The 72,037-nt window shown below is 37.7% G+C and overlaps 2 protein-coding genes across 4 annotated transcripts; both read left to right on the top strand.

Moving 5' to 3' along the window:
- Positions 1-1,948: 1,948 nt before the first annotated feature.
- LOC127796749 (SART-1 family protein DOT2) lies at positions 1,949-49,009 on the top strand. 3 transcript variants are annotated; one of them, XM_052329110.1, is made up of 13 exons: positions 1,949-2,340; positions 2,430-3,492; positions 17,785-17,926; positions 18,026-18,077; positions 18,787-18,900; positions 19,026-19,122; positions 19,199-19,265; positions 19,345-19,404; positions 19,498-20,116; positions 20,653-21,014; positions 39,347-39,567; positions 45,883-45,967; positions 48,433-49,009. In XM_052329110.1, exons 2-13 carry the CDS (start codon positions 2,552-2,554, stop codon positions 48,505-48,507), a joined length of 2,835 nt encoding a protein of 944 aa, XP_052185070.1. In that variant the 5' UTR covers positions 1,949-2,340; positions 2,430-2,551; the 3' UTR covers positions 48,508-49,009. The 3 variants fall into 3 exon arrangements, with proteins under 3 accessions (XP_052185070.1, XP_052185069.1, XP_052185071.1); XM_052329109.1 differs by having other exon boundaries at positions 1,949-2,223; XM_052329111.1 differs by having other exon boundaries at positions 1,949-2,223; positions 18,790-18,900.
- A 3,993-nt stretch (positions 49,010-53,002) lies between these two features.
- On the top strand, positions 53,003-57,200 carry LOC127798535 (E3 ubiquitin-protein ligase RGLG5-like). Its single transcript, XM_052332158.1, has 10 exons — positions 53,003-53,808; positions 54,378-54,462; positions 54,551-54,691; positions 54,793-55,004; positions 55,260-55,339; positions 55,490-55,595; positions 55,707-55,834; positions 55,919-56,099; positions 56,260-56,316; positions 56,410-57,200. The coding sequence occupies exons 1-10, from the start codon at positions 53,575-53,577 to the stop codon at positions 56,488-56,490; spliced, it is 1,305 nt and encodes a 434-aa protein (XP_052188118.1). The 5' UTR covers positions 53,003-53,574; the 3' UTR covers positions 56,491-57,200.
- Positions 57,201-72,037: the final 14,837 nt, after the last annotated feature.

A 72,037-nucleotide genomic window follows, 5' to 3' on the forward strand; every position in this document is an offset into this window, starting at 1 on the left:
ATTTATCATTTAATATAGAATTTGTCCTTGGAATATTTAAACGTTTCAGGTGAAGGTAGTGGTGCGAAGGGAAAATGGATTGTTGAGGAGTAACGGCGATCAAGGGATAGTTTATAATATGTCGTTTTCAATTATGTTATTTATTTTAATGATGTTATGTAAAACGCTGGTTTGACTTTATGATATGAATAAAGTGATTTTGGTTATATTCTATTGAGGTTTCGATCTAGTTTCCGTATTTGAGGTGATTTACCTGTCTTAGTTTATTAATGATTTTAAGTTGATATATTGAGAAGGTGTAACGAGATCTTCGGGGAACGATTTTTGTGCTGAGTTTTAAATCTTTTAGACAAAGTTTGGTTGATTAAAGTTAAGCAATATACTTCTTTATTCGGGATCAACTCAAACTTAGTTAACTAAAATTAAGGTTTGGTTGACCAAACTCTTCTATAATGTTTTGGACACCTTTAAGAATTCCACTTTAGTTGACCAAACTTTGCCTACAATATTTATTCTCTATGAAAGTTTCACAAGTTAAATGGAGATTGTTAACAATTCAAACTTTTCCATTCCTTGTTCTCTAATAGTTGGAACCTAAAAAAAGGTGTATAAAAAAACTTAACCTACTAGCATTGAAACTCAGTAATCAACCCTCAAACTCGCATATTCATAGATGAAAGATGAAGGTGTTCAAACTTTAATTAAGTTGTACGATTGTTATTATTGTCTTTATCCTTAATTTTTCTAGATTGTAAATTATTTATCTTCGTTGTATTTGATTCATTTGTACGTGTGAAGGAATCTCAAATTATTTGTAAGATATTTAATTGTTACAAAAAGTGTTATTATTAGTAAGGGGATTATATCGAGATTCGTGGACAAAAACTAAGGTTATTAACTTAGTACGAAAGTATTCTTATCCCAAAAGGTGAATCGATCATCTCAGACGCTCTTACACCCGGCTTGATAGAATGTGAGGGGGTTAATCATGGTGATTCAGTCGGGCACGGTGGCTAGACCAGTGTTCACTGCGCACAAGGAGCCCCCTCATTTTGAGAGATTGCTCCCACACTGTCGCTGACGAGACTCGATCCTTGTCCCAAACTTCACTTCAGAAGCACTTTGTGCCTTTAGCTGTGACCAGCTGAACTATCCATGCAGGCAGTACGAAAGTATTCTTGTTAACAAGAAGATTATAGCAAGATTATAATTCTTAGACAAAAGTTAAGGTTATTAATATTGTTCTATAGTTAAAGCTTTCGAGTTTAAAATATTCAAATTTTTAAAAAACTCAATTCACTTCTATTAAAACATTTTTATGAGCAACATCTTTTTAAGATGATGAATTGCTCTAGTTGTCGAAGGTGATTACGATGATGAATTTGTCAATGAATTTGGTTAATAGTCTATTGTAAATTTAATATTAAATATATATCTAATTACCTCAAATTTAATTTTAAATCTGATCAGAGATGGTTTAAATATAATTTTATTAGTTTCAATTTAATGTAAATTATAACAATAGTCTTTGAAATTTGCATTTCATAAAAACTGATCTTTATATTTTAATTTTAGTCATTATAGACACTAAAATTTGATTTTTATTAAAATTTAGTCCATATTTTTTGATTTTCGTAAACTGTTATTTATAAAAACTGATGTAACATGCATAAATATAAAATTTAGATTTTTATGTTAAAATTAACTTAAAACCCATAATTAAATAATTTTCTGATTTATATTATACACGTCCAGTTAATTTTTTACTAAGAGATTTAACTAAAAATTAAGAAATAATTAAATTTTAATAAAAAAAGCAAGAATTAACAATTATAACGATAAAATTAAAGTAAAATAATTAATTGATTATAAACTATAAAATTTAAGAAATAATGGAATTTACCCTTTCGACTCGCATATGATCCCATAGCCAATGAACTTTGCAAATTGTGCTCCAGAGCCAAATACCCAATTACCCATAGAACCCGACCCACTTCACTCCATCTCCTTCTCGAATCAAGTCCTAGGTCTCTCGTTCTCAGGCATTTTGTAAATCGCGGCAAAATCATCTAGGGCTCGAAGTTCATCTACAGCTTGTTCTTGGGTTAATCGGTGCTTCCATTGTCGGCTTCTCGCGTGTCGAACGGTGTTTGTGCTTCCAGCCCTCCATTCCATTCCAAAATCATCTAGAGCCCCGATCTGAGAACTAAAATAACCCCACCGGTATACGGCTCCCTCTCGGCCTTTTAATTTAGGTTACGCAGTTAGCACTTTTCTGTGTTACATATGGATGTTTGTACGTGCGTCGGTGCGTGCATACGCGTATAGGTTGATTCAACTGTACGTGTTCTTACGAGTTTTTTTTTTGTTCAGTATATTCGTTCTTACGAGTTCAATTAAATAAGTTTATGTGTTCCTCCAATATTCAGGTATCAGTATTTGGGGCTTGTGTTCAAATTAGCAAACTGTGGGAAGCTGAGGCAGAGTTCTAAGCTAGTGCCTTGCGCTTATTTTGCCTTGGCGGTGTAATTTGGTTGCAATCAGAACGTGCATGGATAGGTTAGAATTGAGGCGCGAAAGAAGTGTTGAAACAAGGGATCGTGGTGACTCTCCATTGAGAGGGAGGTGGGATGCAGGATTTGATGATTTGGAAGAGAGTGGCATAGATAAGTCGAGAGACTCAGGCAAGCATCGTAGGAATGAGAGGAGTAAGAGCAGCCGAAGAGAAGAGAAGGATCCTAGAAGTAGAGACCGTGACCGGCCAAAAGCTAGTGACGCTTTGAAAGACAGAGAGAAAGAAGGGAAAGATTATGAGAAATTAGATCGAGCAACTAGTAAAGACAGGAGGAAAGAAGATAGAGATGATTATGACAAGGAGCGGATTAGAGATAAAAGAAAGGAGAAAGAATACGATCGAGAGAAGTACAAAGATAAAGAGCAGGAGAAAGATAAAGATCATAAAGACCGAGGGAGGGAAAGAGATCGTGATGGAGAGAGAGGTGGGAAGGATGGTGAGCGATCAAGGGAGAAGGAGAGAGCAAAAGAAAAGGGCAGAGAAAAGGATAAAGAACGGGAAAAGGAAAGAGATAGGGCAAAAGATAGGGAACGGGAAAAGGAGAGAGAGAAACATAAAGATAGAGATAGGGAAAAGGTAAGTGGCAAGGATAGAGATAGAGATGCAGCTGAGAGAGAAAGGGTCAAGGAGAGAATCAGGGATGAGGAAGCAAATGAAGACCGAGAGAGACCTAGAGAAAGAGATAAAGTGGGTCGAAAACATCAGGATGAAGGTCATGATAGGGGCAAGGATGCAGGAAAGGAAGATATGCTGAAATTAGACCGCAAAGATGATCAGGATATGGATATAACCAAGCGGGGGAAGGTTTATCTTCATGGTGATGACGGCATTAGGTCCATTAACCATCAACAGCTTGCTAATGGAGAACCCAGTGGAGCACAACCGCCGGCCTTGGAGCTTGTACAACGTATTTCAAAGTAAGTAATGCTTCATCTGGGTAGCTTTTCTTTTTCAATGGTGGGCTGGGGTGGATTACTGCTTTACTGTCTGAAGTTTGATGTTGCCCGTATATGTATCACTTCCTCGATGTTCAAAATTCTGTTCTTTCTTGGACTTCTACAAGGTTGATTTTAATTTCCTTTTGGTTTTTTGTGGCATACCCCTAACATAAATGCTCTGGAAAAATGCAAGCAGCCATGTAAAATTTTAACTGTATTATGCCAATAACATGTTATGGGAATTACAAGAGGAAAGGATATACTTGAATGGTGGTTTTGTCCAAAGGATATATATGGAAATATTGTAAGAAGAAAACTAAATGCAGGGTTATTTTCTTTCATTAGGATGTAACATGTTCAAATAAATATGGGAGCATGACACTTGAGCTGCTTTTCACATTGATAGATAGAGGTAAATGTAATAGAAGCTTCGATTTTGTAAGTAGAACATAAGATGTGTGCAAGAACATATTATACTACATATTCCAAAAATGTGGTGCAACAGGTGTTGACTTGTATAAGATATTTATGAAATTAATATGTTTATGTTGCCAAATTAATCTTGTAACACTGTATTTGCATGGCATCATAGCTAATTTTTGTACATTCTTCTCATCAACACTAAACCTCTCCATATATGGTGCCTAGTTATATTTGATTTTAGCTTGTTAAGGAAACTATTATAGGAATAAATACAATCATAATTTTAGGATCACTTTGCACCATTAAATATGTCATTTTAGAAAGTAAGTACCAATTAGTGAATCACTAAGGGGTTGTTTGACAAAGCTTTTAATTTCTTATTTTTATTTTTCTATTTTCATTTTTTATTTTTTGTGTTGAGTTCATTTGACTCCCCTGGCTTCCCCTCTAGTTGCCCCATGGAAGCGTACAACTGCAAGCTGGAACACCCACCTACACACATGGCATCTTGGCATAGGATCACGGGAAACCCCTTAGGCCTTTCTCCCAGTGTTTTGAAAAGCTCTAAGTGCAGGAGGCCTATGGAGCGTAAACACTCTTTGTGGGTTTGTGTTCTCCCAATTTAGCTAGCACACTGTCAAGCCCTTGCATAATCCATGTGAATCCCAAGCATTTGTAGTGATTGAACATTTGACTACCATTAGCTACAGTAACAGACAAGGGGGTCGTGGCTGTCAACGGCCACTTTAGGTCTATAGCGGTTGTTTCGCTAAGGAAGCTATGGGTGCTTCCACTGTCAATCAGCACCATTAACTTTCTTTTTCCCACTTGGCCCTTCACTTTGATTATCTGTCCAATCGGGCTGCCTTTTAACGCATGAAATGAGATCTCCCCTTCTTCCTCCCTTTGCACTTCTTCATCTTCTTGCAATCCTTCTCCTTCTGCCTTCTGCCACTTCTTGTTCTTCTTTTTCTACTTCTTCCTCTTCACCCATTCCCTTTATCTTCATTAGTTGTCTTTTGCACTGATGGCCAAGGCCGTATTTCTCACCGCATTTGAAACACAACCCCAATTGCCTCCTTTGTTCTATCAGACTTCCTTTCCCTCCATTGCTGTTTACTACTGGCTTGGTCGTTGATTGGTTAGGCCATGTTATCAAGGGTCTAGAGCTCCCTCCCCATACTGTTCGGCCAGGATACTTGGCTTATAAGGGACCTTATGTTTTTTGAAAATGGCCTCTAAGGTCATTTCTTGAAGCCTTGCCCTCTCTGCCGCCTGACGTATTGTTGTTGGAGTCATCATCTTTACCATGAGCCATAGCTCCTCCTTCAACCCACTCACAAAAATTAATACCACATACTGCTTGGTAAGTCCGAGTTGAATCGTACATACCAATGATCTCAATTCTTCGAAACGGGCAAGGTACTCCATTACAATACCTTCTTACTTCAGCTTACTAAATTCTTCAATCACATTCATCATCTTCTTCTCTTTGAACGTTTGCAAAGGCCATCTGCAAACACTCTCCACCCCCCTTGCTAACCTCCATCTTGGACCCTCCCCTGGTACCAAGAATTTGTTACTTAGTTCAAGTAGGTAGTCGCTAGAGTTAATTTTTGATCATTTGTTGTTTGATAGAGTTGAAAGAATCGTTCGCACCACCTTAGCCACCACCTTAGGCTCTTTCCCTCAAACAGTGGTATTTCCAACTTTGGCATGGGTGCATGGCCGTGTGCCATTGATTGCACTGTTCTTCCCATGTTTTCTAACTGCTGCTCCGCCTCCTCCATAACTCCTTATGCGCCCAATCGATCACCGTGATGCAGGAAAATCGATGCTGACGCCCGTCTTGGCGGAAATTCCGGTGATAGCTGGAATTGGGGCAGAGAGGCTAACATATTTAACATACTGTTGATCCTCTGGCCTTGTTGTTCCATAGTTTCCTAACACCTTTGGATCGATTCTTGGCATCTTTCGACAGTTTCTTGCTACTTTTCTGAGGCCGCTTGCATGAGCTCCTTCCACTCGGTCAATTCTTCCCTCGTTTGGCGCAGGGCCTCGTGGGTGTTATTCACGCCAAATTCCATGGTTTCTAATCTTATCTCTAGTTGCCTCAGGCGTGTTCCTTTGGCCATTGCTTCTTGATCCTCGATTGTATTGGGCCGCGCTTGTTCCTTCCGCTATTGTTGCTACTACCCATCACCGGACCGACCGGCTCTGATACCACTTTGTCAAACCCTTGAATTAGGGCTTGCAATTTGGTAATATACGAATGTGAGAATTGATAGAAAGAAAGAGAACAGAAAGAAAGAAGAGAGAAAGAGAGAATCAAGAGAGAGAGAAATTTATTATCCACTTCCAAGATATATCTCAAAGCGCTATAGGTCCATGTTTATAGGACCTCTAGCTACTAACTACCCATGGGCTTTAGTTAACCGTTCACAACATTTCTACTAACTCCCTTATTTCCCCATTTAGACCCTACATTTTACAATATTACACACTACTCCCTAGGGTCGTGACACACACCCTTTTAGTTTATTTCTAGGATCATCATCATCATTATCGTCGCAAGCCTTTATCCCACTAGGTGGGGTAGGCTACGTGAGTTATAGTTATTCAATCATAGCTTTGTATGACCACATTTGTAAGACTGTTGTATCTCATGTCATGTCTAAGCGGGGTTTTCTAATCAACTTTTCTTTTCTCTTTTTTTTTGACCGACCTAACTTGTTATGTGTTTATTGGTGTCCTTTCCATATGTCTAAATCATCATAATTAGGGGGTATACATGATTTAGTTTGGTTCAGTTTATTTTTTTTTTAAAAATGATTCGGTTTTCAAATTTTTAAAAATAGGGTGTTGCCAAATGATTTAAATTAAGTAGACGATTGAAATTAAGTACATTAGTTTAAATTAGTGAACTGGAAACCCAATATGCTTCACCACCCAAGAGACATAGATTAACTAGAAGAGTTATACATTAACTAGGAATTCTAGAAGACATTTCTAAATTAAGAAGACATCTCAAAAGACATTTACAAATTAAGAAGTCCAAAAATTTTTACCTTCAAAAATTAAAAAAAGAGTCATAATAGAAAGATCTATGAATACTTAAAATATTGGGCATCTAGATTTGAGGTTGATAAGTTCTTAGTTCCCATGGGTTAGTGCTAAACCTTGACGTAATAGGATCAAATCCAAGCTATGTTGAATCCCAGAGATACAATTGTTGAATCCCTTGCATAATGGGGGGCTCCCACTATCTTCAAGAAGCTTCATCGCATCTCGTAGCAAGAGATTTGACATTTCTTACAAGTTTCATATTCTTTAATTTGTAACACAACCTATATTCTCATAGTAAGAGGTTTATGGGTTGTGTTACAAAATTTGAAGTCGAATCATAACTATAGTATTATATTATATAATATCTCCTTAGAAAATATTTTAATGATAAAGTTTTTACCCAATTTTTTTCTTAAAAAAATTATACAAAAGTTTTATGCAAAAAAATTGTATTGATAATGAAATAAGCTAAAGTCTTGAAAGCTTACTTGAGAATTTATTGAATCCAAAGGGAGCTATTTATACAAGGTAAAATAGCTTAGAAAATAGGAGCAAATTCAAATTTAGATAGCAGTAACTAATATTCTAAACATGTTGGCCTTTATCTTCTGGTTTCAAGCTTGAATCTTTCCCTTGAATCTTGGAGCTTTATCCTCTCTTCCAGGCTCATTTTTAAATCTTTATTTTATCTAACCACCTTATCTTTCTTTTCTAAACTTGAATACCTAATCTCGTTGAACACTCCCCCTCAAGCTAGAGAATAGATAGTCATTCCCAGCTTGCCAATTAGCAATTCGAAACCTAGTCTTGCCATGGCTTTTGTAAACACATAAGCCACTTGACTTGTTGTAGGAATATAGGATAGGTTAATTCCTCCTTCCTCAATTTCCCTCTTTATAAAGCTTTTATCTATTCTCACATGCTTCATGCGATTATGCTAAACTGGATTTTTAACAATACAAATTGCTGATTTACTATCACTGTACATCTTTGTTTACTGTGATAAAAGAATATGCAAGTCTTCCTTCAGCCTTTCTAACCAAATCATTTCACAAATTCCTTACTTCTCCATGTAACCTCATTTCCCCATACTTTGGTATAATAACTTGAAGTTGATTGGCCATCTTCAATAGACCCCGCCCAATCTGCATCAACAAAGTCCTCAATTCCCCTCTCCTCGATTTTCTAAAATTGTAATCCTTTTCTAGGTGTCCCTTTTAGATACCTTAGGATATGAAACATAACATTTATGTCTTTGAGTGGGAGAATGCATATATTGACTTATCACACTCATTGCATAGGCTATTTCCAGCCTTGTAAGGGATAAGTAGATTAATTTTATGACCAACCGTTGGTATCTTTCCTTTTCTACTGGGGCATCATCATTGATTTCTCATTTCTCTAGATTTTCAGTTCTTTTCTAGGGATGTTCCAGCAAGTCTACACCCTAACATTCCTGTTTCTTTCAATAAGTCCAGTGTATATTTTCTCTATGAGATGAACAAACCTTCTCTACCTCGAGCCACCTCCATTCCTAGGAAATACCTCATTGTTCCTAGGACTTCAAATTCAGCTCTCAATTGCTTCTTCAAGCTCTTTATTTCTTGCATGTCATCTCCTGTCACTATAATATCATCTACATAGACAATTAATATAGCCTTCCTTCCATTTGCTGTGTGTTTTATGAACAAAGCATGGTCTACTTGCCCTGTTTATACCCTAACTGATTTAAGGTCATATTGAACTTCTTGAACCAGGCTCTTGGTGATTGCTTTAACCCATATAGAGACCTTTTAAGTTTACAAACCTTTCCACTATCAACTTCATGCTCAAAACTAGGAGGAACCTGCATATATATCTCCTCATCCAAATCTCCATTAAGAAAGGTATTTTTAATATCAAATTAAAATAAAGGCTACTCTAAATTAACAGCAATAGAGAGTAATGCCCTAATATAATTCAGCTTAGCCATATGAGCAAATGTCTCTTCATAGTTGTTCCCTTAGGTTTGTGTGAACCTTTGGGCCACCAATTGAGCCTTATATCTTTCAATACTCCCATCTGTATGATGTTTTACTGTTAATACCCACTTACACCTCACTACCTTCTTATTTGAGGTCAATTATACTATATTCCATGTATTATTTCCAACCAAGGCTTTCATTTCTTCCAAAACAACGGCCTTCTACTTAGGATCCTTCATAGCACATTGGATAGTTTGGGGAGTTTCAATGTTGTCAATACTTGCAACTAAAGCCCTGAACTAAGGAGACAATTTTGTATAGGTCAGATGATTAGAAATAGGGTACTTAACACATGACCTTACCCTTTTCGTAGTGTTATAGGAACAACCCAATCCAAATCATCCATCCTTGTAGTAGTGTTGTCCTCAGATGGACTAGCCTCTGGAATTGGTGGTTGACTGTGTTGAGGTTCTTGATGGCCTTTAGGCCGTCTGGAAAAAACTAGAAGAGGACTGTTAGTAGTTGGAATTGGAAGATGAGTGGCAAGGATTGATTTATGAGTCTGGATATTGGGCATAGAGGTATCAGGAGTGTGTGGATCAGGGTGTGAATCAGGAAGGTGGTGCAAAGAGGTATCATAAGAGGTAGGAGTTGCCAGCATGTTGTGAGGAGTTGATGCTGATGATGCTCCCCCTTGAGAACATACTGGCAGTGTAGAGTCAAGCAAAGGAAGAGAGATGAGAGGATCCCAATGCCACTTTGTATTGTCAGTCTCCTCTAGAGAAGATGTAGGAGGATAAAATGGGTGATCCTCATAGAATATGACATCAAAGCACACAAAAAATTTGCGGGAGGAGGGGCAATAGCACTTGTATCCTTTTTGGGAAGGAGAATACCCAACAAAGATACGCTTAAGTGCCTTTGGTTCGAGAGGGATTGGTGTTGCGAACATACACAGTTCAACCAAAGACCTTGGGAGAAAGATAAGTGAGGAGATGAACATTTGGACACATATCACAAAGGGTGTTGAGAGGAGTTCTAAATTACAGGGCTTTAGAGGGAAGCCGATTGATTAGATAAGCAGTTGTAAGAACAACTTCCCCCAATAGGAATGAGGAACATAGGTAGTGAACATCATAGCTTGTGCCACCTCAAGCAGGTGTTTGTTTTTTCTCTCAACCACTCCATTTTGTTGAGGGGTGTACGGACATGAGTTTTGATGAAATATGCCATGTTTAGAGAGATAGTCAGTGAAATCATGAGAAAAGTATTTTCGGCTATTATCAGTTCGAAGAACATGAATAGGAGTTTGAAACACATTCAAAATGAGTTTGTGAAACCTTTTGAAAGTGTTATTGGCCTTTGATTTTTCTCTCGTAAGATAGACTCAACAAACTCTAGTATGATCATCAATAAGGGTGCGTTTGATTGCAATGGTAGAATTTGAGTGAAAAGAAAATGAATTCCAGAGAATTGAATTGCCTAGAATTAAATTCCAGGCAAAATATCAATTGAAGGTGTTTGATTGGCTTAATTGAATTTCAAGAAATTGTCTAAAAATAAATTAAATATATTACACAATATTTAAAAAAAATATATATATATACATATATATATAATAAAACTTGAGGATGCCATGGCCACTGTTGCCCCCATGGCCGCCGCTGCTACCTCCATCGCCGCCACCGTCAACATCGTCGGTCACTGACTCCATCACTCGGTGCAGATCTTGTTGCCTCCATTGCAACCATTCACAACAATCATCTCCGCCCCCACCACTGACTCCTCCTCCTCCTCATCTTGTTCTTCCATCCTCTCCGTAGATCTCGCCATCGCCATCATCTTCTCCTCATCTTCTTCTACTTCCATTCTCGCTATAGATCTCGCCATTGCCAATGACACCGTCCATAACTCAACTCATCTCTGCCATCGCTACCGTCTAGATCGCCATTTTTGGAGTCCCTCTTCGTTGATTTTGTCATTCGCCAATGACACTACTACCTCCATTGCCGCTGCCGAGCTTCCCCTGTCGCCATCATTGCTGCCAAGCTTCCCCTGTCGCCATCGCCGTTGTCCCCTCGGTCGTTGCCTCCCGTTCGATCGCCCTCTCTCTCGCTCGCCCTCTCGTTCGGCCACTCTTCTTCTCCTCTGCCTTTGCCAGATCGCTCCATCTCTCCTTGCCTGGAAAATCTATTCCAGGCCCCCCCATGGGAAAATGAATTCCAGTAAAAGTGGAAAAAGAGGGTCATGTGAGCTAAAGTGAAAAAATGTTTTCCATGGAAAAATTGGTTAATCAAACACTACAAAAGCTAGAATTTGGGTTGAAATTGGCCATTTTTTATGAAAAAAGTGTGCAATCAAACACACCCTAAAGGTTATGAACCATCGAGAACCCGAGATATTGGGATGCTTAGAAGGACCCCAAATATCAGTATGGATCAAGTTAAAAGGTTTAGATGGTTTATTGGGCTGTATAGAATAATGAGAACAAGGTTGTTTTGCAAGAGTACACTGCTTACATTTAAAAGATTGATTTCCTTATTAAGGAAAAGGTGAGGATACAAGGATTTTAGATATGGGAAACTAGGGTGTTCTAGGCATTTATGCCATTACAGAACATTGACATTAGTTGTTACAGTAAGAACAACTTTATTAGTTGAAGAACTTGTAACATCTTATGTCATATTGTAAAGGCCATCTCTAGCCTTAGCATTGCCAATTATTATTCCCGAAGCCTGATCCTGAAATATACAGTAGGATGGGAAAAATGTTACACTATAATTCATATCTCTTGTAAGTTTACTAACTAATAATAAATTGCAATGCAATCTCGGTACATGTAGAACAAACTTCAACTTTAGTTTTGATAAACACATTGTTCCAGACCCCAAGGTAGGAGAGGTTGTGCTATTAGCCATAGAAATATCAATAGTTGTGTTACAAGGTTTATAATACATCGTAGAGTTAGCCAAACTTGACATATGATCATCCACTATTCAAGCATGTTTAGGGAGCTTTTGTGAGACTAGGGAGTAATGAGGAATACCTTGTAGGGCTATTGAAGTTGTTGGCTGAGGAGTAGGAGGACTTGAGGGGTGCCTTGATTTAGCAGCCTGTATAAGGTTTGAACCTGCTTTATTGATAGGTTTAGATTCGAGCTCTTCCTAGATTCAGTGGAGACTTAGGCAACATAGGTTGATCTGGTTCTTTACCTCTTGTTTCTGTTGGACAGAATTAAGGAGCTGAAGACAGGAAGACTTTTAGCTAAAGGAGGAGTCTAGTAGATGTGGATAAATTAGAGTAGATAATATTAAATTTATATAGTGTAAATCTTGTTGTAAAGTTGGATTTAATTCCTAAGTTTTAGGAGATAGCTTTTCTATTTTTTAGGAGATAGATATTCTAAATCTTCTCCTATTTTCTAGGAGGAAGAATAGGATCCTAAGTTGTATATAAACTCCTCTCTTGAGTTCCATTAATTTATTCAAGTCTTTAATCTTTGGAAGATCTTTGTGACCACCGATGCTACATTTTATGAAGATCTCTCCTTTTACCAATCATCCCATTGTTAATCAGCCATCTCCTTCCCAATTACTCTCCATTGATCATCTTCTGCTAGTATGCTCTCAAGGGGGAGAATTACCACCTGAGAACATTCTGGCATAACAATCTCAATCTTCTTCCCTTTCTTCCTCCCCTATGCCGAATGTAGCCATCTTTCCTAAACCCATGTCTTGTTCTAGTGTTGATAATCTACCGCCTGGCTTAAGGGCTGATGATCCTTTACTGGTGTACTCAAGACGTCCTTAGCCTAAACATTGCCGGTCATCACTTCTAGAAGTTGGTCAAGAAGAGGACAACTTGAAAAAGGATGAGACAGAAACTGACCAGTCGACCAGTGACCAGCCTGCCAGTGGCCAAGATGATCTTGATTGGGCTATGCCAATTGCTCTAAGGAAGGAGGTAAGATCATGTGCAAAGCACCCTATGATTAATCTTCTGTCTTATTCTAAATTGTCTCCCCCGTTCAAAGGTTTTGTGGCACAAATTGATAGCATTCGAGTACCAAAAAATGTTCAAGAAGCTATGAGTGATCCCAAATGGAAGAATGCTGTTATGGAGGAAATGAATGCTCTTATAAAAAACAATACTCGGGACGTTGTTACATTACCTGCTAACCAGAAAGTAGTAGGATGTAAATGGGTTTTTTTAGTGAAGCATAATGCTAATGGAAGTGTGGAACGATACAAGGCTAGGTTGGTAGCCCAAGGTTTCACACAAACCTATGGGATTGACTAAGAAGAAATCTTTGCTCCAGTGGCAAAGCTTAACTCTATTCGGGTACTAATTTCCCTTGCTGTTAATTTGGATTGGCCCTTGTTTCAATTTGACATTAAAAATGCCTTTTTAAATGGTTACTTGGATGAGGATATTTACATGAAGATGCCTTCTGGTTTTGAACAAGGTGTTGGCTATGATACAGTGTGTAAGCTGAAGAAATCTTTGTATGGACTTAAACAATCCCCACGAGTATGGTTCAAGAAGTTTAGTATGAGTCTAAACTGGGTAGGATATAAGCAAGGGTAAGCTGATCATACCTTATTTATAAAACACACGGCAAGAGGAAAGAAAGTTATATTAATTGTGTATGTTGATGATATTATTGTGATAGGAGATGATTTGCAGGAAATTGAGAGCTTAAAACAACAATTAAGGGCAGAATTTGAGATAAAAGACCTGGGAATCATGAGATATTTCCTAGGAATGGAGGTTGCTAGGAGCAAGGAAGGCCTTTTCATCTCACAACGAAAGTATACTTCAGATTTACTAAAGGATACAGGTATGATGGGATGCAGGCTAGCTGGAACTCCCTTAGAGAAGGGCTGGAAAAATGATGAGGAAGGAAAGGATATTCTTATAGACAAGGAAAGGTACCAAAGATTGGTTGGAAGGCTCATATATTTGTCACTAACAAGACCCGACATAGCCTATGCAGTTAGTGTGGTAAGTCAGTATATGCATTCTCCTACTCAAAAACACTTACAAGCAGTGTTTCATGTTCTTAGGTATTTAAAAGGAACACCTGGAAAGGGCCTATTATTTTGGAAGACCAACGAAAGAGGGATAGAAGGCTTTGTGGATGTTGACTGGGCAGGATCTCGTGAGGATAGCAGGTCAACCTCAAGTTATTATACTAAGCTATGGGGGAATGTGGTGATGTGGAGGAGCAAAAACAATTAGCGGTGGCTTACAACAGTGTTGAAGCTGAATTTCGAGCCATAACTCATGGAATTTGTGAAGTAATTTGGTTGGAAAGCCTGATGGAAGATCTAGGGATACCCTTAACTCAACCAACCAGGGTTTATAGTGATGGCAAATCAGCTATGAGCATTGTAAAGAATCCAGTGCAGCATGACTGAATGAAGCACGTGAGGATAGACCAAAGTTTTATAAAAAGGGAGATAGAAGAAGGAGGGATTAGTTTGTTCTATATTCCTACAAAAAACCAGATAGCCGATGTTCTCACAAAGGTAGTTGCAAGACCGAGTTTTGAAGAGTTAATTGGCAAGTTGTGAATGACTTGCATCTATTCACTAGCTTGAGGGGGAGTGTTGGACGGAATTAAGGAGCCGAAGGCAAGAAGACTTTAAGCTAAAGAAGGAGTCTAGGAGATGTGGATAAATTAGAGTAGATAATATTAAATTTATATAGTGTAAATCTTGTTGTAAAGTTGGATTTAATTCCTAAGTTTTAGGAGATAACTTTTTTGTTTTTTAGGAGATAGATACTCTAAATCTTCTCCTATTTTCTAGGAGGAAGAATAAGATCCTAAGCTGTATATATACTCCTCTCATGAGTTCCATTAATTTATTCAAGTCCTTAATCTTTATAAGACTTGCTTCAGTTTCATGGCTTCCAGTTTGCTGGTTTGCCATGAATCTTCTAGCAGGTTTCTCGTGTATGGTAGGGTTTGTTGCAGTGGTCACACCATTGCTTGTCCTTCCTTTGATTTCTTGACAAAGTATCCACTTGTTTGATAGTAGCAAGAGCAGAGTTTTGATGATTTAAAATGGAGTTTGTCTGTTGGGTAAGCATCACCTTATGCCTGTTTTTCTCTCTTTTTACCTCAACAAACACTTCTCTAAGTGTAGGTAAGGGTTTAGTACCCAATAATTTTCCACGAACTTCATCTAAATCAGAGTTAAAACCATGGAAAAAATAAAAAACATGATTTTTTTCTAACATTTTATTTTATTTTGTGCTATCAGCTGAACACTCTCAATTAACAGTGTAGAATAAATCCATCTCATGCCATAACACAATCAAAACGTTATAGTATTATGTAACATTCAGATTACCTTGTCTAGTTGTACAAATGGTTGATCTGATCTCAAAACATTGAGAGTTATTCACAAAATCTGAGTACATTTCTTGGATTGGATCCCAAATCTCCTTCCCTATCTCGTAGGAGATAGGTTTTCCCGATCTTTAGCTCCATCGAGTTGATCAGCCATGCCATAATAGTTGAGTTTTCTGCTTCCCAGGTGCCATAATTGGATGCTGTGGTTGGTGGAATAGGAATTGCTCCTATCAAGTATCCAACTTTTCCTTTCCCTTTGATTACAAGCAATATCGATTGAAACCATTATCTGAAATTACTCCCATTTAACTTATGTTGAGTAATCTGTAGAGGATGGTTATCAATAGGATTTGTGGAAAAATTTTGGTGGAGAATGAGGATTAGGAGAATTCATGGCTGAGGCTTCGCTTATGGTTGGGTTTGGTGGAGTTTTGGCCATGATGTTGTAAACAGCCTAGACCTCAAGATCTAGGTGACCATGATTTGGCTTTGATACCATAAAATAAGCTAAATTCTTGAAAGCTTAGAATTTATTGAATCTGAAGGGAGCTATTTATAGAAGGCAAAATATCTACTCTATCTCTTAGAAAATAGGAGCAAATTCAAATTTAGATAGCAGTAACTAATGTTCAAAACATGCTGGTCTTTATCTTCTGGTTTCAAGCTTGAATCTCTCCTTTAAATCTTGGAGTTTTATCCTATATCTTCTAGGCTTCCTTTTTAAATCTTTATCTTATCCAACCACCTTATCTTTCCTTTTTAAACTTGAACACCTAATCTCGTCCAACAGATAATTTTGTGATAAAAACAACATTCATTAAAAGGAATCAAATAAATTTTTTATTATAGCTTTTCTCATACATTTTTTTTTATTATTACTCATATGCATAAACTGAAAGCACAGTAGCAAGAAACCTTGTTGCACAATTACTTAAACATTTATGAATTATGAGTTGAATTGTTTTTTGCAAGACTTAATCTTTATGTGTACGTTGTTTGAATGCTATTGAAGCAGCTTTATATATATATATATATATATTTTTTTTTTTTTGTGATGAGATATTTAGAATTTTAAATTTGTATTTTGTGATGTATTTGTTATTGCATTGGCTATTATATGAATTTTAATTATTTTAAATATATTTTATTGCTTTTTTTTTTTTTGAGTTTACATTGGAAGTTAAAAGATTTTATATAATTTTTATGTAATCCAAATTGTGGTTAAACCAAACCCTACCATAATTTTATGTTTTGATTTGACTACTAAAAGTGGTTTAGTTTGGTTTGAAATTTATGCAAACTGTAGTTTACAGTTTGGTTCTCAAACTAGACCATGCACACCCCTAATCTGAAACATGTCTTGCTTATCTTTAATAAGTTCCGTTAGTATGGGTATCTCATTTCTAATTTTACCTTTTTTCATATGGTCACACGTCTATAATTCATGTAGTAGACCTCACATAGTGGGATAAAGGTTTGATACGTTATTGTTCTATATGGTCACACATCCATTTAACATCCCCATCTCAATTACATTAATATTTTGCACAAGTTGGTACTTAAATGCCCAATGTTTTATGCAATAGAGATGGACATGTAGTTGTCTGATAAACCTTCTTTTAAGTTTTGAAGGGATTTTGTAATCACATAAAATGCTAGATGCACTTCTTCACTTTTGTGTTATACAAAAAAGATGTTCTTGTAGTCATCTACTATAACTTCTTTTTAGTTTTGTGGGGATTTTTCAATCCCATAAAATGTTGGACACACTTCTTCACTTGAACTGTTTTGTGTTGGTTCTTCACTTAAACTGTTGATTGGATTCTTCACTTACAATGTTGGATGCACTCCTTCACTTAAACTGTTTTGCATTGGTTCTGTGAATAACATCCTTAATAATCTTCCATTCTTTTTGAACAATTTATTTGAGCTGTCTAAACTGATGTTTTTAAAGGAATAATTTGATTTTCAAGTCTTGCCGTGACATCATTCACTCTTCATTTTTTACTGAACTTACATTATACACCATATATTTGGTTATCAACCTACTCAACTAGTTTAGGTTCTAGATTATTTAAAGAAAGAAAAAGAATGTAATTAACTAATTTATTAGATTTCCAGTTTTTTATACTTTGTTTAACATTCATACTTCTTATTTTTTCACTTCGTAGTGTAGCACATATATATTCTCACATTTTTTTATGTTATTTAGTCTTGTGATGATGTAATGGGAGAGTTATTCCTTCCTGGATTTGTCTTGCCTCACTGGGCTTTGAAGTTCTCAATGTGTCCAAGGGGTGTGAAATGCTGCAAAGAAATAATCTTTTGAGCCCTTTATGATTAAAAAAACAAATTTGCACTTGTGCTTAGGGCATATGGGAAACTATGTTCACTTTGTTTGTGATTTTATCTAAAAGGGGATTGTATTTATTCTTTGCCTCCACAATTCTTCCTCAGGATGAAGGAAGAAAGACTGAAGACTAAGTCTGAAGGAGCTCCTGAAATTTTAGCCTGGGTTAATAGAAGCCGCAAGCTCCAAGAGAGGAGGAGTTCTGAGAAGGAGAAAGCATTGCAGCTGAAGAAGGTGTTTGAGGAGCAGGTTAGTTTTATCTTCTTCTTCTTCTTCTCATTGTTTTTTTCTGGGTGCTTCCTTCTCTTTTGCAAATCAACTCTTGATCATAAATGCAATGTTTTTCAGGATTATATTAATCAGGAAGATATTGAAGATCAGGCTGCATTTCAGCAAACTAGTATGGTTTCTATTCACTTCCATTTTATACTTTTGTTGTTATTATTGCTCCTGAATGTTTCATAGGTAATTGATTGAGCAGTTGGATGTCATGTGAAACTTGTGTCAGTTAATTGTTACTGCATAGGATTTGAGCAAGCAAGTTGGTGGATAGAAACAAACTCATTTGAATTCTTTATTTTGTCATTCTCACTCATAGGATGTTGTGCACATGACCATCCGGTTCCCTTGAGACATCCAAAACATCACTTCAAAGTTTGTGGTGTTACATGTAGACATCATGCTAATACTGAAATAAGTATGACTGGATAAACAAATTTTTGCACTATAGATTTTAATGATCTTACTCCTACTGAATGTAGACATTCTAGTTTCCTTGAGACAGCTGAAGACCAATTTGGATAAATACTCTAGATATTATTTATGTTGTTCTTGTGTTGCACAAGCATACATGATCTAGGAGTTTGCCTGAGTGTAAACACCAATTTGAACAGTAAATTCAGTTTTATGATGCACCCCCCTGTTTTCTACCATTGCTAGGTCTATAATTCTGTGTGGAAAAGTTTGTTAATGAACTTCATCTTAATTGCATTTGCATTATGTCTCCCTTTTTTAATAGTGTCCTAATAGTTTGCTTATGATTACCTTGAAAGTTTCACTTTCATGGTATGACTCAATTGTGTTCACTTTGATTTTAAACCTATTGACAGAAGATTTAGCGGGGGTTAAAGTTCTTCATGGGCTTGACAAAGTAATTGAAGGTGGGGCAGTTGTTTTGACACTCAAAGATCAGAGCATACTTGCTGATGGTGACATCAATCAGGGTAAAACTATTTTTTTCATACCTTCTTCTCCCATCCCATTCCTTTTCTCCTTCCCTCTATTCTTAGATGTTATGTTACTTTCCTCGTTGAGATATCCTAAGGTGATATTACATTTCATTTAGCAGAGATGGATGTGCTTGAAAATGTGGAAATCGGAGAGCAAAAACAGAGAGATGAGGCCTACAAGGCTGCAAAGAAGAAAACGGGGATTTATGATGACAAGTAAGTGTAATATTAATGCTAAGTGATGTTGTAATAACGATACCTAACTACCCTTTTTGTTCATTGTACAATATAGGTTCAATGATGAGCCAGGTTCTGAAAGGAAGATACTCCCACAATATGATGATCCAGTTGTTGACGAGGTTATATCCCATCCTTTTGTTTGTATGAATGCTCCGCAATATTGTGTTATCTTTTTTACTTAGCTACTTGCTTTTGCAGGGTGTAACTCTGGATGCAAGTGGACGTTTCAGTGGTGATGCAGAGAAGAAACTAGAGGAGGTATTTATTCTTGCTAATTTTGTAATTGATGAATGCCACTCAGGAGCAAATTTCTGGTGTCATCTTACTGAAATTTGCAAGTTACTTTGCCAGCTAAGGAGAAGGATACAGGGTGTTTCAACGAACAATCAATTTGAAGATCTCAGTTCATCCCAGAAAGTTGCATCTGATTATTATACCAATGAAGAAATGCTTCGGTTTAAAAAGCCAAAGAAAAAGAAATCCTTGAGGAAAAAAGAAAAGCTAGATCTAGATGCCATTGAAGCTGAAGCTGTATCTGCTGGTTTGGGAATTGGGGATCTTGGTTCTCGAAATGATGGAAAGAGGCAGGCCATTAGAGAGGAGCAAGAGAGATCTGAGGCTGAAATGAGAAGTAATGCATACAAAATTGCATATGCCAAAGCTGACGAGGCTTCTAAAGCTCTGCGACTGGAGCAAACTCTCACTGTCAAGACAGAGGAAGCTGATAATTCAGGTTTTGGTGATGATGACGAAGATCTCCGTAAATCATTAGAAAGAGCAAGAAAATTAGCTCTCAAGAAGCAACATGAGGCAGTAGCATCTGGTCCTCAGGCCGTTGCCCTGCTTGCCTCTAAAACTGCCAGCAATTCAACTGCAGATGATCATAACCCTGCATCTGGGGAGAGCCAAGAAAACAAGGTTGTCTTCACAGAGATGGAAGAATTTGTCTGGGGCCTTCAGCTTGATGAAGGTAGGCATTTAATGGTTTGGTTCTAACAAAACACCTTATACATATGAATTACTTTGATTGTGTGATTAGAAATCAAAGTGGTATATATATTGGGTATCGTACCAAATTTTACTAGATGTTTGGATCCAAAAGATAGACCCAATCAAATGGATTTAACTCATTAATCTTGCTGTATTGCAATATTACACTTTTCTTTGGCATATTGCAGTCAGCCTTGAAGCCATATTTTGTCTGTTTGCAATATAGCATTTTGAGTTCTTTTTTTTTTTTATTTTTTTTTTCTCTGTAAGTTACTTGGGTGCATTTCCTGCTTCCATTAATGCACCCATCTCTTTGGTTCCTGGTCCATTGTCCTCCAAAAGTGTACCCTGATGCCTTTTGCATTTTTATGTAACTCTAAACTTCTATTTACATCTGCTACGTATTCTTGTTATTATGCAAGTAAAGGCAATAACTCTTTTGAAATCACATGTAGACCCCCCATAATCTACTTATATGTCCCAAATTTATTTATACTGTCACTTCTGCTCTTTCAGAAGCCCAAAAGCCAGATGGTGAAGATGTTTTCATGGAAGAAGATGAGGCCCCAAAAGTCGTGGATCAAGAAATAAAAGATGAGGATGGTGGTTGGACAGAGGTAAAAGATACTGACAAAGAGGGATCTCCTGCTTTAGAGGGGAAAGAGGAGATAGTACCAGATGAAACGATTCATGAAGCAGCTGTTGGGAAAGGGTTGTCTGGTGCTCTCAAGTTGCTTAAAGACCGAGGGACACTCAAAGAAACTGTTGAATGGGGTGGCAGAAACATGGATAAGAAAAAAAGCAAGCTTGTGGGCATTTATGATGATAGTGGACAAAAAGAGATAAGAATTGAAAGGACAGATGAGTATGGACGAATTGTAAGTACTCTCTTTCTAAAAGTCAATTAATTTGAGTTTCATAGTTTAGCAATAGAATTTCTGTTTTGTGCACTCAGTGCATGGGTGTTGGGCTCCTTGTCCTGAGCTAATACTTAGAAAAAAGGATTTGTAGGCAAAAAATTACCTGATGTGTAGAACAAAACTGAAAAATGTAGAGCAAGATTGAAAAACTTGGTATTTCTTTCTCATTTACTTCACTAGGATTGATTACAATATATAGGAGAAAGAAAACAATCAAATCCCTATAACTAAGGAAAAAAGGAAAGAATCCTAATTATATCAATTACTAATTTATATTAATCAATCAATCTCAACAATTAAGGTTGATTATAATAAATCCCATTGATTGAGGGGTAAGATTGATTATAATCAATCTCATAGATTGTGGGATAATTGGGATTGATAATCAATCCCATAGATTGTGGGATCTTTCCACATGCACACATAGATCCCCATATATCACGAACATACTAGCTCATATAATCCCACTATTCACAACACTCCCCCTCAAGTTGGGGGAGTGAATGCCAATCATACCCAGTTTGCTTACTAGAGTTTCAAATTGAGTACTAGGCAGCCCTTTGGTAAGAATATTTGCTACTTGATGATGGGAGGGAACATAGGAAATTTGGAGAAGACCAGAATCCAATTTTTCCTTAAGAAAGTGCCGTTCAATTTCAATATGTTTTGTCATGTCATGTTGCACAGGATTATGAGTAATATTAATAGTCGATTGATTGTCCCCCAAAAGTTCAATAAGTCTTTGCACCATAACTTTTAAATCTTCTAGGATAATCTGTAACCAAAAAAGCTCACACACACCGAGGGCCAAGGTTTGAAATTCCGCCTCAGCACTGGATCTAGCAACCACCCTGTCACGATCAGTTCGTGACAGTCTCGTCCTTCTAATTCTGATGTGAATTAGGAGGCTCAAGAACAGAACAAGAACAGAGAGGGATAGAAAGAGAAGAATACAATAGAGAGAGAGAGAGAGAAGAGAGAAATTCAGAATTCAATTCAATGATCGTCTCCCAAGAGAGCCTTGGAGAGAATATATGCTCAACCGTGGGAGGGTAGGCCCGATGCAACAGATCCTACTCCCTCATTCTATTGCAACCAACCTTTTTGTCTTTTTCTAGCCACTACATGTGGGCCCTAGAGGCTAACTAATTCTCAACAGAAAATGACAGCAAGATAAACTAACAAATTACAGTAGTAAGGAAATAACAAGAGTTACAACAATAAAGAAATTAAAGATTGGTAAGTTGGGTTCTTCTCGTGACAATTCTTCCCCCTTAATAGATTTCTTGTCCTCAAGAAATCATGAGGAGGCTGGCAGCTCTCGGGAACTGTTTGAGCAAATCAGGTAAGTATTCCCATGAGTTGTTCTTTGCTGATCTTTCCTTCCATTTTACTAACACTTGAATGAGTGGGGCTCCCTGATTGTAAATTACCCTCCTGTCCAATATAGCCTTCGGCTCTTCCACCCTATTCCCTTCCCTAGGAAGGGATGGCAATGCTGTATTCACTGGTTCAGTACACACTGCCCTCTTTAAGAGAGAGACGTGACAAATTGGGTGAATTTGGGACTCTTCAGGAAGCTGCAACCTATAGGCCACCTTTCCCACCTTAGCCAATATAGTAAAGGGGCAATAATATTGGGGATTGAGCTTCGATACCTGCCCTTGTGTGATTGATTTAAGATGGGAGTGTTTTAGCCTCAAATACACCTTCTCTCTCACTGTAAACTCTCGATCACTCCTCCTCCGATCCGCCACTTGCTTCATTCGGTTCTGAGCGGATGCCAACTCCTGTTTCAGTTGCCGTAATACCCCCCTCTTCTATTGTAAATACTCCTTAACTGAGGTTGCAGAGGTATGATTCCCTATAACAGGTAGGAGAGGTGGTTTATACCCAAAGAAAGCCTCGAATGGTGACATTTTTAGAGAGGAGTGGTGGTTAGAGTTATACCACTACTAGGCTAAAGACAACCACCTATGCCAGCCCTTGGGTTGTAGGATACACACATCTCAAATATGTTTCCAAACTCTGATTCACCCTCTCAGTTTACCCATCCGATTGAGTGTGATAAGCTGTGGACATATTCAATTTAATTCCCAGTGCCTTCATGAGTTCCAGCCACAATAGGCTCGTAAAAATCTTGCCACGGTCTGAAATTATTGTCTTAGGAACCCCATGTAATGCTACCACACGATCCAAGAAAACCCTAGCCACCTCTTTGGCTGTGTAGGGATGGGTCAGTCCTATAAAGTGGGCAAACTTGGTTAACCAGTCTACGATTACCAAAATGCTGTCCTTCCCTTATGATTTTGGTAATCCTTCGATAAAATCCATTGATACACTCAACCAAGCCTATTCAGGTATTGGCAGAGGCCGCAATAGTCTTGGGTAAGCTATATTTTCATACTTGCATCTCTTGCAAGTGTCACAAGCTAACACAAACTCCTTTACTTCTATCTTTAACCTTGGCCAATGGAATAGTTGTTTCACCTGTAGATATGTGTTTTGAATCCTAGAATGTCCCTCCGGAGATTCATGTAGGGCTTGCAAAATCTTACTCTTGAGGCTGGCACAATAACCTATCACAATCCGGCCTTCATATCTCAGTAACCCATCCACCAATGTATACCCCTCCAATTCCCTAGATCCCACAGCCAATCTTTCCAACACTTCCTCCACCTTTTCATCCCCTTCATAGCTGTGTATTACCTCTAGGCACCAATTCGGAATTACAACAGTCATAGCTGCATTATTGCCTTCTTCATGACACCTCGATAGTGCATCTGCTGCTTTGTTTTCTTTGCCTTTCTTATACTCGATTGAGTAGTCCAGACCCATTAACTTGGCCATCCCCTTCTTTTGCAGCTAGGTTTGAAGTTTCTGTTGTAGTAGAAACTTCAAACTTTCATAATCGATTTTGATCACAAATCTGTCTCCTTCTAGGTAATGTCTTCATCTATCCACTGCCATTAAGACCGCTATGAATTTCTTCTCATATATGCTGAGCCCTTGATGTTTAGGGCTCAAGACCTGACTTAGGAACGCCAACGGTCTTCCATCCTGTACTAACAGTGCACCAATACCAGTCCCACTTGCATCCGTTTCCAACACAAAAGGTTTAGTGAAATCTGACAGTCCCAATACTGACACCTTGCTCATGGCTTCTTTCAACTTCTCAAAGGCTTCCTCTGCTGCAATACCCCAGCTGAACCCCCATTTCTTAAGCAACTCGGTTAGAGGTTTGCTAATGGTCCCATAGTTCTGCGCAAACCGGCGATAGTAACTGGTTAATCCTAGAAATCCCCTTATGGTCGTCATCGAGGTCGGCCTTGGCCAACTTAACATAACTTCTACCTTCTTTGGGTCGATGCTAACTCCTTCCTTTGATATAATGTGTCCCAAATACTCCACCTGTCCTTGTCCAAATGCACACTTAGATTTCTTAATAAAGAGCTGGTTGAATCTGAGGATATCATGGGTGGTTTTAAGATGAATCAAATGTTGATCAAATGTAGGACTATAGATAAGTATATCATCAAAGAATACAAGTATAAATTTTCGAAGATGGGGTTAAAAAATTCTATTCATGAGGGATTGAAAAGTAGCTAGGGCATTGGTGAGCCCAATGACATCACCAAGAATTCAAAATGCCCATGGTGTGTCCTAAAAGCTGTTTTTTAGATATCTTCGGGTTTCATCCTAATTTGGTGATAACCCGGACGTAAATCCATCTTAGAAAAGTATTGAGCATGATGAAGTTCATCCAAAAGGTCCTCCACCAAGGGTATAGGAAACTTGTCCTTGATGGTCATGGCATTAAGTTGGTGATAGTCCACACAAAATCGTCATGATCCATCTTTCTTTTTAACTAATATGACTGGAGAAGCAAAAGGACTTTGACTAGGCCGCTAGGTCGAATGATAGATTGTTGAAGCATGTCTCTAACCATCTTCTCAATCTCATTCTTTTGAATTGGGGGATAACGATAGGATCTACTGTTAACAGGTTCCATATTGGGTTTTAAATGGATTGAATGGTCAAACAATCTGGTTGGGTGTAGGGATTTAGGTTCAACAAAAAGATCCTCATAATCTACCAGCAGTTTATTAATGATCTCTAAGTAGTGTACCTGGTCTGGACTTCCCTGGGGTGTGCTGACAGTAAGGCTGATCTCACCCTGCATCATTTGATCTTTCGATCTTTCCTTTATGGCCACCATTGAGAAAAATTGTGCCAATTGAGTCCATCTTCCTTTGAACACTTTCTGTAGCCTTTTTCCAGAGATCATCTTTCAAGTTCCAGTCTCCTTATTGCTCGATATGTCATCATCCTCCCTTCCTTCTCAAAGGATACCTCCATCTTGTTAAAATCAAAGTTGACGGGGCTTACCCCCTTCATCCAATCCACTCCAAGAGCCACATCACAACCCCCCAACTGTAGCAATCTCAAATTTGCCTCAAACTTCTCTCCCTGCATCTCCCAACAAAAGTCGTTGTCGGATGACCTGCTCAACACCTTTTGGCCATTGGCCACCATCACACTCAAGGGAGGTGTTCCCAAGAGTGGACACTTCTTCCGCCTAGTCGTGCTTTCATCAAGAAAACTACGGGTACTCCCATTGTTGATTAGGATCATAAGATTGCCTCCCTTGACTTGTCCCTCCACCTTAATGATTTTGTTGTTAGCTGCTCCCTTTAAGGCATGAATGGAAATCTCGCCATTATCTTCTTCTTCCATAACCTCACAATCCACTTTCTCCGTTCCTTCTACTTCCTTCTCTTCATTCCCTTCTAATAGGAGAATCTGTCTTTTGCACTGATGCCCAATGTGGTATTTATCCCCACAGCGGAAATAGAGGCCAGCTAACCTCCTCTGTTCTTATTCTGTTCTTGCACCTTCCTAATTCACATTAGAATTAAGAGAGCAAACCAATCACGGCTAGACCGTGATAGTGTTGTTTCAAGGATAGGGACTAGATGCTCAAGTTCTAAATTAGCTTGTCTAAGAAATTCCTCCTGATGTCTAGATGGAGGAGGATAAAAGAATGATAGGGATTCAATAAAGGTTACATCTTTTGAGACATAGAACTTGCGAGTGTTAGGGTGATAACACATTTATAGCCTTTTTGAGTAGGAGAATACCCAAGAAAAACACATCCAAGAGTTCTAGGATCTAATTTGTCCCTATTTACTTTGGGTATGTGGACAAAACAAACACACCCAAACACTCTAAGATATAAGGGGGTATCAAGATTAAGATTAGGGAAAAAAGATGCTAAATGCTGGAAAGGGCTTTGATTATTAAGAACCCTAGAGGAACCCTATTGATAACATAGGTGGCTGTTAACACAGTTTCACCCCAAAAATGTTTTGGACATGGTGATGATGGAGAAGGGTTCGAGTGACATTGAGAAGATATCTTATCTTCCTTTCAGCTACTTTATTTTGTCGTGGAGTATCAATGCAAGAGGATTCATAAATAATGCTTTCTTGTTGAAAGTAATGATGCAAGTGATTATTGAAATAATAACTTACATTATCAGTCCTAAACTTCCTGATAGGAGTGCCAAATTGAGTGTAAATCATTTTGCAAAAAAGAGTAAAATATACCCAATGACAGCCTTATCTTTTAGAAGAAACACCCAACACATACGAGTACAATCATCAATAAAGGATATGAACCATTTTGTCCCAGAATAATTTGATATTTCAGGTGGCCCCCAAATATCAGAATGAATCAGATTAAATGGTTTTGAAGAAAATTTATTGATGATTGGATAAGAGACTCAATGATGTTTAGCCATAATGCATTCATCACATTGAAAGTTACTAGGATCTAGAGTATTGAACAAAGTAAGAAACATTTGTTTTAACAAAACAAATAGGGAATGACCTAATCTAAAATGATGCAACCAAATAGTAGAGAGATCAGAAGCTGCTTGGGAGGAATAAGCCATTCTATGCTGTCTCCTTTGAGAACATTTATTCTTTCTGTCATGACCCCGAGAATCCCCAAGGATAAAGTAGGAAATATGAGTATTTAGCTTACATGCATTACTATACTTTGTAATTTCCTTTCTTCTTTCTGTTATAGCTAATTGTTTTAGCTATAGACAGTTATAGTCATTGTTGTAACTGCACATGGGTGCATGTGCAAGGCTGTGAGGCTATATAAGCCACAGCTAGAGAGGATGGAAGGCATGCTTGAATTGAACGAAAGAAACTCTAATTCTCTCCCTAACATTTTTCTCCAATCTCCCTCAAGTTCCTTCCCCTTTCTCTCAATATCTCTCCCTCTTTCTACTGATTTCTCCCTTCCTACAATTCTGATTTCTTCCCCCAATTCCTATCACAACCCTAACTAACCCTAGGGTTGTGACACTTTCCTTCCAAGATATAGAGCCCATTGTGTTCCTTAGCCACACCAATCATCCTCCCCATGTCCTTGGCCTGAAACTTACACATATGAGGAGAGAAAATAGCAAAGCAATTCAAGTCTTTAGTATGAATAGAATCAGACTTGTTAAACTTGGAACATGAAGGACTTATTAAGTGGCAGCTGAGGGTTAAAAAGAACGTTGCCTTTTCCATAAATAGAAATAGAGGCTCTGTTTGTAATGGTAATTTGTTTAGTGGTTTCAAGGGTTTCATAGGTTTCAAAAACATGGAGATGAGGGGTCATATGATTAGTGGCTCCTAAATCAAGGATCCACATGTTATTCCCATCAGATTTAGAAGCTGAAAAAGTCTCATAGGTTAGAGTTTTACCTTGCTGCACTAGTGAGCAGGATGCTCCATCTTGGAATGACTGAAGAAAGGCCTTTAGCTTGCCTAGCTCCGTTGGATTTAATTGAGTAGGATCAGCGTTAGTTGGGTCTCCTTTATTAGCTACTTCCTCTGGATCCTTATTGGAGAGATAGCTTTGATGATTCATGTTTTTGAAGCCTCCAATTCTGCTTCTTTCCCATGCAATTTGAAGCATGTTTCCCTAGTATGTCATGGCTTCTTGCAATAAGTGCACCATTGCCCCTCACGATTAGAACTACGATTTTGGATTGCTGACTTTCCAAATTTGACTCCCTTCCTTCTTTGTTGCTAATCATCAGTGCTAAACCTTTAGAGGTATGCTCTGTAAGCATGGCACATCTTTGGTTTTTCTTACTCCTAATGATAGCAAAAACTTCATTCAAATTAGGAAGTTCCTTACTAAGAACTTGAATCCTTACTTGATCAAACTTAGGATTTAGACCTGCTAAAAACTCAACAATCTAGTCTCTTTCGAAGATCTGATTGAGGGTGGCAGCATCCTTGCTACACACCATCTTTATAGCTTGATAGTGATCAAGCTCCAACCATAACCCTTTCATCTTATTGTAGTACTCAGTGATTGTTAACTGACTTTGTTTAGTAGAGCTTATCTTAGTTTTTACCTCAAAAATATTGAAACATCCTTGACCTTGGAGTATGTTTGCTGAACTGTCTCCCATATCTCATTTGCCGTGCTCGAGAACATAAAATTCTTGTTGATTTCTGGCTGCTATTAGAATTCTGATTATAACAAGCAGAACTCCTCTTAGCTGAGAGGAATTTAGAGAAAAGAACCAAAAGGATCAGGAGAGAGAGAGAGAGAGAGAGAGAGAGAGAGAGAGAGAATTGGCAGGAGAGAGAGAATGAGTATATTGATAATTCTCTAGATGATTTGGGAGGATGGCATTAGAGCTATATATACTGCCCCTCCACCCTTAGGCACCAAAGGCCACTTGCCTTATTTACAAAAATTTGAAATCAACTTGCTTAACTAACTAACCAACATTCCCGCTTCATTCTACAAACAACTAATTACACTTGAGCCCCCCTTATTCAATCATTCCCATGACAACTACTCTCCCCTTCAGCAACTTCTTGTCCTCAAGAAGTTCACAGTAGGCCATACCTTTGGAAACTGATTAAGTAACTAGGGAAGGTGCTCCCAAGTGTTATTCTTCGGATGGAGATGGGACCATCGAACTAGAACTTGCATTAAAGGGGCCCCATGTCGATGTATGATTCGCCTATCCATAATAGCCATAGGCTCCGGGGCCTCTGTAGGATCGATTAGGAAAGTTGGTGGGGTAGTGTTGGCTGCATGAGTCCCTATAGATTTTTCAGTAGAGAGACATGGAACATGGGATGTACTTGGGACTCCGGGAGTAGCTGTAGTTTGTAAGCTACCCTGCCTATCCTTGGTGCAATAGGATAGGGGCCAAAATATTTTGGACTCAATTTGGAGTGCTGACCTGGAGCCAAGGTCTGCATGTGGGCCTTTCTGAACTTTAGGTAGACCTGATCTCCTACCTCAAACTCCCAGTCAATCCTCTTTCGATCAACAAACTACTTTGTGCGATTCTGAGTACTGGTTAATTCCTTTTTCAACACCTGCAATACTTGTTGTCTTTGTTGTAAGTAGGATTCCACTATCTTGACTATTGCTTCCCCTGCTATTGCTGGCTGTAGAGGGGGTTTATACCCATATAAGGCCTCGAAAGGGGTCATCTTGATAACACTGTGGTGGCAAGAATTGTACCACCATTGGGCCAATGATAGCTAGCGATGCCATCCATTAGGCTGTAGGAAACATAGGCATCTCAAGTACGTTTCTAGGCATTAATTCACTTGTTCAGTCTGGCCATTTGATTTCGGGTGGTATGCTGAACTCATGTGTAACTTAGCTCCCAAACTCTTGAATAGCTCCTTCTAGAAAAGGCTGGTAAAGATTTTATCTCTTTACGAAACTATGGCATGGGGAACACCATGTAGTTGCACTACTTTGTCGAGGAAGAGGCGGGCCACCTCCTGAGCTGTGAAAGGATGCGTTAGGCCAATGAAATGGGAGAATTTAGTGAATCTGTCAACGACTACTAGTATGTAATCCCGACCTTCGACTTTGGTAATCCCTCCACAAAGTCCATTGAAATATTGGTCCATGCTTGGTTAGGAATGGGAAGCGACTGGAGTAGCCCGGGTTGGGCTACTGTTTTGTGCTTGCACCTCCTACCTGTATGACATCTCAACACAAATTTCATAATGTACTTCCTTAGCTTAGGCCATAAGAACATCTGCTTTACCCTTTGATAAGTGCCCTGCACCCCAGAATGGCCTCCTAGTGGAGAGCCATGCAGTGTCTCCAAAATCTTGTCCTTTAACTCCTCATGATCTCCCACTACGAACCTTCATTGATATCTTAGCACTCTATTTTTCAGGGTAAACCCGGGTCTTGAGATGGGATTTAAAGTAAGTTGCTCCATTATCCCCTTGGCCCATTCATCTCGTGCATAGCTATCATTGACCTCTTGATACCAGTCAGGTACAACTGTTGTGATGGAGGTCGCCATTGCCTCTTCAACACATCTGGACAGTGCATTTGGTACCTTGTTCTCCTTTCCCTTTCGGTATTGGATAATGTAGTCCAACCCCGTTAATCTTGCCATCCCCTTTTTCTATAGATGCGTGTGCAACCTCTGTTGTAGGAGGAATTTGAGACTCTCATGGTTTGTTTTGATGATGAATTGTCCACCCTCCAAGTAGTGGCGCCATTTATCATTTGCAATTAACACCGCCATCAACTCCTTGTCATAGACACTGAGTCCTTGATGCCTCGGACTCAAAACTTTGCTACTAAAAGCTAAGGGCCTTCCCTCTTGGGATAGTACTGCTCCTACCCTAGTACTGCTAGCGTCAGTCTCCAGAGTGAAAAGCTTAGAAAAATCAGGGAGATCCAGGGTAGGGGCTTCACTCATTGCCTTCTTAAACTTCCCAAATGCCTCTTCTGCTTTCTCATCCCACCAGAACCCTTCTTTTTTCAACAAATTGGTGAAAGGCTTGCTGATTGCTCCATAATCCTTTACAAACCTCTTGTAGTAACCTATGAGGCCCAAAAATCCTCTCAAGGCCTTTACTGGTGTGGGCCTCGGCTATGATATCATTGCAACTATTTTTTTGGAATTAGTGCTAACTCCTGCACCAGATATGACATATCCCCAGCATTCTACCTTTGGCTGGGCAAAAGAACACGTAGACTTTTTAATAAATAGTTGATTGAATCTTAGAACCTTTAGAGCAGTTTTCAAATGGTTTAGGTGTTGTGAGAACGAAGGGTTGTAGATGAGAATGTCTTCAAAAAATATTAACACAAATTTACGGAGGTAGGGTTCAAATATGTGATTCATTAAGGCTTGGAAGGTAGTAGGAGCATTGGTTAAACCGAAGGGCATTACTAGAAATTTGTAATGTCCTTGATGAGTAGAGCAGGTTGTTTTAGAGATATCATCAGGGTTCATCCGTATCTGATGATACCCTGATCTTAGGTCCAATTTGGTGAATACTTTGGTTAAGCTTATCAAGGAGGTCTTCGATTATAGGGATAGAGAATTTATTTTTTACGGTTTGAGAATTGAGCTGGTGGTAGTCTATGCAAAAGCGCTAGCTCCCATCTTTTTTCTTGACTAGTAGTATGGGTGAGGAATAGGGGCTTTAACTTGGCTGAACAATTGACCTTGCCAACATATCTTTAATCAGGTTCTCGATTTTCACTTTTTGTCTAGGGGGATATCTATAAGCTTAGATATTGATAGGTTCGGTGTTTGGTTTTCGAACAATAGAATGATCAAAAGGTCTGTAAGTTGGTAGTGATTGAGGTTCATCAAACAGGTCCTTAAATTCAAGCAAGAGTTTATTAAGAAAGTTTATTTCGTGTACCTGCCAAGGTTGTGGTTGGGTAATAATCTCCACTTCCACTCGCTCGGTATTCCCTTCTCCATGTTCCACTGCCTCAATTGAGAATAGTTGGGCCACTTGAGTCCATTTCGATTTTAAGACCTTCTGCAATCTCCTTTCGGTAATCATCTTACAAACTCCCGTTTCAGGACTCCCTGTGAGGGTCAATCTCCTGCCATCATTTTCAAATGTAACTTCCATTGCATTGAAGTCAAAGCTGATAGGGCTCACACCCTTCATCCAGTCCGTTCCTAGGACTATATCACAACCCCCTAATTTCAACAATCTTAAATCAGCTTCAAAAGGCTCTCATGCATCTCCCAACAGAACCCTTCACACGCAGATCAACACATCACCTTATTGCCATTGGCTACCGTTACTGACAAGGGTTGAGTCCTTATTAATTCACACCTTAACTTCTTAGTCATCCCCTCATCAAGGAAGCTATGAGTGCTTCCACTCTCTATTAAGACCATTAGCCGATGGTCCTTGGATTTCCCTTCCACTCGTATAATTTTTCTGTTGGCAAGTTTGCAGGGGGCATGGAGGGATATCTCTACGCTTTCTTCCCCCTCTTCACTACCCTGGGGAAGCATTTCTTCCTCTGGCTCCTCGATATCTTCATCTCCTTCTATGAGTAGGAGTTGCCTCCTACACTGATGTAGGGATGGGCCAATCCTATGAAATGGGCGAATTTGGATAATCTATCAACCACAACTAATATGCTATCCTTTCCCTCAGACTTAGGCAATCCCTCAATGAAGTCCACAGACACACTAGACCAAACTTGGCCAGGTATCGGTAGGGGCTAAAGGAGACCAAGGTAGGCCACATTTTCATGCTAACACCTCTTGTAGGTATCACAGGCTAGAACAAATCCCTTCACATCTGCCTTTAGCTTGGGCCAATGGAACAATTGTCTCACCCTAAGGTAAGTATTTTGAATTCTTGAGTGTCCCCCTAAAGGAGACTCATGCAGGGATTGTAAAATTTTTTTCTTGAGGCTTTCACCGCCACCAATGACAATTCTCCCTTTAAATCTCAACATATCTTCCACCAGTGTGTAATCCTCAACTTCCTTAGATTCCACAACAATCCTTTCCAAGATCTTCTTCACTTGCTCATCCCTTTCATAGCTGTCTATAACTTATGGGCACCACTCAAGAATCACAGTGGTGATAGCTACAACATTCCCCGTCCTCATGGCACCTCGAGAGTGCATCCGTGACCACATTTTTCTTGCCATTCCTATATTGTATCGAATAGTCCAGCCTTATCAACTTGGCCATTCCTTTCTTTTGCAATTGAGTTTGTAATTTTTGCTATAACAAATACTTCAAACTCATGATCCATCTTAATTATGAACCTCCCTCCTTCTAAGTAGTGCCACCACTTCTTCACGGCCATCAAGACTGCTAAGAACTCCTTCTCGTAAATGCTCAGTCCAAGGTGTCTGGGGCTTATGGTTTGGCTTTGGAATGCCAATAGCCTTCCCCCCTGCATCAGTACTGCACCAATGCCTACCTCACAAGCATTTGTCTCTAGTACAAAAGGTTTGCTAAAGTCCGACAATCCTAAGATAGGCACCCCGCTCATTGCTTCTTTCAACTTGTCAAAGGCTTTCTTAGCCTCTTGCCCCCCAAATTTTCCTTCTTAAGGAGGTTAGTTAGGGGTTTACTAATGACTCCATATCCTTTCACAAATCGACGATAATACCCAGTTAGGTCGAGGAATCCCCTCAAGGCTGTCACTATTGTGGGTTTGAGCCAAGCCAACATGGCTTCCACCTCCATTGGGTCGGTGCTAACCCCATCTCCTGATATCAAGTGACCCAAATACTCCACCTGACCATGACCAAAGGAACACTTAAGACCTTTTGATAAAGAGTTGGTTAGATCTAAGGACCTCTAGGGTTGTTTTTAGGTGATTCAAGTGCTGGTCCAATGTTGGGCTGTAAACAAGGATGTCATCAAAAAATATCAGTATGAATTTTCTTAGGCATGGCTCAAAGATTTGGTTCATTAGTGACTGAAAAGTGGCAGGGGCATTGGTGAGCTCGAAGGGCATCACCAAGAATTCAAAGTGTCCATGGTGAGTTCTAAAAGCAGTTTTATGGACATATTCTAGTTTCATTTTGATTTGATGGTAACCCGAACGAAGGTCAAGTTTTGAGAAGAACTTGGTAGTATGTAGCTCATCCATTAGATCTTCTACAATGGGTATGAGAAACTTGTCTTTGATGGTCAGGGCATTTAGTTGGAGATAATCCACACAAAAAATGCCAAGATCCATCTTTCTTTTTGACTAGGAGGACTGGTGAAGCAAATGAACTTTGGCTTGGTCTGATAAATGATTGGTTTAGCATTTCTTTCACCGTTTTCTCAATCTCTATTTTCTGGATTGGGGAGTAATGGTAAGTTCTAATATTTATGGGTTCTAAATTTGGCTTAAGGTTAATCGAATGGTCCAAGGTTCTAGTAAGGGGTAAGGCGGTAGGCTCGACAAATAGGTCTTAAACTCTATTAGCAATTCATCAATAAGGTGTTGAGGGTGTACCTGACCAAGCTTCCCTTGCTGATTGCTAAGTGTCGGGCATAGTTCCCCACGCCTCATCTCTTCGAGTCCTCCCTCTACTACCATAATCGAGAACAATTGGGTTAGCTGGCACCATTTGTTCTTGGTTACTCTATGCAATCTCTTCCCAGTTATCATCTTGCAAGTCCCGGTTTCTTTTCCCCCTGCGAGAGTCATTTTCTTTCCCCTCTTATCAAAGGCCACTTTCATCTTGTTGAAGTCAAAATTTATGAGACTCACCCCCTTCATCCAATCGACCCCCAATACCACATCGCAACCCCCCAATTGCAGCAGCCTAAGATTTGCCTCAAATTCCTCCCCTTGCATCTCCCAATTAAATCCATGGTAGGCTGACTTACTCTGCATCCTATTGCCATTTGCCACTGTCACACTCAAGGGTTGTGTTCCCGTGAGTGGACACTTCAACCTCTTAGCAATGCCCTTATCTAGGAAGCTATGAGTGCTTCCATTGTCAATCAAAATCAACGAGCTGCTGTCCTTCAGCTTTCCCTCCACCTTAATTATTTTGTTGTTAGTCACCCCCTTTAATGCATTGATTGAAATTTCTCTATTATCCTCTTCTCTTGACTCCCCACACTCTTGTATTTCTTCCTTTTCTTCTTCCTGACTTTCCACTAGATCTCCCTCCAATAGTAACAATTGGCACCTACATTAGTGCCCAAGATAATACTTATCCCCACACCTGAAACATAAGCCCTGTTGTCTCCTCTAATCATTGTTCTTTCCACTTGAGCTGGATCCCCCCAAATTCTTCACTCCTGGGTTGCCTCTAACCTAGTCATGATGGAGTCTTCTTCCTTCTTGATTAGAATTCTTCACTATTATGGCCTTTTGCTGTAGTCTTTGCTTCTTTATCAAGGCCTCCACCACTTTCTCCTGCAACCTTGCACTCTCCAGAGCTTGTTCAAGCGTTCGTGGCCTAATCATCTTCACCATAGGTCTTAAATCTTCACTGAGACCACTTAAGAAATTGAACACAAAATAAGCTTTGGATATGTGAGGGTTGTGATTGATCATCAATGATCTAAGCTCCTCAAACCTCCTTAAGTCTTTACTTCACCCACCTGCCTTAACTTATTAAATTCTTCGATAATATCGGACATACTTCTCTCCCCAAACCTCTCACACAATTTATCAGTAAATTCTTCCCAGGTGGGATTATCCCTTACTCTAGTCCAACCCTGGTACCAATCATTTACCATATCATCAAAATAAGCAGCTGCTAAGGCTACTCTTCTCCCCTCTGGTATGTTGTACCAGTCAAACATGCACTCACACTTTCTCACCCACCATCTGGGGCTATTTCCTTAAAAAACAGGGATCTCCATTTGAGGCATGGGAAACCCGAGATGTTGATGATGTCCTTGCATTTCCCAACCCCTATCCATCATGGTTTCTACCTCATCATCTTGCCTCAATTTTAGAAGTCCCATGCCTTTGGTTCATTCCATTATCTCGTAAAATACGCTCTGTTCTATCTCTAGGGGGGAAGTCGGGGGCAATTCTTACCGAGTTATGGCGTGTAAACATCACCCTGAACTGTTGAAGTTGCGCTCCCATTTCTTCCCTCATCTGTGTGATATCCTCGTGCATCTGAGAGAGATCCTCGTCTAATCTCCTTTCTAACCCTCGATAGAGCCTTCATGGTTTTGTTCATTCCCTGGCTCCAGTTGGTCCACCCGACTCTGGAACTCGGACATAGTAGAGCTGATTTGCTGCAACTGCGACTCAAAGTTCTTCATATGGGTTCCTTCCGCCATCGTCTCACCCACGAACCGAACTATGGCTAGGATCGAGCTCTGATACCAAATTGTCACTGCTGGGAGGTGACAATAATTGCTTTTCTGATTTGGTGAGAATTAGATAATAGCAACAGAGAAATAACAATGGACATTTAGAGAAGAGTAGGAAAAGAGAGAACTGAGGAAGAGAAGGGAACTGAGAAATTGAGAGAGAATTCATATTGTTCTTCCAGAAATTCGATAATCCTCTCCAAGAGTGTCTCGAAGAGTATATGCACTCTTAGCAAGGGGGTTTCCATAGCAGATCATACCCTTCAGGCAGTTATAACAACCGCTTTTGTCCTATTCTAGCCCTCATCTGTGGGCCCCCCTAGGCTAACAATCTGATGACAGAATTACAGCTAGGAAATGAAATAACAAAAATTACAGTAACAAGAAATATCAGCAGTAAAATGAAATAAAAATGACAGCAAGATAAAAAGAAGAATTCAAATTGGGTATCTCGGTCGAAGCTTGTGACAAGCTGTAGCCTTTATCCTCCTTTTATTCAATCTGATTTTCTTCCTCTTATTTCGGATTTATTCAACTTGATCTTCTTCCTCTTATTTCGGATTTATCTCCTTCCCACCGAGACTTCTTCCTCAACACGTCTTTAGTAATTTGTATATAAGCAATTCTAACCTTCCGTTTTTGATTGGTAAGTCCATCCACAACTTCTTTAGGAACTCTGTCATAGAATTTTTCTAAGTTATATAAATGCCATTTACAATTCCTTTGTTTATCTCAAATTCCTTGTTTTTCTTTCTCTTGCCTTAGCTAGTTTATATTTATCTCTTTTCCCATATTTTGTGTCAAGTTGTTATTATAAATTTTCATAAGCTTTTGGCTTTGCTTCACTAATTGTCTTCTTTGCTTTTATTTTTTTTGGGTCCAAGATATACCTCTTTAAGTTTTCTTTGTTAGAACATTTATGTAATATTTTCTAGCAAGTTGTCTTAGTTTTGATTTTTCCTTGTATCTCTTCATTATACCAAGACTCTTTTTGATTTTGGACTTCTCTTTGACTCTCTTAGAACCAATTTTTTTGCTGAATTTTGATTACTATACCAATGGATTTTGATATAAATTTATTTCTTCATATAATGTGTTATGATGGTGTTATTTAACATACAATAAAGGAAATTGTTAAATCTTGACGAAGGTTGATAAAGTTACTTGAGCCTTTGATTTTCAGAGATATAGTGCAAGAATCTTCATTTGGAAAAAATGCCCATACATCTTTTAATAGGTTAAGAATGTTGGCTAAAAAAAATACTATAAAGACCTCATTAGTCCAAAACCAAAAAGGGGGAAAACAAAAACAGAAAAGAAACTAGCAAAGGTGATGATCCAAAGGCTTTAAGTTGAGTATGTTGAAAATCAAATGTATGAAATGTAATTTTAGTAAAAATAGAAGTGTGGATTATGTTGTCAGGCGCAAAGATCAATCTATTTCTAGAAATGATCTGTTTAGGTTTCTTAAAACAATTGTTCAAAAGAATAAGAGATTATTGAAGATGTTACTCATTGAATCAAAGTGAGATGGTTAAAATGAAGAAGTGCGTCTAGCATCTTGGGATCATAAAATTCCTTTAAAGTTAAAAAGCATGTTTTCATGGACAAGTATAAGACCATATTAGTTACATGGCTTGTATTGTTGCAAAGTTGAAGTACCATTATGTATAAAATATCAGTGTGGCTGAATGAAAATGTGTAACCATAGTAGAAAAGTAAATTAGAAATTAGAATTATTCATGGTAATAAGGTTGGGTGGCAGATGTTAAAGAAAAGAGTGTGAGATGTGATTAAGATGAATAGGCATGCGAAAAGAGGATAAATAGCTTTACGGTGAGTGGTTGGAAGAAAAGAAGGTTGTAGTGGAAGAGGTATTGATATGATTATGGCCTTATGGAAATCCTTATACATGACATAGGGTATAATTGCCTTATAGAAGATATGATTATTGATAATGATTCGAGAATTAGAATTTATGTAGCTGACTACACCTAGTGGATTTAGGGTTTATAATGATGATGAACAAAAGAGACGGGGCATGCAAATTGGGTTCATTGCCTCCAATTGGCTTGGCCAGGGCCTTGGTTGAGCCACCTTGAGCATGTGGATTCTGGCTTAAATATGGGGTTCCAGTAACTATCTGTAAATTAGATACTAACTGGAAGATTTGTGATACATCTGTTGAAGTGTTGATTTACTTGGTGAGGAGGATGAAATTTGGTGAAAGAGATTGAGGCAAAGAAACCCCTTATTTCCCTTCCTATTTATCCTAGTCTTAGAAATATTCAAACCTATGGGGATGAAGGTGGAGATAGATTGGGGATTAGAGTCTTCAGCATGGATGATAGGAGCTGTTGTGGAGCCTTGTTTTGTACACTCGCTCTTTTAATATCTTTTTATTTCCTTTAGTTTGCAGAATCTTTATTAGATTGGGATTTGGATCAAGGAATCCTAGTTAGAGTAGATTGTTATCTATTAGTTGCTTATTAATAGTCCTTTTAGGTTGTAATTGAAGACAACATTGATTATTGACATTGGTTAATGATATTGTTTTTGAGTAATTGGGATTACTCTTGTTCTTTTGTTTCAGGTTTGCATCATATAGTATTTTAGATCTTCTGTATGGACTATGTCGATTGGATATACTACAGCTTTTGGTCTTTATTTGTACATGGGGGGCATGCCATTGATGCTTTTAATGATGCTTCTTATTACTTTTGGAGCAAATGGCTAGTTATAATAAGATATACACCATTCTTTGTAGTCTAATGGTAGAAAAGTGTAGTAGCATGTTCTCGCAAGATTTTGTATCAGGATTATGCAACTACCCTGGTGTTCTATTAAGACGTGACCACCTTTCTATAGAGATTGAAGGTTTGTGGCCTTAAAATTTCAAATCCTTTATTGCCTCATAAATTCTGTTGTAAAATAGCTATTTCCTTTGTAACATAACTACTATGAAATGTTCATCCCTAATTGTGGTGACTTGTATGGTTAAAGGGTACTGTTCGGCTACTACATTTGGATGGTAATTATTATGGTTTCTCATTCTTGTCTGTTCACATACATGCTAGACTGCTAGCAGCTATATTATACTTGATAGGAACTAAACCATAGTAGTAACCATTAATTCTTTGCTTGTTGCCAGTTGACCCCAAAAGAAGCTTTCCGGTTGCTTTCACACAAATTCCATGGCAAGGGGCCTGGGAAAATGAAACAAGAGAAGCGCATGCGCCAATATCAAGAAGAACTGAAGGTAAAACAAATGAAAAATTCTGATACACCATCATTATCTGTGGAAAGGATGAGGGAAGCTCAAGCTCAGTTGAAGACACCATATCTTGTTCTCAGTGGGCATGTTAAACCCGGGTACCTTTTCTTTTTTGATGACTACTTATTTATTTGTTGACATAGTTGTGGTTGCCAATATATTTACTGAAATTCTAATGACATTAGAGTAGCATCTGATAGGGATAGCAGGACTTCTGGGCACTAAAATGTTTTGCTTATATGGCAGCCTCATGTAGTGATTTCTGCTTGGGAGCTGCTTCTTTGTCAATACCAGTGCTTTTATCTTATTGATGCCTAAATCTTGCCATCACCCTTTTTAGGCACTGTCAATAATGGGTCATCATGCTTTGTTTAACTACTTGTGTGGCTATCTACTTGATGGAATATGTATATTTCCTTTATCTATTTCAAAGAACATCATCTATGCCTAAAAAGTACACTTCTAAGAAGCATGTGTTTATTCTGGGAACTAGCATCTGTTGACACTGCACAACATACATTCCAAATGTGTCATGTTGTACATTTGGAGAATACATGTACACATATCAGTCTGGGGATAAACATTCACTTCATAGGCACATAAAACACATAGGTTTACGAACTTAATACGTAAATATTAATTATAAAATATCAATTGGCGTGTGTCAATCTCTCTTCTTTTAAGCTTTCAATTTTAAAAATTTGAAAGCCAAAATCTCCATTTTGTTTATGAGTAAAAGCTTCAATATTAAGATTCTTCATTTTGCAGAACAGATAAAATGCAGAAAATTAATTGATTTTGAATATAAGTATGTAATTTTGTAAAGTAGAACTGAAGTAATTAGTAGTGTTTCCTTCCAGTCATTTGTTTGTGAGTTCTTCAATATTGTGTTATTCACATAACAGTGTCAGGACATATCCTTCTCGTGTTTGTATCTGTGCTTAGATATGCTCTTTCCAAAAAATCAAAAACAAGATTGATTTCTTTGATATAGTAGAATTATCTTTGGAGAACCTACTTTCATGCTCTCCTCTAAGCTCTTAGGCTAAAAAAAAATTGATTACTGTATTATAATAAAATGATATTCTGGAGAACGTGCTGAAGAATACCAAGAATGAAAATGAGGATTCAAAAGTCTAAAATGATGGTCTCTTATCCTATGACTGAAATTAAGAGATTAGGATAAAGAGATAAGAAGGAGATTAGAACTAAGAGATAAGAATCAAGAGATAAAGTTAGTTGGAGATTAGAATCAAGTGATAAACCCTGCTGTAACTGATGTACCCTATCTTCTTGTTTTTTCAAAATTTCTTTCCTATCTTAGGAGATGTAGGATATTTCTTGCATAAATACCCCATTAAAGAGATCAATTAATCAAGCTTCAAACTTCCCTTCATCAGGTAGGTCTCTTCCTAATCGAGTAAACTAATTCCAAGTTACTCAAATAAAGGTTTTTTCCTGTTTGTTCAGAATGTACTCTTCATGTTCTCCTATGGGCTTGCATGGCTCAGGTTACGGTAATGTATGTGGGGACAAATGGTATGCTTGTAATGTGGTTGTTAATAAAAACACAAGAACAATAAAGATGTCATTACCAAAACCTTTTATGTTTCTTTTTTTTTGTGTGTGTGTGGGGGGGGGGGGGGGGTGTGTAGGGTGAAATGAAATCATGCACAAATTTGTTCCAGAATTGTTTGCTTCGTGAAATGCAATGAAGTAATTGTGCCATTCTGATAATTGATTTTCTGGTATATGAAAAGCCTTTCAGTGAACCTCCTCTCTTGGCTTTGATCCTGAACTTTCCTATAGCAAACATTGTGCTGTCTAAGAAACAGATAAACTACTCCTGCTCTTAGAAGTTATCCTGTTCCCTGTGGAACTTGGCCTAGTTAGAAGTTATCAAGGGCGTGAACCTTGTTGGGGGAGGGGGGGGGGGAGGATAATGTGATGTTTTGCCGACTTCCAATAGAATTGACTTGCCTTTGCTCCCCAAAGTTATTGGGGGTAATAATGGCACTAGCAGTGCATGTGGGAGGGGGATGGGATGGAAATCAAGGTTGTTAAACTTGAGATTTTACAGTGGATCGAAAGAGAGTCCATAAACTCATATCGTAAAATCGTGAGATTTTAGGAACAATTAAAATACCCTTTAATGTATGTAAATATATGTTCATAATGACATAATTTTATAAAAAATGAATTAATATTACTTAATAACATGATTATTACAATTTACAACCTTATTTCTTATGAATGAAATACATGTTTGTACCTATTTTTAAAATAATTTCATCTATTAATTTCAAAAATATTAAATAATATGAAAATTCCAAAAATTAAGTCCATTTGTCATCATTCATCCATGATCCATCCACCATCACGTTGTAATGTAGATTCTTAACAACATAATGTAGATTTCTACTAATGATTTACTTGGATGTTACTTTTTTCTATGAAAATCTGAGTTTATAGTATAGAATCACGAGTCAATTCCGATTATTTGAAAATTTGAGTTTATAAGCGAGTTGACTTGTTTAAAGTTTCGTGACTCGTAAACTCATACGAGTTAGACTCACGAGTTTAACAACAATGATGGAAATAGATGGATGATAGTTATTCTAATTTAGGAGAGGCAATAGTAATGGAATGGAATGGAAATAGATGAAATTGCCATCCATTCTCTTGCAAAGCTTTATTTGTCTCCTCCAAATTGGGGAACAATGGATGGAGAACTTAATTTTATTTCTTGATGACATTAACCTTAATAGTTTTTAAAACTTTGAATTTTCCCTTGAAAACACTATTTTTCCCTTACCAACGTATTAATCATCATAAGCTTTTTCTAAATCTATAAACATCATATAAAAATCCTTTTGTTATCTCTGTAACTTTCTATTAGGCACTTCAATAAATATATAGTTCTATTTTTGACCTACCAAGCATAAAACTAAATGGGTTTACAAAACAGGTCGGCTTCTCTTCTTAATCACACTCACCCAAAATTTTCTAGTGTGGTTCATTAGCTTGATTCCTTTATAACTTCCAGAACTTTGAACATCTTCTTTATTCTTGTAACTGCCCTTACATTACACTTGTTTCTCCACATCCATTAATTATTTTTGAGAAATACTCCTTAATCTCTCCTTGATCACCTCCCTCTCATTTATTAATTTTGTTTTGGTTTTTGTCTTTTATACATTTTACTTTACTCAACTCCCTTTTTTCTTTCTCTTGCCTTGGCTAATTTATATGTATCTCTTTTCCCATCTTTGGTGTCACGTCTTAGGTGTAAATTCCATAAGTTTTTAGCTTTGCTTCTCTAATTGTCTTCTTTACTTCTTTTTTGGCCAGGATATACCTCTTTAAGTTTTCTTCATTACAACATTTATGAATGTGTTATAGCAAGGTCCACTAATTATGATTTTTCTATATAGCTCGCCATTCCACCACCAAGACTTTTTTTCCATTTGGTGCTTTCCTATGTGACTCTCCTAAAAGCATTTTTTATATATTTTGAATAGCAGTAGCTATTTCAATCCACATTTGATTTCCCGATCCTTCATTTCAATATTTTTTACCACACTTTTTCCTTTAAAGTAATTTATCTTTCACCTTTTAGATTCCATTATCTGATTCTTGAGGTTCGTTTTGTATTATTTTCTTAGAGATTGGCAATGGGGAGGTTATGGCGGTGTCCCCCTCTGCCTGTCCCTATACCCGCATCTCTGTTCTTGGCCTAATAAGTGTACCCTTGGGGTATTTTGTTTAACCCTTTATCCCTATTCTTGTATGGTAATGAGTAATGGGTATCCCATGAGTACTCATATACCTAAGATATTTCATTCTAACAAATTCACATTTATAAATAAATAACTTCACACCAATTTGATAACAAAGAAATCTAATGTTAATACAAGCAAAAAGATATAAAAGCAACAATTGGAATATTGTAAATTGTTCCAATACATTAAGTAATAAAAAATACCATGCTTGTTTGTCAGTGACAAAGGTGAGAGGCAAGATAGGCTATAACTAGGTTAAGTTTCAAGTTTGTGAGAATGTTTGTTTTGGATTTTTTTCCCTTGAATCTATGAATTGTAATACAAAATTAGATAAAATTATTTATATATATATAAAATAACTGTATCAGGGTAAGGTATGGGTAGAGGACCCTATCTTGCCACCCTACCTGTATTTGGCGAGTATTTTCAATACCTTACCCGTCTCCCCATGGATATTCTTTTATACCCAAACCCTCCCCTAATGTTTTGACAGGTACCCACAAGGTAGGGTAACCATTGGCATCCCTAAATTTTCTCTTTCATTTTTTATGAGAATATCAATGATAATAAGTTTATATTGGGTGGTTAGGATTCTCCCAGTATAGCTTTACAATACGAATGACATAAGTGGTTGTCTTGTCTTATAAGTAGTCTATTTGGGCAGTTGATATTCCATTTTAATATATGACCAAGTGCCCATCTCATTTATTAAACCTAGTATTGGCTATGATGAGCTCATATGTCATGGCAAAATCCATAATTGCTTTACCCTCTTTATTTCTGTCTCCAAATTCATAACTTCCATGTACATCTCTAAGCCCATTACTTTCTCTACTCATAACCATTTTAAATCACCTTTTATAATTATCTTCTGTCCTCTAGGTATTTCTTGTACTGACCCCTCTAAATCTTTCCATAAATTTGTCTTTTCATCCTCACCTAACCCAGCTTGTGGGGCATATGTACAAAACATATATATAATCTATTTCTTATAACAAGTTTAGCTGCAATAATCCAATCTCCTATTCTCTTTCACATCTATTATCCCATCATTTAAAGTCTGATCCACGATAATATCCACTCCATTCTTTGCCCCATCCTTCTCTGAATACGAAGTTTATATCCAAATTCTTTCCTCATTTTAGCCTCTCTTCAACCCATCTCATCTCTTGGAGGCACATAATATTAAATTTTCTCCCAATCATCATGTTCCTCGCTCATAGATTTTCTTATCAAAGTCCCAATATTCCATGATTCAATTCTTAATCTATGATTCTGGAGTCTGGACTAACTTCTTTAGTAGCATTCATCTATGATTGCAAGAATGCAACACTATATCGGGGCATTGATGCAACAACCCTAGCTCATTTTTCACAACATTCTTATAAGCAGCATGCTGATATTGGGTTATGCCCCCAATGATTTTCTATTTGTCTAGAATTTATGTTGTTTGATCTGATGAGTTTCATGTTGGCTATTAGCTACTTTTAACGTAACCCTCCTTATCTGAGCTTCAGACCAGCTGTAAATAGTGATCCACAGGCAGGGTTCTCATCATCCATTCAAGCAGCAATAATTTTATTTTTAGCAAATATTAATGCGTAATCCCAACACTGCATTGCAATGAAAGCACTCTCAATTCTCTCTCCAGAGGTCTCAAAATAAAAAGAGCATCATCTGTGATGCAAAGATGCATGGCACCAATGTACTTACCTGTTCTATTGCTTACTTCAAAACCTTTTCACCCATCCTCTATTCTTTTCCTTTCTTTCTTTTTCTTTTTTTTTCCCCCCCAGAGCATAATATAGGGCCACCATATCAGAATGAAGAGAAAGGGGAGAAGGATTTTCCCAACAATGCTGGATTAAGCTAACTTGTACAGTTCTTCCTGTGATCAATCTGGTCACTGGTGGAATTCTCGTAGCTATATTTTTTTAATTATAAATTTGTTCTTTGTTGCAATGCCATTGTTCATGTCTTCAATTTGTTAATTTTTTCATCTGCAATATAGAAAGTATATTATGACATGGAGATGCCAGCACAACAATTTTAAGGGAAACAAGGACATGGCTTTGTAAAGACATCAGTAGATAAATTATTTGATAGACAGATGTAAAAATTATTATTACTTATTCTTTTTTCATGTTACAAACACAATTCCAATTTATTAGATAATGAAAATTTGTTGTTACATTTTCCCTTTTTGGAATAAATATAAATAGATATTCCTAATATCTATTTTAGAAAGCACAATTAATAAATAGGTTAAAAGATTTTGGATTTAAAATTATTGAAATTAAAAAATTTTGCTAAAAAATACAACTCATGTTTTTGTTTCGTGATTGATTTCTACTTGAATTTTTTAAACTTGTAATTTTGTATTATTTATTTAAGTGGTTGACAATGTGTACAAGTGCCCCCCCCCTCCCAAAAAAAAAAAAAAACACACACACACACAAACAAAAAGCTAGTATACAACCTGCTAGGATGCTGTTTGCCTAGAGGAACAGGATGTACTAAAATAGTGAAGCTTAATTTTGAATGTGGTATCTGTAATAAAGATATGTTTCTGGCTGCAATTTATTCATCTGACTTACTTTATTCTACTTGCTTGCTTTCAATTGACTGCAGGCAAACTAGTGATCCTAGAAGCGGTTTTGCTACAGTTGAGAAGGACCTTCCTGGGGGCTTGACACCCATGCTTGGAGACAGAAAGGTCAGTGTACCTTTTCTTATGTTATTTTTTCCTCGTCCGTGTCTTTCTATGCACATGGAGACTGACCTTATTCTGATATGCTTTTGGATGCATTAGTAATGTGGGTATATATGTCATGATTACCCACATGGTACACCCAGTACTAGGTCAGCAGATGCCCATGATTCTATAATCTTTCCCTTCAAATGTTGAACTTCCACATATGACGACTTCTACTCTCAAGATAGGATGTGGATCTTCCCAACTTCTTTATTTATTTGGGTATCAGGTTTCAATTAAGGTAGCACATACTCAGTACTCTGTCAGAGCCGAATTCTGACGGTTAATTCTTCTCAATCCGAGAAGAATCAAGGGAATTGAGAGGGGAAAACAGAGAGAATTGAGAGAGAGAGAGAATTGGCGGGAAAGAGAGAATTGATGAATTGGTAATTCTCAAAAGATGCTTCAGGAGAGAGGACTCAGTGTATTATATACTGATCCAGCTCCCCTAGGCACCAAGGGCCACTTGGCCAATTACAATTATTCAAATTCAAACTTTAGGCCTAACTGCCTAACCACCATTCCTGCTTGTTCTACAATCAACTAACAATTGACTAATTACAATTAAGCCCCCCATAAACAATCGTTCTCATGACATACTCATTTTGGATAGCACATTCTCAACTTTAGTTATTTGGGATGAGGACTTAATTTGAGATAGCATGTAGATCTTCACAATTTCCTAGTATGTTGTTCCTTTGATAGAACAACAAACTTCAGCGTATCATTGCCCCCCCCCCCCCCCCCCCCCCCCTCTCTCTCTCTCTCTCTCTCTCTCTCTGTATGACTGTCAAAATATCTTGCTTAGTGCTACAAGGTTTTTGTCCATGGCGTCTGACCATAATTTCCAAAAGGCATCCCCCTCTATCTCCTCTCTAACTTATCCACAATGCATGTTTGGCATTTGTATAAAAAAATTTATGTTCTCAAATGAGACAAGAAAATTAGTTCAATACTTCTACATATCATTGGTCATGTTGGAGACATCTCTATTTTTCCCTTGGAAAACCTCTAGGATTATCATTGCTTAGCTTTTAATTTGTATCTTACCATCAAATGAAATGTGAATAACTGTCCACTCTTTGAAACAAGGGATGCTCTTGGTTTTGTTGGTGCTAGAAACAATTTTGTCTTCTCCCTATTATTATATCTCTAGAGTCAGTAATTTTATATGAGCAACTACTGAACTCACTCACTAGCTGCTCTTACTCTTCAATTCTTTGTTTAAAGTCTGTCCTGTGAAAGTGTTTTTCAAGAATCACTAAGGCACTTTGTGTAGTGTTTGGCCAAGTTATTTAGGAAATGCTTTTACGTTTTTTTTTGTATTGGACCAATGATTGGAAAAAGAAGGCATTTTTAATAATCAAATTAACAAAAAGGGAATTGATAGAAACACTTTTATACGACCTGAGATATTGTCTCCCAATTATTGCTTGTTAATTCTAACTATATTTGCCATTCTGTGGCGTATTGACACCCTTTGGTCTTTCCCTCATTGCTGAGATTGATGACCAGCAATAATTCATGTAATTATTCGAAGGGTTTTCAGTTTTCTGTTATTAGTAACATTTTGGTTTTTATTTTTTTGTTTTTAGTTAGAAAAATGAAATCATTTTTGATAATTTTATTTTGCTTTATATTTTATTTGTTTATTTCTTCTCCCTCCTAGTTATGTTTCCATGTTATACTGGTTAGTTTCACAATATCAACTGTGTTGAAAAATGACATTATCTTCATTCTAGCCATCTTGTGAAATTTTTCCATATGACAGTGATGTTTGAACTTTATCTTATCATTCCCTCATTAGAGGGTTGTGTCAAGAAGGGCATCCGGTATAAAATTTTTCGCAGATTTGTATTGTCTATGTGACTTTTAGAAGTCAATTGACATAGTGAATGCAAATCACTAGTCCTAGCTTGGTTAGGATAAAGTGTATTTGATGATGATAATTTCTTCTCCCTCCTCTCCATTGGCAATGTTTGGCAACTCCCACTAGTGGTGGAGAAGAGCCAGTCGTGGGAAGGGAGAGAGATCTACAGGTAGGCCCATACGGAAGGGGAAGGGAAAGAAATAAAAACAAAATGGTGTTCTCATTTTCTCAAAATATTTTTATAACTTCTGATCTTTTTTGAAAACAAAACAAAGAAAGGCTGCATAGGGGAATGACCTTCCCCCTATCCTCCTAAAGTGGAGACCTTCATGCATTGGAGATGTTATTTTTGAAAATGAGAACAAGTAATCACACGCAATCTGTTATTTTCACTGTCAAAATTTTGAAAATGAAAATTGAAAATAAATGCCCAAGGAAACGGACCCTAACCTTTTGCATGCATGAGGTTGATTGGGATGCTAAGTCAATCAAGTGTTATTTATACTCCTATACAAATCTGTTTCTAAGTCTTGAAATTTTTGCTGTACTCTTTTAGGTCGAGCACTTTCTGGGGATAAAGCGGAAGGCAGACTATGGAGATATGGCCCCTCCAAAGAAGCCAAAAACGTGAAGTTTCATGTGGTTGTCCACGGCTGGATGACATGCACATTTTTTGAGGCATTCATTTTGAGTAGCTAATCCCAGCAAATGGCAATAAAGCACGCTGCAGTTGCTAGCCTGCCAGGGGCATATGTTGTCTTCACTCACGTCTCTGAGCTACTTACTGTATATAACATACTCTACTTACAGGAAGAAGTTGCTCTTGGGTGAAGTGCACAACTTATCTGGACTCAAAAGGTGTAATGCTAATTTGGTTTTCTGCCCAACCAATCTAATGATTTCGATCAAGGCTTTTACACTAGGAATCTCAAGTAGTAATTACTCCTTCCCAAGTAATGGAAAGATTATGTTTATTTACGTTCTAGTCATAGTAAAGGAGTGGCATGATACTTCCCACCTGTTTCAGTAAAAAAATGTAAGAAGTTACAGTTGAATCTCGACTAGAAATCTGAGCTTACGATATTTTATGGATTTTTTTTTTATTTGATTTTAGCTAGATGAGATTCATATTCTGTTCATTGGTGAGAGGTGGAGTAATATTTGGCGTTCATCCATACATCTGATAAAGTTATGGGTTTAAATTCTCATAAAGAACAAGAGATGTGGCAGAAATATATGAAAATCTAGAATTTATATAACTGATTTCCTAAAGGGTGGATATGTTGTTGTAAAGAACAAGAAACGTGGCCGAGGTAACTGTACTAAGCGTAGCAAATGACATAATAGTTTACTGGGGCACTGGAAGATTTGGAAAGATTGTGATACAATCTGCAAATATCGTATAATGTAAGGACTGCCGGAAAAGTCACGGGTCCTGGGCACGGCCACTCTTACTCGGTCGTACAATTGGGCCTCTTCAGTGTCTAGATATGTGTGTGTGTGTGTGTGTGTGTCAAAGGCTTGCTATGTGTCATGGCAGTATCTCAACGGCCCAAATAGCACACTTATTTGATAATCTCGAAAATTTTCAGGGAGAACCTGAGAATACTGTATTGTGTAGGGTCCAATGAGAAGGTCTCATGGTTGCCTTGACAGTCGTGAAGAGGCCCGATATAATCACTTCAGTTCATCTGGAGATTTCCTCCGGCCCAAAATTAAGAACTGGGAAGAGTGGAATTTCAAAAAATATTTGGGGGGGGGGGGGGGGGGGGGGGGGGTGGTAACGTCTGAATTAGAGAAAAAGTCTTTTGAGTCTTTTTGGGTACAGTTTAGAAGAAAGAAAAAGACCGAATCACACGAAAGAAAAATTTAACAATATTTTGTCAACGTTTAGAACTGTTTTTAGTTTTCAATTCTAATTCTATAATTAGCAATATCCGAACATTTTCAAAAATCTGTAGCATTCATTTTAAGAAAATATCAAAAAAGTATGTTTTTTAATTCATAATAAAAATTTCAAAAAAAAAAAATCAATGAGAGATTTAATTATTCAATAAAAGGTTAAAATAAAAAATTAGAAATATTTTTTACAACTGAATATATCCTAAACATTTTCTTCCTTGAGTCTAAATAGGAAAAGTTTAGGAAAAACTCACAAACTAGAGGGTATTGACTAATTTTAGAAAGAAAAATTTAGCCATCGTGAAGAACTTTTATAGTTGTTATGGGGTGTGTGGCCTTTACCAATCTGACTGGATTTGATGTGATATGGCCTAGAAAAGGAGCCACTTTAGTACCGTCTCCTTTAATAGTATATTTGGTTGGATTTGAATTCTGACATTAACAATATAAAAATTGAGAAAGAAAGGGGTGTAGGCCCTATTATAAGGGAGGTGAAACCCCGCCGACAGATCATCCCTCTAGAATCAAATATCAAGTTGTGTTAAGTAAAAATGGCCCAATAATATCTAAATGAAAAAAAAAAGAAGGGCCCGGCCTATTATCCTAACCCAACAACCTCCCTAGGCTGGGAACTACCCTCCCATGGAAAGTAACCAGCAATTGCACTGGCAACCTTTTCTTGCGTCTCAATCCTAACAATCCGTAAAATTGGACCCTCTTTTCAACCCAATACGAAATCAACTATCAGTTTCTCAGAAGGGAATTACCCAGGAAACAACGGATACTTTGATTAGGCAAACGCGGCTGATGATGATATATTTCTTGTTTTTATTCATCTAACTAACCCCTATATATATATATATACTTCACCTGGTTAGACGAAAGAAACCATGTGGACGCTGCTTATTGTTTAATCCTGAATTTAATTCCTCAAATGAAATTACGTGTACGATAACGTTGTCGTATATATATATATATATTTTGTGTTTATGCAAACTTGAAGCCGATTTGCATTTTCTTGATCACGCCTCTCTCTAGATCAGGAGCTTTGCGAATATGTGAATATATATAATCACTTCAATTCATCAGTGGATTTCCTTCAGCCCAAAATTAAGAACTGGCAAGAGTGGAGTTTCTAAAAATATTGGGGGGAACTTCTGAATTAGAGAAGTAGTCTGAATCTTTTTGGCTACAGTTTAGAAGAAGAAAAAAAAAAAAAAGACCGAATCACATGAAAGAAAAATTTAACAATATTTTGTCAACGTTTAGAAATGTTTTTAGATTTCAATTCTAATTCTATAATTAGCAATATCCTAACATTTAGGGGTGAACAAAAGTTCGATTAAATTGAACTAATTGAATCGAACCAAAAAGTTCGGTTGATTCGGTTTGGTTATTTTGTTAAAAATATTCAAAAAATTGAACCGAATTGAAGTTGTGGCAAATACTGAACGCCCACCCCCCGTCCCCCCTGCGTCGAACCGAACTGGTCACACCTCTCTCATGCAGGCTCGACACCGCATGGGCCTGTCTGTACTTCTCTTCGTTCTTCTCTCTCTCTATCTCTTTCTCGCGTTTCGCCATTTCGACTTCGTGTTCTCTTCTTTTCAAGTTTGAGTCTTCATAGATCTGGCAAAGACGAAAGCAATTCGCTGGCGAAAGATAAAGGCGATTCGATGGTGATGGCGAAGGCGAAGGCTCTTCGATGCTTCGTAGATCAGGCACTGGTCGAAGGCTCTTCGTCTTCATCTCTTTTTTCTCCTTCCACCATTTGTCGCCGTCGCCAATGGCGAAGAAGAAGACGAAGGTCGAAGACGAAGACAACGCCGATAGTTTTTCAGTAAGTTTTCCGGCTACTTTTCTTTTACATTGAAAGTTTGAAACCTAGATTTACTAAAATCTAACCATTAGATACTTTTAATTTTTGGGTACGTGGGTCACCGTGGTTGGGGGAATTCGATGATTTGTTCCGAGCATTGGAATCGTCGCCCGGCTAGGTGGTCAACAACAATAGCAAGGTCGATCTTTGGGTTATTTTTTTCTTCCAGTTCAATTTTCGGTTCGGTTCTCGGTCATCACAATTTAGGTTTTGGTTAGTTCGGTTTGTTGGGGTTAGTCGATCGATTCGGTTCAGTTATTGTATATAGTTCGGTTTGGTTCATAATTTTTGATCAATTTGATTCAGTTATAATCGATTTCACTCTTATTAGCATTTTAAAAAATTTGTACTATTCATTTAAAGAAAATATCAAAAGTATGTTTTTTAATTCATAATAAAAATTTCAAAAATAAAAAAAATCAATGAGAGATTTAATTATTCAATAAAAAATTAAAATCTAAAAATAAAAAAAAAATATTTTTTTCAACTGAACATATCCTAAACATTTTCGTCCTTAAGTCTAAATAGGAAAAGTTTAGGAAAAACTCACAAACTAGAGGGTATTGACTAATTTTAGAAAGAAAAATTTAACCGGGGGTGTGGCCTTTATCAATTGGATTTGATGTGATATGGCCCAGAAAAAGAGCCACTTTAGTACGTACCATCTCTTTCAATAGTACATTTGATCGGATTTGAATTCTGATATATAACAACAAAAAATTTATTGGCTGCAAATAAGTTGAGAAAGAAGAGAGTGAGCCCTATAAGAAAGGTGGAACCCATACACCAATTCCCTTACAGATCATCTCTCTCGAATCAAATATCAAGCTCTTATGCTCGAAGGGCATAGTAAAGTGGTAAAGGGGATAGACCGGAAACTTGTCTGGAGATTTTTAGTGTGAGTTCGATTCTTGAGTGAAGTAAAATACTTTCTTTTAAGAGAGGATCTTAGAAGTGATATTAGTGGTGCTAAGACTTATCATCTTGATCATTTGGGCACATCTTTCAATTTACTTCCTCAGTATAATTTTAGGGACAGGGTAGTTGAGAACGTCAATAATAGAGCATAATCCAAAAATATCAAGTTATTATGTTAAAATGAGCCCAATAATATCTAAATGAAAAAAAAAAAGAAAGAAGGGCCCGGCCTATTATCCTAACCCAACAACCTCCCTAGGCTGGGACCTACCCTCCCCTGCAATTGCGCAGCAGTTGCACTCGCAACCCTTTCTTGCGTCTCAATCCTAACAATCCGTAAAATTGGACCCTCATTTCAACCCAATACGAAATCAACTTTCAGTTTCTCAGAAGGGAATTACCCGGGAAACAACGGATACTTTGATTAGGCAAACGCGGCTGATGAGGATATATTTCGTGTTTTTATTCATCTAACCCCTATATATACTTTCACCTACTTTCGTCGAAAGAAACCATGGACGCTTATTGTTTAATCCTGATTTGATTCCTCAAATGAAATTACGTGTACGATAACGTTGTCGTATATATATATATATATATATATATTATATTTTGTGTTTCTGCAAATTTGAAGCCGATTTGCATTTTCTTGATCATGCCTCTCTCTAGATCAGGAGCTTTGCGAATATGTGAATATATATCCGAAGGTCAACGAAATTGGCATCTACAGTTTGTAAAGTCGGTGTTTGATTCGGTCAATTACTTGTGGCCGCCAGACTTCTCCTATGGTCTTATATTTCATATTGTCTCGAAGTTTGAAAGTCATTCAGGCCTTGCTATATATGTACAGAATTGCAATTAGTACTATAGTTCTTTGCAACAGGATCAGAGCAGAAAGATTTTTTTAATCTGGGTGTTTTGGGAAGGTTTAAGAAGTTGGTTTTTGTTGCACTTCCAGGGTTTTATTAGTCTGCAAATTGAAGAGCCTAATTGTTATTTATGGGAGGTAGAAGTTCGAAAGGGACAAGCCGGAGGCAATTTTCATTTGGTTCATCATCTTCATTCAATCAAGAATCGTACCCTCCTCCTCCTCCGCAACAGATCCCGTATTACACTCCTCAGCATCACCATGCCTCCTCAAGTTATGGCTATGCAGCTCAATCTCCCTATCCTTCTCGGAATTTGGATACCAAATACTCGAGGATAGCTGATAATTACCAGACGTTGGAACAGGTTAAACCCGAAATCACTGCAATTTTGTTCTTCCCTTGTCAACTTTTATTCACTTGGCAGTTTTGGTGCTTCGCCACGCAAAAACTATGCAGAAGAAGCAAACAATCTTTTTCCTGCCCTTTTGCGTGTTTGTGGACTATTGTTATTGTATTAAGCAAATTCTGAACAAAAATATGCTTCTAGTCATTGATTTCAAACAAACTAAATCAGATTTTAGTATTCCTCCAGCATTCATGGAAGAGGAAAATGAAATATGGCGAGCTCCAATCTCGAAAAATTTAAAATTCTAGATCAAATCAACGATTCCTCTCAAGTTTGGACTCAGTTTATCTGTCATTGCGCGTACATTAATTTAGAAGATCAGCTCCCTAACTGCAACATCTTTGTAACCTCCTGCAGGCTCATCCTTCTAATTTATATTAGTACAGATTCAAACATGGGTGCATGTTTACTTATCTTAACATTCACAACAAAAAACAATTTTATCATGTACTTAGCTTGATGGGAACTAGCAAAAATATCAGCATTTTAAGACTTAAAACGGTATTTTTCTTGTTCCTTCTCTGCAGGTTACTGATGCACTTGCCTATGCAGGACTAGAGTCCTCTAATCTCATTGTTGGTATCGATTTTACAAAGAGCAATGAGTGGACAGGTTCAGACCTATATGTTCATATACTTTGAAATCCTAGTAACTAATTTCCACCGAGCAATCTGATTTCTTTTTCTTTTCTTAACCTCAGGTTCCAGGTCATTCCACCGGCGAAGTTTACATCACATCGGGAATGATCTAAATCCCTATGAACAAGCAATATCCATTATTGGGAAAACTTTATCTGCTTTTGATGAGGATAACTTAATCCCTTGTTTTGGATTTGGAGACGGTAATTATTGTTTGCAAGATAAAGAGTCCACACGTGCTTGCCTAGAATCAGCATTAGGATTTGGAGATGATTTGTGTCTCTCTTGTTTATATTTTTTGCAGCCTCAACCCATGATCAAGATGTTTTCAGCTTTTACCCAGACGGGAGATTTTGTGATGGATTTGAGCAAGTGTTGAGACGATACAGAGAAATAGTTCCACATCTTCGACTTTCAGGACCTACTTCTTTCGCACCCATAATCGAAATGGCTACGAGCATTGTTGAGGAAAGTGGAAGCCAGTACCATGTGTTGCTACTAATTGCTGATGGTCAGGTGATTCCCCTGACAGAGACTTCATCTTGGTTGTTGATTTGTTTCGTTTCAGCATCTTCCAGATTTACTAGCCATGAATGCTTGGAGTTTCTAATAATTGTTAGTTAATCTTGTAAAGAAACAGATGAATACGTTTTGGCTGAAAATTTATACTACTAGGATTAGTAGGAGCAAGTGAATTTGATCATCATCATACGTTATTCATTTGCTCACTTCAATATTTATATATGCTTCATGGAAATTGCCTGTCCATAGGTCACAAGAAGTATTGATACGCCAAATGGTCATCTCAGCCCACAGGAACGAAAGACTATCGATGCTATTGTCAAAGCCAGGTAAAACGTTTTCCGTAGCTTAAGCTTTTGATCATAGTTAGAAAGACCATCAATGCTCTTAGTTATGATGAGCTATAAAGGCTTCACAGAGGATGAAGACCCCAGATAATGGCAATAAGGCTTGATACGTTGTTGTTGTTGTAACTGCAGCGAGTACCCCTTGTCAATTATCTTAGTTGGAGTAGGAGACGGACCTTGGGACATGATGAGGGATTTTGACGATAACATCCCTGCTCGAGCCTTCGACAATTTTCAGGTTTGCACCAGCTAGTTTGTGTAATTTGAGTAGCAAAATATTGTGTCTTCCCATGTCAACAACTCTTCAACACTCGCTTAATTGATCGGGACTGCTTTTTGTCTTTGACAGTTTGTGAATTTCACCGAAATAATGTCGAAGAAGGTGGATCCAATAAGGAAACAGACGGAATTTGCTCTTGCTGCTTTGATGGAAATACCTTCTCAATACAAAGCAACAATTGAATTGAACATATTGGGGTAAACTAATTCTTTCATTTAGAGTTTAGTCTACAGTTGCAGAAACAAATCTACTCATATATTTTCTCTTTGTTTTCTAAGCAGTCAACAGACGGAGGATGCTCCAAACAGGGTTGCTCTTCCCCCACCTCTTGCAGCTTCTCTTGGCAATAGCTCAAAGCCACACCACTCGAGCACTTTCCAGCATAGTTTTAGAACCCCTCTTTATCCAGAATATGACACAGTAACCGGCAACTCTCTCTCCAATTCTGTTAATGATAATCGAGTAAGTAAACGTTCACATATAATGTAGTCCATCCCATTGAGTTAAACTAGCTGCTTCCCCAATCTGCGACGCCAACAAAAATCACATTTTCTATCCTCCATAATCACCGTGCCGTAGGGATGGGGTTACTAATCTTTTACATATTCTTGTTTTGTTAAAGGTTTGCCCGATTTGTCTCACTAATCTAAAGGACATGGCTTTTGGTTGCGGACATCAGGTAAATTACTCTCTAAACATAAGAGGTTCTCCATTCTTTCTTCATGACATATTTCCTCTTGGGTTTTTAGTCTTACTGAAAAGCAAATCGCAGACATGCTGTGAATGTGGAGAAGACCTTGGACTGTGCCCAATTTGCCGTGCCCCCATCAAAACCAGAATAAAGCTATATTAGTAGGCTCTTGGACATCGCCGAGATCTGTTGCTGCTCTTGGTTTCAGCAAAGTTAAATAGGTGGATGGATGCATCCAATGGCCATGACCATTGACCAGAAGCAAGAGAACGTTTAGCTGTCGAACAGTTTCTCTTTCCATCTTCATTTCTGTTCTCGGACTTCTATTCAAGGCTTATTAAGTTATAATGACCTGAATTTACCTGTTCTGGATGGTCCAGCAACACTATTGGTTCTCTCTTCTGGCATACGGGGGAACTGGAAGTCGTGATGAAATTGATCGATCAAATTACTAGAGGTGGAACGTTGGCTGATGTGAAATGGCTGGAATTCGTGCTTGCTGCTTAGTTCTTAGACAGTGAAGATTGGGGAATGAAACCCCATGCTCATCCTATGATATGCTCCTATGCAGCTGCTGGGCTGCTTGTTGGAGGAAGATTTTAAGGGATTGGGTTTTTAGTTTGTGAATGAAGTTTTGATCTACTCGTTTTCTTTGCTTCTTTTATGTGTTTGTTTATTTATTGGGATTTTTTTAGAACTTCAAATTTTCATACTGTTCACAATTTAGAGAGAAACTAGAAAATAGGAATAGGAAATTGAGTGTAGGGTTGTCAATTCTTTTATCCCAGCAAAGACTGTAAACATTCTTCACTGTTCTGTAAGGTTTACAACCAACAAATTCTTGATGTATGAAGCATTCCGACTTTCAATTATACATTATTTGTGAGGGTCTCTGCTCTAATTTTGGATCTAGAATACAGCCCGCATAGGTCAATGGGTCTTATGCTTAGGACCCCCAAAAAGTGGGGGCCCCAAAAAATTTGCAGAGGTCGCCAACCCTGCCCAAAATGAGGTCGTTGGCCCCTATAGTAGGGGGAGGGGGAGTTTGCTAAGGTGGTCGTCCTTGTCTAGGAGGCCACTGACAAGCAACGACCAACTAGTTCTTGGCCCCCAAAAAGAGGGGCCCAAAAAATTTTGTAAAGGTCGCTTACTTTACCCAGAAGGAGTCGACCGACGGTCGACCACCCAGGGATATGGGCGTCGGCGAGAAAGAGAGAGAGAGCCTGTCGTCCATGGCAGCTCTTTTTTTTTTTTTTTTCAATTTTTTGGTAACGCCATATCACGAGCGCCCTCATCTACTAGCCCCAGAGTATGGCGAAGGAGTTAAATCAAAGAACTTGGTGGCCCTCGGTTTCGATCCCAGAACAACACTCTGACTATGATGGAAAAGGCTCCAAACGAAATTGTCAAGACCACCGGGCTATGCCCTTGGGGTGTCCATGGCGACTCTTTTAGTTCTACAAAAGTCTTGGTAGAGTCTTCCCTTTGATACTAAAAAAAAAAAGATAAAATGGCATCCTAAATAAATGAATATGAAAGGGTAACAAATTAAATCAAGGTTTCCCTAACAGATTGATAACATAATCTTGAACTTCTTTGGCTTCCACTGTGGATGCAACCGACACAAGAAAGATAAATCAGTGAGAGGTTAAAGATATGATAATTAATCTAATATGCGCTTAATCTCCCTATTGGCTAATTCGGCTTGACCATTGGTTTGGGGATGGTATGGTGTTGTAACCTTGTGCAGAACATCATATTTCTTCATTAGTTCTGCCACAACTTTATTACAAAAATGGGAACCCCCATCACTGATGATCGCTCGTGGCATCCCAAATCGACTGAATATGTTTTCTTTCAAAAATTTCACTATAGTCCTATGGTCATTTGTTCTGACCGGGATCGTTTCGACCTATTTGAACATATAGTCGACAGCAAGTAAGATGTATTCATGTCCAAATGAATTGACAAATGGGACCATAAAATCCATACCCCAACAGTTAAAGACTTTTAACACTTGGATCGGATGTAATAGCATCATGTTTCTCCTCGACAGACTTCCTAACCTTTGACATCGATCGCAACTTAAACAGAACTTGTACACATCCTTGAACAGTGTTGGACAATAAAATCCACTCTGAAAATTTTTTGCAACTGTTTTCTTGACAGGAAAATGGCATCCACATGCAAGAGTGTGACAAAAATTAATGACACTCTGTTGCTCATGATCGAGTATGCATCTACGGATGATTTGGTCAGGACAATATTTGAACAAGTACGGGTCATCCTAAAAGAATGTCACCACCTTCCGAAATTGTTTTTGCTTATCTAACCTAGACCAGTGATCTGGAATCTGTCTAGTGACTAGATAATTTGCTATGTCAGCATACCATGGAAGGATAAGTGATGTAGAGTGACTACTTATTTGAAATAATTGTTCATCTAGAAAGGAATCATGGATTGGGCTCTCAAACTGATTTAGCTCTTGACATGGTAGACGGGACAAGTGGTCAGCCACAACATTTTCTACCCCTTTTTTATCTTTTATTTCAATGTGAAATTCTTGCAAAAGTAAGATCCATCGAAGGAGATGGGGTTTTGCATCTTGCTTTGTGAACAAATACTTTAGAGGAGCGCGATCGGTAAAAATGATCACTAGTGACCCTACGAGCTAAGATCAGAACTTATCTAGGGCAAAGACAACTGCTAGTAACTCTTTCTTTGTAGTGGCATAATTCTTTTACGCCTCGTTAAGAGTTTTGCTAGCATAGTATATTACATGAGGTTTCTTATCCTTCCTTTGCCCTAACACAGCTCTTACCGGGTAATCACTAGCATCGCACATAAGTTCAAACGGGAGGGACCAATCAAGGATTGAATGATAGGTACTGAAATGAGTGCATCTTTCAATTTATCAAAAGCATTTTGACAAGCAGGAGTCCATTCAAACGGAACATCCTAAGATAGCAAATGGCACAAGGGCTTTGTTATGGTGCTAAATGAGGCAATGAATCTCCTATAAAACCCTACATGTCCTAAAAAACTTCTGATGTCTTTCACATTCCTAGGAGTGGGGAGTTTTTGAATGGTTTCAATTTTTGACCTGTCTACCTCCATCCCACTAGATGAAACGATGTGCCCCAAGACTATGCTCTATTTCACTATGAAGTAACACTTTTCCCAGTTGAGTATCAGATTTGTTTCCTCACATCTTGCTAAAACCTTTTTCAGATTCTCCAAACATGCTTCAAAGTTACTTCCATAAACAGAAAAGTCATCCATGAATATTTCAACAATTTGCTCAACTATTTCACTAAAAATGCTCATCATACACCTTTGAAAGGTGGCTGGAGCATTGCATAACCCAAATGGCATGCGCCTGTAAGCAAATGTCCCAAATGGACATGTGAAAGTAGTCTTCTCTTGATCTTCTAGTGCAATTTCTATCTGATTATACCCTGAGTACCCATTTAAGAAGTAATAGTAGGCTTGGCCTGCTATTCTCTCCAAAACTTGATCCAAGAAAGGTAGAGGAAAATGATCTTTCCTTATCATAGAATTGAGCTTTCTATAATCAATGCACATACGTCATCCTGTCTAGATGCGCGTGGGAATCAGCTCATTGTTCTCATTTTTTACAATAGTAACTCCAAACTTTTTTTGCACTATTTGAGTTGGACTTACCCACTTAGAATAAGAGATTGAGTAAATTATTCCAACATCCAACAGCTTAAACACTTCTATTTTAACAACTTTTTTCATGTTGGGATTTAATCTCCTTTGCATTTGCCTAATTGGTTTTGCTCCTTCTTCCAAGAATATCCTATGAGTACAGATCAAAGGGCTAATACCTTATAAATCTGCGATGATCCATCCTAATGACTTCCTATGTGCTTCAGAACTTCTATCAGTTGTTGCTCTTACTGAGGTGTCAAACTAGAAAAGATAACCACTGAAAATGCTTCCCCTTCTCCTAAAAAGACATACTTCAAATCACTGGGCAATGACTTTCTCTCAGGCGTGGACTGATGGCTATCAGAAGCCGTGAGCTTACTGTTCAAGTTTCCTAATGGCTCTAAACTAGGCATCCATGTAGGCTTCTCACTCTCTTTACCTATGACTTCCACTTCTCTTATTTCCTCAAGATCCTGATTTCCTTCTTTGGGTCTTCTCATGAACTCTTTAAAATAATCATTGATCAGTGTTTGGATCAAGTCTTCCTCCTTCACTTCACTCTCAATGTCCTGATGTTTGGCTACCCTGAAGATATTCATTTCTACAGTCATGTTTCCAAAAGATAGCTTCAACACACAATTCCTACAATTAGTGATAACATTTGATGTTGCTAAGAATGGTCCACCCAAGATGACATGAACATGAGGTTGAGGACCCTGATGAGGCTAAGTATCCAACACTGTGAAATCTACTGGAAAGTAGAACTTGTCCATTTGGACCAATACATCCTCAACTATCCCTCTAGGCACTTTGACTGACCTATCTGCCAATTGTAGAGTGACTCTTGTAGGCTTCAATTCTCCTATACCCAATTATTGATAAACACTGTATGGCAATAGATTGACACTAGTTCTTAGGTCTAAAAGTGTTCGATCAACTTTTTGACTTCCTATGATGCAAGAAATGGTTGGACACCCTGAATCTTTATATTTGGGAGGGGTTTTGAACTGTAGGATAGAACTGACCTGTTTAGTTAGAAATGTTTTTTCATGCACATTTATTTTTCTTTTTAAAATGCAAAGGTCTTTCAAGAATTTGACATATGAAGGTGTTTGTTTTATTGTATCCAAAAGTGGAATGTTGATTCTCACTTGCTTAAACACTTCATATATATCTGCATTTTGTTGCTCTTTTTTCAAATGATTCAACATTTGTGGAAAATGTGATTTGGGTCTGTATTGAATTTATTTCCCTGAAATGTTATTACATTTCCCATCTTCTTTTTGTTTTTCATTTTTTTTAATTTCTCTCATTTTTTTTAATTTTTCTCCATGGTGGGTTCATGATCTTTTGGTTCTTCTTCTTCAACAACAAGTTGGTTTATTCTAGGATCAGTTGGTTTTTCAATTATTCTTCCACTTCTTAGGACAGTCACTGCTTGAATTTGTTCATGAGTGTTGGTTTCATTATTTGAACCTTCTACCTGGTTGGCTTGCCTAATTGGGTTAGGATTAGTTTGGGATGGGAATCTTTCGGGTTCTCTCACACTCAATGTTTGTGTTAACTTGGTCAACTGGCTCTTAATGTCTTCCATGGCTTTGTTTGTTTGCTCCTGAGTTTTGACAACTTGATTATTGATTCCTGTTTGACTTTGGATGAATTGATGCAGAGTGTCCTCTAAAGGTTTCCTATGAGGTGGCTAGTAAGTGTTGGACAAGAACCTTGATTTGGTTGGAAAGATTGTTGTGCAGGGAATGGTGGCTGAGAATGATTTACAAAATCATTTCTCCAAGAAAAATTTGGGTGGTTTCTATTGTTGGGATGATATGAGTTGTAATTTTGGCTATGCCCGTAATAGTTTCCCCCTTGATTTTGGTTTTGCCTACCCTCGAAATTGTGTGGATGTGTGTTATTTGTTTGTCCATACAATACCTCTTTGAAAGCAGGTAATGTAGGACATTCCTCAGTCTTGTGCTCTGTTGTGTCACAAACTGCACATTTTACTTCTACTTGATTAACAGACTGTGTTTTCTTGGTTTTCAGACTTTCAATCTTTCTTGTCAAGGCAGCTATCCTAGCATTCAGATCATCACTCTCACTTAGTTGGTACCTACCTCTAGACTGTGGATTTTCTCTTGAGTCATTAGAAGATATTGGTCCAATCTCCCAGTTTCTAGTGTTTTCTACTAAGGTATCAAAGAACTGGAACGCTTCATCTGGAGTCTTATTATAAAACTCACCATTACACATGGTGGACACTAGCATTTTCAATTAAGGACTAAGAGCGTCATGAAAGAAACTGACCACTCTCTATTGTTCAAAAGCATGGTGTGGGCAAGCATGGAGAAGGTCCTTAAACCTCTCCAAAGTTTGAGAAAAGTTCTCATTGGGTTTGCACACAAAATTCATAATCTGCCTCTGAAGGGTGGCAGTCCTAATGGCTGGGAAATATTTTTTCAAAAATGTTGTTTGCATTTCCTTCCAGGTTCCTATGGACCTAGGTGGAAGAGTGCTCAACCACATCTTAGCCTTATCCTTGAGTGAAAATGGGAAGAGCTTCAATCTTATGACATCTTCATTCACTGTATGATCCATACAGGTGCTACACACTTCCTCAAGCTCTTTCATATGGGTGTATGGTTTTCAGAATCCATGCCATGGAAAGTTGGCAACAATTGGATGGTGTCAGATTTGAAATTAAACCTATGATGGTTGATGGGAAGAATAATGCATGAGGGGGTTGTCTGCCTAGGAGCATGAAGATACTCCTTAAGGGATCTGATCATTTCCTGATTAATGGGATCAGGTTCACCGCGATCACTACCATGTGCAGACATGTGTGCAAGTGGTATGTTCTCGTTGTGTTGAGATATGAGTGATTAATTTTCTATAATCCTACCTGACCTAAGTATCATACATCATGCACAAAAATAAAGTAAAAAAAAAAAAACAGAGTTACCAGATTTATCAGGGGATGCTTATTCTTATTTTTTTTTTTTTTTTGCCTTAATCTCTTCGACAACGGCGCCAAAATTTGACTGCAATCTCACCTTGCAATTAAAACACAATAAAACTTTTATATTTTTTTCTTTATTTTGGTGAGAGGTTTATATTCGTCAGTGTACGAGTGCAGTTATAGTCCAAATTTAAATTTATATTTTCTGGATGAGTTTAGATTGTCCACTAAGAGATTTATTTATGGCAAAAAAAAAAAAAGAATGTCACACACACACGCATCTTGGCAACAAGATTTTTTATGAATTTTCAGATAATGGATGCTAGGAAATAACGCAAGGCAGAAGCTAAAATAAACACTGAATGTGAGAATATAAAATTAGATAACACTTGAGTTAAGACAATTTCAGCACCAACCCGCTGATCCCCAATTTTTAGCAAAAAAATTAGTAATATTAATTTAATTTCAGATATGAGAGTTTGTTATTAAATACAATTAGAGATAATGATAGTTCTAATTTAAGCAATCCCCATATATGATATATGGGATTTTAGTTTAAGCAACTACCATAAATTCGATTGCAATTAATATACAAAACAACTAAATTAATCATCCGGGTTTGAATATGATAGCGTTTCCAGTTCTAGTAACTCTCATAGATGGTATGAAAGCTCTAAGTTAGGCTTACGCTACAATCCAAACCTAGTGATTTCTCAATAATTAATACACACTCATACTGACATTTAAATTAATGTCACTCATTTAAAGTACAGCTTTCTTTGGGAATCATTGGTGTTGGACACTATTCTTGCCTTAACCCAAGATTCGATTTAGCTACTCATCTTCATTTAAAAATTAATTCACAGGAATTTAAATGGCGTAATTTAAATGACAGAATTTAAATGACAGAAATTAAAACAACATAAATTAACCGGCCATTTAGGCGATGGATAATAAAAAGATGTGAATTAAAAATTATAAAAATTTAATAGCAGAAATTAACCGGCCATTTAGGCGGTGGATAATAGGGTAACAATAAATAATATGAGAATTCAAGAGAAGAAAGAAAAGAAGAAAAATCACAAGAGAAGATAAGAAATAAAAGAATAGAGAACAAGAGCAATTCTCAAAAAGAAACTCTAACAACACAACTAAGTTTTCATTCAAGAATAATTAACCTCCTCACAAGTGCACCCAAGTGCACTTGAAACATCCAATTTAATAGTTAACCCAAGTGCACTTGAAACATCCTCTTGACTTCATAATTAGCCCTTGAATTTGAGCAGCAATAATGGGTCATCCAACGTCTTCGATTTATGCCCCTAATTAATTGTAGAAGTTAACTTCCTTGCTTCATCTTGAAAATAATATGTAATGTGAATAATTATTTATTTTAAGCATAAATATAAAACTAAAATAGAGATATAATTCATTAAAATTTAGGAAACATCGACCCCTCATCATGTGGGCGTCGTTATGCGGTAGGGCGACGGTCGGGAGTAGTCGGTGACAGCGGGGCTGGCCGACGGAGGTTGGACGGTGGTAAACGACGGCGTGTGGCCAGCTGCTGGTGCGCGCAGGCGGACGCGCGAAGAAGGAGATGAACAGGGGAGAAGAATAAAGAAAAAAAATATAAGAAAAGAAAGGAAATAAAGAAAAAGAAAAAAAAAGGAAAAATAATTAGAAGATTCCAGAAAATTGGAAACAAATTTTAAAAATTAATTTGGGACTCGAGAAGCGTGTCAGAGGCTCGAAAATGGGGTTTTGAGTGCAAAGTAGCATCCTATGAGCCAACGCCGGTATAGGCGTTTTTTGGATTTCTCCTCCAGATGACTGAGGTAAATTTATTTATTTCTTTTCGAGTTAATAACATTATATGGAATAGTGTGAATTGTGAATTATTGGTTAGATTAAACCCTCAGTTGGGATTGATTGGAAGTTGTTGTTGGGTGATTTTGCGGTGTATGGCAAAAATGAAGGTATTGGTTTAATGTCTGGTATTGAGTTTTGTGCAATTGTGCCTAGGTTCTACCGAGGAGATAGTGGTCCTAGAAGAGTTCAGAGTTCAGTCTGGCGTTCTTGCCTGTGGTAGGAGAGGTTTCGAGCTAGGTAAGAGATGACCCCAATGGTGGCGGCGTTGCAAATGGTTTGTGATATTGATAAATATTGTGTGCAGTTGTGTGTATGGTGCATGTTCTATAGGTGGTCTAGTGGAGTCCTATGGCCATGGGAGAGACAAGATGCATGTTAGGGGTAATTTGGGAGGTTAATGCCTCTAACAGGTGAGTTCGGAGGGCAATGATGCCTCGCCATTCATGCATACTTGTCATTGCATCTCATATATTATCTTCTTTACATTCATTTGCACTCTTGTTGAGTCCTTATGACTCATGAGGTATTATCTCGTGTTGTAGATGTTGCAAGTCCAAATGCAAGCAGAGATTATGTCAGGAGGTTGAAGTGGTGACTAGCGTTGTTGCCCGCATTGTGAATTGTATTATCTCCTACATGTATTCATGTGGTGGTATGTGTATATATATACCCTTGTGGATGAATGTGTATGTTATTGGGCACTGGATTGTATCCAGTTTGTTGTAATCGGTATAATGTAGTATACGATTGTGTAGACTTCTGGTTGTTAGTGGCTTGTTGGGTGGAGCCAAGTTTTATGAACATGTAAGGATCAATGAGGTACTTCCCATAAATCCCCAGTATTCAGTAAATATTAACGTGCTAGTTTTGTGACTGTGTCACCTTTGGCTTGTAGTGAGACGAGCTGAAGAAAGGTGAAGCTCACTCGGGTTTCTGGGTCCCGTTCGCTGTGCTTTTTTTTTATGTTTTGGGACCGACTCCTTGAGTGGAGCGAAGGACAGGACAAAGCCTAGTCCCCACTGAGGGCGTTTCCCTTTGAAACATAGTCCATCTCTTCACTAGTTAGTTTGTTGTGTGAGTAATCCGATCGATTATTTACCGGTAGTGCCCGTAGGTGGGAGTGGGTCGTTACATATTCTTAAGAGCATGGTCGATAATAGGTACTGTTATTGGAGAAGATGGGGGGACATAAATCAAGCACATCTATGGTTGTTGCAATTGCTCGGTCAACTCGGTCAGTGGCTACCGAAGAACCCAGGTCAGTAGCTCAGTCAGTGGATGTTGAGCCCAGGTTAGCAGCTTGGTCAGTGGTTGCCGACCTCGGGCCATCATCATCTTTTGCAGCATACTGGTCTGGAAGTATAGTGTTCCTCAATTCTGATCTCAGTTCCACTGAATAGTCAGTTCAATTTTGATCTTCACTTAGTTTCTCCCCCTGAAGAGTAATACATGTCGGTCTCTAAAAAGGTGACATCCATAGTAACATAAGTACGTCGCGTCAGTGGGTGATAGCATCGATAGTCTTTTTGATGCGCCCCATACCCCAGAAAAACACACTGCACGGCACAAGGATCAAGTTTAGTGCGTTGATTTTTATGAAAATGGACAAGTGCGACACATCCAAAAACACGTGGAGGTAACAAGAGAACTGAAGGTAGTGAGCAAAAACGAGAAAATGATTAGAGCAGAGTCTGAAAAGCTAGAATTTTATAGGGCATTCGATTCATAAGATAAATAGCGGTAACAACAGTGGCATCCCATAATGAGTGTGGAACATGGGCACTAATTAATAATGCTCGAGCAGTCTCTAAAATATGCCCGTTTTTTCATTCAGCGACTCCATTTTGTTGAGGAGTTTGAGGACATGTAGTTTCATGGAGTATACCGTGAGTATGAAAATACTGCATAAAAATATGATTCACATATTCTCCACCATTATCTGAACGTAAAATACGAAGTTTAGTAGAAAATTGAGTCAAAATCATGGTGTGAAATTGTTGAAAAATCGTGAATACATCACTCTTATTTTTAAGCAGGTATAACCACGTCATTCTAGTGCAATTATCAACAAAGGTTACAAACCATCTAATGCCAGTAACAATAGAGACCGGCGAAGGCCCCCAAACATCAAAATGAATCAAATCAAATGGAATAATACTCTTATGATAACTCAAAGGATAAGTCACACGATGACTTTTTGCTAAAACACAAGTTTCACACTTAAAATCAGAATCAGAACATCCAACAAATAAGTTTAGTAGTAAATGCTTTAAGTAACTAAATGATGGATGACCCAAACGATGATACCACAACTATATTTGCCTTTTCTTATCAGTATGTGCTCCATGCACCAAGTTAACGCATCTCATACTAACGTCATCTACAAAATACAAATCCCCCTTTTAGTACCACGACCAATGATCTCCTTCGTGAGAATATCCTAGATAAGACAAAACTTCGGATACATGAGTATACAACAATTCAATTGTTCAATAGCTTGACTAGGAGACATTAATTTATATTTCAAAGAGGGAACTGATACCACTTGTTGCAATCGTAATTCCTCGTAACGAAAATTAATTTTTCATGTGATAAAAAAAAAAACGATTAGGATTCGTTCACTTTTTCTGTGTTAACTAGAAACTAAAACTAAAACACAAAGGAGATTAGGCGGATACCCTTGTAGTGTGCTATAATTCTCACTAGCAATTCCACGATCAAGATTCCTTCCTTTGAGAACTCCAAGTCTTCTCTGGTGTTCTTCAAGAATTCTAAGGGAATCTCTGCACTTTTCATGTTATCACTACTCTACATTTTGTGTGTGGGCACAAGATATAAGAAGGTAGTAAATACCAATTTTGGAAAATCATATTTTCCAAAATAAGTTAGACAAATTAAATATATGAATTCAGGAAGAAAAAGGAAAACTTCCTTTTTTCTACTCCAAAATCACTCATATCAACCACCTAATAAGTATATTCCAATCTTAGCAGATTGGAACGTATTTAGTCATGATATCTGTCTAGATACATTGCAGTCATTTATGGTATTGTCAATGATCAAGTAATTTGTCCAAAAATATCTGACAATTTTAGTGTAATCCCTTTTAAGTTATAACTTTATAATTTAAATCTAATTCTTATTTTGAAGCCACCAGAGGGACCTGATCGGACTCAATTGACTTAAGCTCCAATAATTTAATTTTGACCTAGTCAACTCTTGACTAGTCAAAATTAATTTATTAATTTTGTTCTATTCCACTAAAAGAACGAAATTGCACTCTCAAGTCAATGGAAATTACTGAAGTAATAAAATCAATAATTTTATCCTCTAACAAAATAATCCTACACATGACCCCCGTCAATCATTTGGAATATTTGAAATTGAGATAAAATGACCAGAGAGCGCTTTCAAAATATTTATAATTCCTCAAGTCCCATTTTTTATCTGACAATTGATCGTGATTACATCATAATAATAATTTAACGAGAACTGCCAAATTACTAAGCTCAGATTTAACTGTCTATCGAAAAATCTCTTGAGTTAATGATCGTACCTTATATAGGTGACGAATTCCATATTGTAAATATATGTTCCTCGTTACTTCACTTTAATTCCCAAAGTATCGAGATATTGATTAATAATTTTAATCGCACTCTGATACTTCAAAGAAGTTCAAGTTAATAATCAAAGTCCATTATTTACTCAGAATTAAGGTCTCTTGTACAATATGTTAAATAAAATTTAATTTCACGTGGTCATTGTCGCAAATTAAATTCTACTTGGTCCAGTCCAATATATCTAAAATATACTCTTAATTTTACTGCGAAAGCCAAAAGTTGGTTAGCTTAACAGTTCGATATGAAGGACTTGGGAGAAGCTACTTATGTCCTTGGGATTCAAATCCTACGAGACAGGAAAAACAGGCAGATCGCTCTCTCACAAGCCTCATATATAGATAAAATACTGGTGAAGTTTGTAATGCAAAATTCCAAAAAAGGCCAGATGTCTTTTAGATATGGAATTCAATTGTCACGGGAGCAATGCCCTAAGATTCCTAGTGAGGTGGAATACATGAAACAAATTCCATATACTTCAGTTGTGGGAAGTCTCATGTATGCTATGTTATGTACACGACTATACATTTGTTATGCTGTTGGGATAGTCAGTATCAGTCAAACCCAAGACCAGAACACTGGACTGCTATTAAGCATATACTCAAGTATGTACGGAGAACTAGAGATTATATCCTAGTTTACTCAGCTATGGATCTGGTCCCCATTGGTGATACTAATTCTGACTTTCAGGCTGATAGGGACTCTCGTAAGTCCACATCAGGTTCGATATTTACTCTTGGTAGCAGAGCTATCATTTGGAGAAGTATAAAGCAATCTTGTATTACTGATTCCACCATGGAGGCAAAATACGTAGCAGCCTGTGAGGCAGCCAAAAAGGCAGTATGGCTCAAAAAGTTCCTACTAGATCTTGAGGTGGTTCCTATTGCATCAAAGCCTATAACACTATATTGTGACAACAGTGGTGCCGTAGCAAATGCAAAAGAGCCAAGAAATCATCAGCGTGGGAAACATATTGAGCAGAAATATCACCTAGTCAGGGAGATAGTCTAACGAGGGGACGTGACAGTGTGCAAGATACCTTCGGCTGAAAATCTTGTTGATCCCTTTATAAAAGGCTTACCAGCAAAAGTCTTTGAGGGACACATTGAAGGAATGGGAGTGCTTAACATGTCTCATATACTCTAGGGCAAGTGGGAGATTTGTTAGACCATATGTGCCCAAGAGTATATCTTTATGTGTTTTTGTCGACATTCGAAATAAGTATTAATGTGTATTAATTTTTTTTTATTTTTGAGAAATTGTTCGATGATCGTAAAGATGGTATAAATTAAGTACTTAAGTTGTTAAGTACAAAAAGATTCTATTTATAATGTGATCTAAATTTGTTGTCCATGACTAGTGAATAAATTGCGAACACTTTATTCTGATAAGGTCGTTTTAATTTTACTGAAAGTTTATCTTTGACTTTCATAGTAAAATTAAGAGTATATTTTAGATATATTGGATTGGACCAAATTGAATTTAATTTGCGACAATGACCGCGTGAAATTAAATTCTATTTAACATATTGTACACGAGACCTTAATCCTGAGTAAATAATGGACTTTGATTATTAACTTGAACTTTTTTAAAGTATCAATGAGTGCGATTAAAATTATTAATCAATACCTCGATACTTTGAGAATTAAAGTGAAGTAACAAGGAACATATATTTACAATATAGAATCCGTCACCTGTATAAGGTACAATCATTAACTCAAGGGATTTTTCGATAGACAGTTAAATCTGAGCTCAGTAATTTGACAGTTCTAGTCAAATTATTATTATGATATGATCATAATCAATTGTCGAATTGAAAATGAGACTTGAGGAATTATAAATATTTTGAAAGGGCTCTCTGGTCATTTTAGCTCAATTTCAAATATTCCAAATGATTGACGGGGGTCATGTGTAAGATCATTTTGTTAGAGAATAAAATTATTGATTTTATTACTTCAGTAATTTTCACTGACTTAAGAGTGCAATTTCGTTCTTTTAGTGGAATAGAACAAAATTAATAAATTAATTTTGTCTAGTCAAGAGTTGACTAGGTCAAAATTAAATTATTGGAGCTTAACTCAATTGAGTCTGATCAGGTCCCTCTGGTGGCTTCAAAATAAGAATTAGATTTAAATTATAAAGTTATAATTAAAAGGGATTACACTGAAATTATCAAATATTTTTGGACAAATTGCTTGATCATTGGCAATACCATAAATGACTGCAATGTATCTAGATAGATATCATGACTAAATACATTCTAATTTGCTAAGATTGGAAGATACGTATTAGGTGGTTGATATGAGTGATTTTGGGGTAGAAAAAAGGAAGTCTTCATTTTTCTTCCTAAATTCATATATTTGATTTGTCCAACTTATTTTGAAAAATATGATTTTCCAAAATTGGTATTTACTACATTCTTATATCTTGTGCCCACACACAAAATGTAGAGTACTGATAACAAGAAAAGTGTAGAGATTCCTTTGAATTCTTGAAGAACACCAGAGAAGACTTGGAGGTCTGAAGGAGTTCTCAAATGAAGGAATCTTAATCGTGGAATCGCTAGTGAGAATTAAAACACGCTACAAGGGTAACTGCCTAATCTACTTCGTGTTTTATTTCTAGTAAATAATTGTTTTAGTTTCTAGTTAACACAGAAAAGTGAACGAATCCTAATCGTTTTTTTTATCGTATGAAAAATTGATTTTCGTTACAAGGAATTACAATTCCAACAAGTGGTATACAACAATTCAACTGTTCAGTAGCTTGACCAAGAGACATTAATTTATGTTTCAAAGAGGGAACAAGTAAAGTATTTGGTAGAGAAAGAGTGGATGTAAGATGAACCGTGTCGACTCCCACGACGGGAGAGGCAACACCATTAACATTAGTAATACTCTATTGTTGAGGAGTAGTTTTACAAGCAAAATCATTTGGATCAAAAGCCATATGATCCGTAGTACCTGAATCAATAATCCAGTCACCAGAATTATAATTACCAAAAACTTGTAATGCATATCTGCAGTTACCTAAGGGTTCGAGAGAGCAATTGGTGGGGTTAGGAGCACTGGAAGACTCTACTTGAGGAACCAAAGATAAATGAGAGACTGCAGTTGCAAGAGAAGCTTGTGTTCCTTACCGTGTCATCGCGGCCTCTCTTTCTCGTTGTTTTTTAAGCTTCAAAGGTTCCCACCACTCGGGATACCCATAAAGTTTAAAGTAATAATCTCAGCCATGTTTCTTACTCCCACAATAGGTGCACCCACCTTCAAGGACTGATGGTTTTTCTCGGAGAGTATGAGTAGCAGCCGCTTTTAAATCGACATGAGCAGCAGGTTGTACTTGCAGAGAAGCCACGGTGCTGGTAGGGGCCACGACACCTGTTGGCCTGGCAGTCACAACAGCAGGCGTTGGGGTCGGTGCAAGTCTGGCACTTCACTGGGCCTGGTTGCGAGACACCATTGCAGCACTAGTGGTGTTTCCCATCATAACAGAATGTCGCGTAGCCTCCCGACGAACATATGCAAAGGTTTGTTCAACCGAGGGGAAGGGATCCATGCGTAACACACCACTCTGAAGCTTGTCAAAA

The sequence above is a fragment of the Diospyros lotus genome, chromosome 3 (assembly GCF_014633365.1).
Source record: "Diospyros lotus cultivar Yz01 chromosome 3, ASM1463336v1, whole genome shotgun sequence".
In the NCBI taxonomy this organism is placed as follows: Eukaryota; Viridiplantae; Streptophyta; class Magnoliopsida; order Ericales; family Ebenaceae; genus Diospyros; species Diospyros lotus.

Bases quoted from the DNA above. Each gene is read 5' to 3' on its own strand.
- LOC127796749 (XM_052329110.1), top strand. From the start codon at position 2,552: ATGGATAGGTTAGAATTGAGGCGCGAAAGAAGTGTTGAAACAAGGGAT. The intron at 3,493-17,784 runs GTAAGTAATGCT...ATTCTTCCTCAG, and splicing joins CTTGTACAACGTATTTCAAA to GATGAAGGAAGAAAGACTGA. The intron at 19,123-19,198 runs GTAAGTGTAATA...TGTACAATATAG, and splicing joins ACGGGGATTTATGATGACAA to GTTCAATGATGAGCCAGGTT.
- LOC127798535 (XM_052332158.1), top strand. From the start codon at position 53,575: ATGGGAGGTAGAAGTTCGAAAGGGACAAGCCGGAGGCAATTTTCATTT. The intron at 54,692-54,792 runs GTAATTATTGTT...TATTTTTTGCAG, and splicing joins TTGTTTTGGATTTGGAGACG to CCTCAACCCATGATCAAGAT. The intron at 55,005-55,259 runs GTGATTCCCCTG...GCCTGTCCATAG, and splicing joins TACTAATTGCTGATGGTCAG to GTCACAAGAAGTATTGATAC.